Raw genomic sequence first — 72,089 nt, forward strand, 5'->3', positions numbered from 1 at the left:
TACTAGAACAAAAGATGACTCTATATGAATGCCTCCGGCGATGTACCGGGATATGCAATGAATCAAGAGTGACATGTATGAAAATTATGAACGGTGGCTTTGCCACAAATACTATGTCAACTACATGATCATGCTAAGCAATATGACAATGATGAATGTGTCATGATAAACGGAATGGTGGAAAGTTGCATGGCAATATATCTCAGAATGGCTATGGAAATGCCATAATAGGTAGGTATGGTGGCTGTTTTGAGGAAGATATAAGGAGGTTTATGTGTGAAAGAGCGTATCATATCACGGGGTTTGGATGCACCGGCGAAGTTTTCACCAACTCTCAAGGTGAGAAAGGGCAATGCACGGTACCGAAGAGGCTAGCAATGATGGAAGGGTGAGAGTGCGTATAATCCATGGACTCAACATTAGTCATAAAGAACTCACATACTTATTGTAAAAATCTACAAGTCATCAAAAACCAAGCACTACGTGCATGCTCCTAGGGGGATAGATTGGTAGGAAAAGACCATCGCTCATCCCCGACCGCCACTCATAAGGAAGACAATCAAAGAACACCTGTTTCAAATTTGTTACATAACGTTTACCATACATGCATGCTATGGGACTTGCAAACTTCAACACAAGCACTTCTCAAACTCACAACTACTCAACTAGCACGACTTTGATATTATTACCTCCATATCTCAAAACAATCATCAAGCATCAAACTTCTCTTAGTATTCAAAACACTCATAAGATATTTTTTACTAATCTTGAATACCTAGCATATTAGGATTATTTAAGCAAATTACCATGCTATTTAAGACTCCCAAAATAATCTAAGTAAAGGATGAGAGATAAATAGTTTCTATAAAACAAATCCACCACCATGCTCTAAAAGACATAAGTGAAGTACTAGAGCAAAACTATATAACTCAAAAGATATAAGCGAAGCACATAGAGTATTCCAACAAATTCCAAATCATATATGGCTCTCTCAAAAGGTGTGTACAGCAAGGATGATTGTGGTAAACTAAAAATCAAAGACTCAAATCATACAAGACTCTCCAAGCAAAACACATATCATGTGGTGAATAAAAATATAGCTCCAAGTAAAGTTGCCGATAGAAGTAGACGAAAAAGGGGATGCCTTCCGGGGCATCCCCAAGATTTGGTTTTAGGTGTCCTTAGATTATCTTGGGAGTTCCATGGTCATCCCCAAGCTTAGGTTCTTGCAACTCGTTGTTCCATAATCCATCAAATCTTTACCCAAAACTTGAAAACTTCACAACACAAAACTCAAAGTAGAAAATCTCGTGAACTCCGTCAGCGAAAGAAAACAAAAGACCACTTCAAGGTACTGTAATGAACTCATTCTTTATTTATATTGGTGTTAAACCTACTGTATTCCAACTTCTCTATGGTTTATAAACAATTTTACTAGCCATAGACTCATCAAAATAAGCAAACAACACACAAAAAACAGAATCTGTCAAAAACAGAACAGTCTGTAGTAATCTGTATCCAGCGCACGATCTGGAACCCCAAAAATTCTAAAATAAATTTCTGGACGTGAGGAATTTATCTATTAATCAGATTCAAAAAGAATTAACTAAATAGCACTTTCCAAATAAAACTGGCAGCAGTTCTCGTGAGCGCTAAATTTCTGTTTTTTAGCAAGATATTAAGACTTTCCCCAAGTCTTCCCAACGGTTCTACTTGGCACAAACACTAATTAAACACACAAAACACAACCAAAACAGAGGCTAGATAAATTATTTATTACTAAACAGGAGCAAAAAGTAAGGAATAAAAATAAAATTGGGTTTCCTCCCAACAAGCGCTATCGTTTAACGCCCCTAGCTAGGCATAAAAAGCAAGGATAGATCTAGGTATTGCCATCTTTAGTAGGCAATCCATAAGTGGCTCTCATAATAGATTCATAAGGTAATTTAATTTTCTTTCTAGGAAAGTGTTCCATGCCTTTCCTTAACGGAAATTGGAATCTAATATTTCCTTCCTTCATATCAATAATTGCACCAATCATTCTAAGGAAAGGTCTACCAAGAATAGTAGGACATGAAGGATTGCAATCTATGTCAAGAATGATAAAATCTACGGGCACATAATTCCTATTTGCAACAATAAGAACATCATTAATTCTTCCCATAGGTTTATTAATAGTGGAATCCGCAAGGTGCAAGTTTAGAGAGCAATCATCAAAATCACGGAAACCTAACAAATCACACAAAGTCTTTGGAATCGTGGAAACACTAGCACCCAAATCACATAAATCATAGAACTCATGATCTTTAATATTAATTTTAATAGTTGGTTTCCACTCATCATAAAGTTTTCTAGGGATAGAAACTACTAATTCAAGTTTTTCTTCATAAGATTGCATCAAGGCATCAACAATATGTTTATGTAAACGCTTTATTTTGACTATAAGCATGAGGAGAATTTAGCACGGATTGCAAAAAGGAAATACAATCAATCAAAGAGCAATTTTCATAATTAAATTCCTTGAAATCCGAAATAGTGGGTTTAGCAACATCTAGGGTTCTAATTTCTTCGATCCCACTTTCATCAAATTTAGCATCAAGATCTAAAAACTCCGAATTTTTGGAACGCCTTCTAGGTAAAGGTGGATCATATTCAGTCCCATCATTATTAAGATTCATATTGCAAAACAAAGATTTAATAGGGGACACATCAATAACTTTTAGATCTTCATCTTTATTTTCATAGGAACTAGAAGAACACGTTCTTATAAAGGCATCTTTCTTAGCACGCATCCTAGCGGTTCTTTCTTTGCACTCATCAATGGAAATTCTCATGGCTTTGAGAGACTCATTGATATCATGCTTAGGTGGAATAGATCTAAGTTTCAAAGAATCAACATCAAGAGAAATTCTAGCAGCGTTCCTAGCCAAATCATCAATTTTAAGCATTTTTTCTTCAATCAAAACATTGAAATTCTTTTACGAAGTAATAAATTCTTTAATATTAGATTCAAAATCAGAGGGCATCTTATTATAATTTCCATAAGAATTGTTGTAGGAATTACCATAATTATTAGAGGGATTACTAGGATAAGGCCTAGGATTAAAATTTCCTCTATACGCGTTGTTACCAAAATTGTTCCTACCAAAAAAATTCACATCCATAGATTCATTATTATTCTAAATCAAAGTAGACAAGGGCATATCATTAGGATCAGAAGAAACACTCTTACTAGCAAATAATTTCATAAGTTCATCCATCTTTCCACTCAAAACATTAATTTCTTCTATCGCATGCACCTTTTTATTAGTAGATCTTTCACTATGCCATTGAGAATAATTAACCATAATATTATCTAGGAGTTTAGTAGCTTCTACTAAAGTGGTTTCCGTAAAAGTGCCTCCTGCGGCCGAATCTAAAAGATTTCTAGAAGCAAAATTCAATCCGACATAAAAAATTTGTATAATCATCCACAAATTCAAACCATGAGTAGGGCAATTACGTATCATTAATTTCATCCTCTCCCAAGCTTGTGCAACATGTTCATGATCAAGTTGCTTAAAATTCATAATGTCGTTTCTAAGGGAGATGATCTTAGCGGGAGGAAAATACTTAGAGATAAAAGCATCTTTGCACTTGTTCCAAGAATCAATACTATTTTTAGGCAAAGACGAAAACCAAGCTTTAGCACAATCTCTAAGCGAAAAAGGAAATAGCTTCAATTTAACAATATCATTATCCGCATCTTTCTTCTTTTGCATATCACACAAATCAACGAAGCTATTTAGATGGGTAGCGGCATCTTCACTAGGAAGGCCAGAAAACGGATCTTTCATAACAAGATTCAGCAAAGTGGCATTAATTTCACAGGATTCAACATTGGTAAGAGGAGCAATCGGAGTGCTAATAAAAGCATTGTTGTTGGTATTGGTAAATTCACACAATTTAGTGTTATATTGAGCCATTGTGACAAGCAAGCAATCCAACACACAAGCAAACAAAAAGCAAGCGGGCAAAAATAGGCAAATAGAGGAAGAGAGGGAGGATAGAGAGAGAGAGGGGGGCAAATAAAATGGCAAGGGTGAAGTGGGGGGAGGAAAACGGGAGGCGAATGGAAAATAATGTAATGCGGGAGATAAGGATTGTGATGGGTACTTGGTATGTTGACTTTTGCATAGGCGCCAAAAATGGCTCGTTGTTGGAAGTCAAATCTTGACTTGCGCGAACCTCCCCACAACGGCGCCAGAAATTCTTCTTGCTACCTCTTGAGCACTGCGTTGGATTTCCCCAAAGAGGAAAGGATGATGTAGCAAAGTAGCGTAAGTATTTCCCTCAGGTTTTGAGAACCAAGGTATCAATCCAGTACGAGGTTGCGCACGTCCCCTAGTACCTCCACAAAGCAAATAACTCCTCGCAACCAATGCGATAAGGGGTTGTCAATCCCTTCATGATCACTTACGAGAGTGAGATCTGATAGATATGATAAGATAATATTTTTGGTATTTTTGTGATAAAGATGCAAAGTAAAATAAAGGCAAAGTAAAAGCAAAGGAAATAACTAAGTATTGGAAGATTAATGTGATGAAGATAGACCCGGGGGCTATAGGTTTCACTAGTGGCTTCTCTCAAGAGCATAAGTATTTTACGGTGGGTGAACGAATTACTGTTGAGCAATTGACAGAATTGAGCATAGTTATGAGAATATCTAGGTATGATCATGTATATAGGCATCACGTTCGAGACAAGTAGACCGACTCCAGCCTGCATCAACTACTATTACTCAACTCATCGACCACTATCCAGCATGCATCTAGAGTATTAAGTTCATGATAACAGAGTAACGCCTTAAGCAAGATGACATGATGTAGAGGGATAAATTCATACAATACGATTAAGACCCCATCTTGTTATCCTGAATGGCAACAATACAATATGTGCCTTGCTGCCCCTACTATCACTGGGAAAGGACACCGCAAGATTGAACCCAAAGCTAAGCACTTCTCCCATTGCAAGAAAGATCAATCTAGTAGGCCAAACCAAACTAATAATTCGAAGAGACTTGCAAAGATAACCAATCATACATAAAAGAATTCAGAGCAGATTCAAATATTGTTCATAGATAGACTTGATCATAAACCCACAATTCATCGGTCTCAACAAACACACCGCAAAAAGAAGATTACATCGAATAGATCTCCACAAGAGAGGGGGAGAACATTGTATTGAGATCCAAAAAGAGAGAAGAAGCCATCTAGCGAATAACTATGGACCCGAAGGTCTGAGGTAAACTACTCACACTTAGTCGGAGAGGCTATGGTGTTGATGTAGAAGCCCTCCGTGATGGATACCCCCTCCGGCGGAGCTCTGGAACAGTCCCCAAGATGGGATCTAGTGGATACAGAAAGTTATGGTGGTGGAATTAGGGTTTTGCCTCTGTTTTTGATCGTTTGGAGGTACGTAGGTATATATAGGAGGAAGGAGTACGTTGGTGGAGCAACAGGGGGCCCACGAGGGTGGAGGGCGCGCCTGGGGGGAGGCGCGCCCCCCTACCTCGTGGCTTCGTCTTTTGTTTCTTGACATAGGGTCCAAGTCTCCTGGATCATGTTCGGTGAGAAAATCTCGTTCCCGAAGGTTTCATTCCATTTGGACTCCGTTTGATATTCTTTTTCTTCGAAACCCTGAAATAGGCAAAAACAGCAATTCTTGGCTGGGCCTCCGGTTAATAGGTTAGTCCCAAAAATAATATAAAAGTGGAAAATAAAGCCCAATAATGTCCAAAACAGTAGATAATATAGCATGGAGCAATCAAAAATTATAGATACGTTGGAGACGTATCAAGCTTCAGTGGCATGGGGTATCATGCCCTTGCGTCCCGTAGCACCGTGCTGACAAAGTACACCGGGTGCTCGACAAGGGCGGGAGCATCGACGGCACCTGAAGTCTCTGGAGGTTGCGACGCCTCCTGAGATGGAGGGACCTCAGGAGTTTGGTCACCCATCGGGGCCTGATATGTCTCCAACGTATCTATAATTTTTGATTGTTCCATGCTATATTATATTCTGTTTTGGACATTATTGGGCTTTAATGTACACTTCTATATTATTTTTGGTACTAACCTATTAACCGGAGGCCCAGCCCAGAATTGATGTTTTTTGCCTATTTCAGAGTTTCACAGAAAAAGAATATCAAACGGAGTCCAAACGGAATGAAACCTTCGGGAACGTGATTTTCGGAACGAACGTGATCCAGAGGACTTGGACCCTACGTCAAGACATCAACCAGGAGGCCACCAGGTAAGGGGTGCGCCTACCCCCCTAGGCGCGCCCTCCACCCTCGTGGGCCCCCTGTTGCTACACCGATGTACTCCTTCCTCCTATATATACCTACGTACCCCCAAACTACCAGATACGGAGCCAAAACCCTAATTCCACCGCCATAACTTTCTGTATCCACGAGATCCCATCTTGGGGCCTTTTTCGAAGCTCCGCCGGAGGGGGCATTGATCACAGAGGGCTTCTACATCAACACCATAGCCCTTCTGATGAAGTGTGAGTAGTTTACCTCAGACCTTAGGGTCCATAGTTATTAGCGAGATGGCTTCTTCTCTCTTTTTGGATCTCAATACAAAGTTATCCCCCTCTCTTGTGGATACCTATTTGATGTAATCTTCTTTTGCAATGTGTTTGTTGAGACCGATGAATTGTGGGTTTATGATAAAGTTTGTCTATCAGCAATATTTGAATCTTCTCTGAATTCTTTTATGTATGATTGGTTATCTTTGCAAGTCTCTTCGAATTAGCAGTTTGGTTTGGCCTACTAGATTGATCTTTCTTGCAATGGGAGAAGTGCTTAGCTTTGGGTTCAATCTTGCGGTGTCCTTTCCCAGTGACCGTAGGGGAAGCAAGACACGTATTGTATTGTTGCCATCAAGGATAACAAGATGGGGTTTATATCATATTGCATGAGTTTATCCCTCTACATCATGTCATCTTGCTTAAAGCATTACTCTGTTCTCTTGAACTTAATACTCTAGATGCATACTGGATAGCGGTCGATGTGTGGGGTAATAGTAGTAGATGCAGGCAGGAGTCGGTCTACTTGTCTTGGACGTGATGCCTATATACATGATCATACCTAGATATTCTCATAACTATGCTCAATTCTGTCAATTGCTCAACAGTAATTTGTTCACCCACCGTAAATACTTATGCTCTTGAGAGAAGCCACTAGTGAAACCTATGGCCCTCGGGTCTATTTCCATCATATCAATCTTCCAATACTTAGTTATTTCCTTTGCCATTTATTTTACTTGCACCTTTTATTTCTCTTTATCATAAAAATACCAAAAATATTATCTTATCATATCTATCAGATCTCACTCTCTTAAGTGACCCTATAGGGATTGACAACCCCTTATCGCGTTGGTTGCGATGATTTATTTGTTTGTGTAGGTGCGAGGGACTTGTGCGCGGCCTCCTACTGGATCGATACCTTGGTTCTCAAAAACTGAGGGAAATACTTACGCTACTTTGCTGCATCACCCTTTCCTCTTCATGGGAAAACCAGCGAAAGTGGTCAAGAGGTAGCAAGAAGGATTTCTGGCGCCGTTGCCGGGGACGTTCGCGCAAGATAAGTCAAGATTTGACTCCCGGCAATGAGTCACTTGTGGAGCCGTTGCAAGTCAAGACATACCAAGTACCCATCACAAACCCTTATCTCCCGCATTACATTATTTGCCATTTGCCTCTCGTTTTCCTCTCCCTTGCCATTTTATTCGCCCTCTCTCTCCATCCTCCTTCTCTTTCCCTATTTGCCTCTTTTTGCCCGTTTCTTGTTCGCTTGTGTGTTGGATTGCTTGCTTGTCATTATGGCTAGTCCCCTATCTTCTCCGTTTTCTCCCGAAAATGAAGTTCTTAATTTTAAGCAAAGGGAAGGAGAAAACCTAAAAGATGCTTGGTATAGAATTTGCAATGCTCAAAATAGATCTACCAGGAAGCAATCTACTTCTATTCTTCTCTGCAATTTTTATGTAGGTGCTATTCCTTGGCACAGATATGTTCTTGATACCATTGCCGGAGGGAATTTCTTGGGTAGCCACACTTTCGATTCCTATAATGCTATGATAGATTTGTTTGGCTCACCCCCTCTTTTGGTTAACGGAACTATGTTAACATTGGAGCATGTAATGCAAAAACTTGAAATTATTGAAAATAAAGTTGCTACCGTTGAGTTAATTGAAATTTTCGATAAAGATATCCACAAGCAAATTACCCAATATGGATCTAAAGTAGGATTAACTTTGAAAAATATTAAAGAGAAGGAACCTATAGTTAATGAAAGAATAAATCATGATTCCACTAGAATCGATAAACTTGAGGGTATCATTACCAACTTGGGAACTGCCTTTTCTTCCGTGAAGAATACTCCAAGTCCTCCAACTAAAATTGCCAAGCTTATGTATGTTCCTAATAATAAGGGTGAATCCTCTAGCAAATAAACTGCGGATCTCAAATCTATAAGTATTCATCCTAATCTTTTTGCTATCATTAAGGAACCATTTGCTACTAATGATTTTTTTGATCTTGTGCCTAGAAGTTCGATTATTGATAAAAGGAAAGAAACTCCTAAAGGTGATAGATGTCTCATTAAAGAATTACCAACTAAAGATACCTAGATCTATCCTTGCTTTTATGCCTAGCTAGGGGCGTTAAACGATAGCGCTTGTTGGGAGGCAACCCAATTTTATTTTTGTTCCTTGCTTTTTGCTCCTATTTAGTAATAAATAATTTATATAGCCTCTATTTTGGTTGTGTTTTTTGTGTTTAATTAGTGTTTGTGCCAAGTAGAACCGTTGGGAAGACTTGGGGAAAGTCTTTTTAATCTTGCTGTAAAAAACAGAAACTTTAGCACTCACGAAAATTGCAGCCATTTTTATTTGGAAAGTGATATTTAGTTAATTGTTTTTGAAGATGATTAATAGATAAATTACTCACTTCCATCAGTTTATTTTAGAATTTTTGGGGTTCCAGATCTTGCCTTAGCTACAGATTACTATAGAATGTTCTGTTTTTGACAGATTCTGTTTTTTCGTGTGTTGTTTGCTTATTTTAATGAATCTATGGCTAATAAAATAGTTTATAAACCATAGAGAAGTTGGAATACAGTAGATTTAACACCAACATAAATAAATAATGATTTCATTACAGTAACTTGAAGTGGTGTTTTCTTTTCTTTCACTAACAGAGCTCACGAGATTTTCTACTTTAAGTTTTGTGTTGTGAAGTTTTCAAGTTTTGGGTGAAAGATTTGATGGATTATGGAACTAGTAGTGGAAAGAGACTAAGCTTGTGGATGACCATGGCACCCCAAGATAATCTAAGGACACCTAAAAGCCAAAGCTTGGGGATGCCCCGGAAGGCATCCCCTCTTTCGTCTACTTCCATCGGTAACTTTACTTGGAGCTATATTTTTATTCACCACATGATATGTGTTTTTCTTGGAGCGTCTTGTATGATTTGAGTCTTTGATTTTTAGTTTACCACAATCATCCTTGCTGTATACACCTTTTGTGAGATACACACATGATTCGGAAATTATTAGAATACTCTATGTGCTTCACTTATATCTTTTTGAGTTATATAGTTTTTGCTCTAGTACTTCACTTATATCTTGTAGAGCACGGTGGTGGTTTTATTTTATAGAAATTATTATTCTCTCATGCTTCACTTATATTATTTTGAGAGTCTTAAATAGCATGGTAATTTACTTAAATAATCCTAATATGCTAGGTATTCAAGACTAGTAAAAACTTTCTGAAGAGTGTGTTGAATACTAAGAGAAGTTTGATGCTTGATGATTGTTTTGAGACTTGGAGATAGTGATATCAAAGTTGTGCTAGTTGAGTAGTTGTGAATTTGAAAAATACTTGTGTTGAAGTTTGCATGTCCCGTAGCATGCACATATGGTATACGTTATGTAACAAATTTGAAACATGAGGTGTTCTTTGATTGTCCTCCATATGAGTGGCGGTCGGGGACGAGCGATGGTCTCTTCCTACCAATCTATCCCCCTAGGAGCATGCGCGTAGTGCTTGGTTTTTGATGACTTGTAGATTTTTGCAATAAGTATGTGAGTTCTTTATGACTAATGTTGAGTCCATGGATAATACGCACTCTCACCTTTCCATCATTGCTAGCCTCTTCGGTACCGTGCATTGCCCTTTCTCACATTGAGAGTTGGTGCAAACTTCGCTGGTGCATCCAAACCACGTTATATGATACGCTCTTTCACACATAAACCTCCTTATATCATCCTCAAAACAGCCAGCATACCTACCTATTATGGCATTCCTATAGCCATTCCGAGATATATTGCCATGCAACTTTCCACCGTTCCATTTATCATGACACGTTCATCATTGTCATATTGCTTTGCATGATCATGTAGTTGACATAGTATTTGTGGCAAAGCCACAATTCATAATCCTTTCATACATGTCACTCTTGGTTCATTGCATATCCCGGTACACCGCCAGAGGCATTCATATAGAGTCATACTTTGTTCTAGTATCGAGTTGTAATCATTGAGTTGTAAATAAATAGAAGTGTGATGATCATCATTTTCTAGAGAATTGTCCCAAGTGAGGAAAAAAGGAGAAAGGCTATAATAAAGGAGAGGGCCCAAAAAATGAGAGAAAAAGAGAGAAGGGACAATGTACTATCCTTCTTACCACACTTGTGCTTCAAAGTAGCACCACAATCTTCATGATAGAGAGTCTTTTGTTTTGTCACTTTAATATACTAGTGGGAACTTTTCATTATAGAACTTGGCTTGTATATTCCAACAATGCGCTTCCTCAAATGCCCTAGGTCTTCATGAGCAAGCAAGTTGGATGCACACCTACTTAGTTTCTTTTGTTGAGCTTTCATACGTTTATAGCTCTAGTGCATCCGGTGCATGGCAATCCCTACTCCTTGCATTAACATCAATTGATGGGCATCTCCATAGCTCATTGATTAGCCTCGTTGATGTGAGACTTTCTCCCTTTTTTGTCTTCTCCACATAACCCCCCATCATTATATTCTATTCCACCCATAGTGCTATATCCATGGCTCACGCTCATGTATTGCGTGAGGTTGAAAAGGTTTGAGATTACTAAAGTATGAAACAATTGCTTGGCTTGTCATCGGGGTTGTGCATGATGAGAACAATCTTGTGTGACGAAAATGGAGCATGACTAAACTATATGATTTTGTAGGGATGAACTTTCTTTGGGCATGTTATTTTGAGAGGACATAATTGCTTAGTTAGTATGCTTGAAGTATTATTATTTTTATGTAAATATTGAACTTCTATCTTGAATCTTTCGGATCTGAATATTCATACCACAATTAAGAAGAATTACATTGAAATTATGCCAAGTAGCATTCCACATCAAAAATTCTGTTTTTATCATTTACCTACTCGAGGACGGGCATGAATTAAGCTTGGGGATGCTTGATACATCTCCAACATATCTATAATTTTTTATGGTTCCATCCTATATTATATTCTGTTTTGGACATTATTGGACTTTATTATACACTTTTATATTATTTTTGGGACTAACCTATTAACCGGAGGCCCAGCCCAGAATTGTTGTTTTTTGCCTATTTTAGAGTTTCGCATAAAAATAATATAAAACGGAGTCCAAACGGAATGAAACCTTCGGGAACGTGATTTTCAGAACAAACGTGATCTAGAGGACTTGGACCCTACGTCAGGACATCAACCAGCAGGCCACGAGGTAGGGGGACACGCCTACCCCCCTGGGCGCGCCCTCCACCCTCGTGGACCCCCTGTTGCTCCACCAACGTACTCCTTCCTCCTATATATTCCTACGTACCCCCAAACTACAAGATACGGAGCCAAAACCCTAATTCCACCGCCGTAACTTTCTGTATCCACGAGATCCCATCTTGGGGCCTTTTCCGGAGCTCCACCGGAGGGGGCATCGATCACGGAGGGCTTCTACATCAACACCATAGTTCTTCCGATGAAGTGCGAGTAGTTTACCTTAGACCTTCGGGTCCATATTTAGTAGCTAAATGGTTTCTTCTCTCTTTTTGGATCTCAATACAAAGCTCTCCCCCTCTCTTGTGGAGATCTATTCAATGTAATCTTCTTTTGCGGTGTGTTTGTTGAGACCGATGAATTGTGGGTTTATGATCAAGTTTATCTATGAAAAATATTTGAATCTTCTCTGAATTCTTTTATGTATTATTGGTTACCTTTGCAAGTCTCTTCGAATTATCAGTTTGGTTTGTCCTATTAGATTGATCTTTCTTGCAATGGGAGAAGTGCTTAGCTTTGGGTTCAATCTTGCGGTGTCCTTTCCTAGTGACAGTAGGGGCAGCAAGGCACGTATTGTATTGTTGTCATCGAGGATAACAAGATGGGGTTTATATCATATTGCATGAGTTTATCCCTCTACATCATGTCATCTTGCTTAAAGCGTTACTCTGTTCTCTTGAACTTAATACTCTAGATGCATGCTGGATAGCGGTCGATGTGTGGAGTAATAGTAGTAGATGCAGGCAGGAGTCGGTCTACTTGTCTCGGACGTGATGCCTATATACATGATCATACCTAGATATTCTCATAACTATGCTCAATTCTGTCAATTTCTCAACAGTAATTTGTTCACCCACCGTAAATACTTATGCTCTTGAGAGAAGCCACTAGTGAAACCCATGGCCCCCGGGTCTATCTTCCATCATATTAATCTTCCAATACTTAGTTATTTCCTTTGCCATTTAGTTTACTTGCATCTTTTATTTCTCTTTATCATAAAAATACCAAAAATATTATCTTATCGTATCTATCAGATCTCACTCTCGTAAGTGACCGTGTAGGGATTGACAACCCCTTATCCCGTTGGTTGCGAGGATTTATTTGTTTGTGTAGGTGCGAGGGACTTGTGTGTGGCCTCCTACTGGATTGATACCTTGGTTCTCAAAAATTCAGGGAAATACTTATGCTACTTTGCTGCATCACCCTTTCCTCTTCAAGGGAAAACCAACGCAAGTGCTCAAGAGGTAGCAGGGTCTCCACTGGCCCAGGACCGCCATCTTGTAGGGCCTGATCATCCGCTGGCGTCGTTACGGATCTAGTGGCGCCGCCTCGCCCCTGCTGATGGTGCGGCATTGCACAGCGGGCTCTTGACCTGGCGCTCCTACCGGACAGCCACCAGCACCGCGCTGTCGGAGTGAGGCATGACGGCCAGATAGAGCACCAGAGGCTCGAGGGGACGAGGCACTACCATCACTGGTGGGCTGGTCAGGTACCTCTTGAGGTCTTGAAACGCTAGGTCGGCCTCCAGGGTCCACTCGAATAGGCCTTTCTTCTTCATCAGCTTGAAAAACGGCAGGGTGCGCTCCCCCAGCTTGGAGATGAAGTGCCCCAGTGAGGTCATGCACCCCACAAGATTTTGCATTTCCATGAGGGTTTGCAGTGGGCTCATGTCCTCGATCCCCCTGTGTGACATGAGGAAACCCAGCATCTTGCCAGAAGGGACGCCGAACATGCGCTTCTCCAGATTGAGCCGCAGGTCCACCTGGTGCAGGATGGCGAAAGTCTCCTCCAAGTCTTGAATGAGGGTCCTTGCCTCCTGAGACTTTACCGTGATGTTGTCGACATAGGCTTCAGCATTCCTCCCGAGCTGCTGGCCCAGGGCGATGTGCATCAGCCGCTGGAAGGTTGCCGCAGCATTGCACAGTTCGAACCGCATGCAGGTGTAGCAGTATACCCCGCAGCGGGTCAAGAAGGTTGTCTTCTCTACATCCTCCACCGCCATCTTGATCTGGTGGTAACCTGAGAAGGCATCTCGGAAGCATAACAGGTTGCACTCAGCGGTGGAGTCGACGGTCTGGTCGATGCGCGGAAGCGGGAACGGGTCTTGAGGGCGGGCTTTATTGAGGTTGGTGAAGTCGACGCACATACGTTCCTTCCCGCCTTTCTTGGGCACAACGACGGGGTTCGCCAGCCACTCTGGGTACCGGACCTCGTGGATGACACCCGCAGCTTGTAGCTTGCGGGTTTCCTGGACGATGAAGGAATGCTTCTCCTTGGACTGTCGTCGCGCCTTCTGCTTCACAGGGCGCACATGGGGCACACCCTTAAGTGATGCACAATTACCCCCCTTGGGACCCCCACCAGTTACTTGGGCTCCCAGGATAATACCTCCTTGTTCGCACGCAGGAACTTCACCTGTGCCTCTTCTTGGTCAGGATCGAGGTTGCCTATGGTGAAAGTGGATCCCGAGGCCCCATCCTCCTCGACCAGCAATTGCTTGGTTTCAGCCCGATCTTGAGTGAACAGCTGCTTCTTTTTTGCTGGGGGAGCCTCCTTAGCCCCCGGGGTGGCTCCGTCGGCTGGGCACGCTGTCGTGGCGGCCCTGAAGGCGAGCTTGAGAGCCGTCAGGGCTTCCTTAGTGTCCCTAGCCACGGTGAGAACGCTGCTGCTCCCCGACATCTTCATGAGGTTGTAGGCCGGATGGGTCGCTGCCATGAACTAAGCCAGTGCAGGGTACCCGAGGATGGCGTTGTACGGGAGGCCGATGCAGGCGATGTCGAAGTTGATCAGCTCGGTGCGGTAGTTGTCATGGGTACCGAAGGTGACCGGGAGGCGTATTTGCCCCGGCGGCTAGTGGAACCGATGCCGACTCCGGAGAAAGGCTTGGTGGGGCAGAGCCGGCCGTATGGTACGTGAAGAAAACTAAAAGATTCCACGGAGAGCACGTTGAGGCCGGCTCCGCTATCGATGAGGCTCTTAGTCACAGCCACGTTGCAGATGGTGGGCGTGCAGAGCATAGGGAGCGCGCCCGAGCCCGTGGTGATTGTTGGGTGGTCCTCCGAGCTGAAGGTGATGTCGGCCTGGGGTGCCGCCCATCCCGGGGGAGCCCCGTGCTGCACGTGGGCATCGCCCATCTGGCGGACGAACTACTTGACGTGGCGATCCGAGGGTGGCGCCCGCGAACCACCAAGGAGGACTACTATAGCGGGGGGGCTGTGCCGCGAAGCGCACGACGAAGAGACCGTGCAGCTCCTCCTAGGAGGCTATCGAGGATCCTGACAGACTGAGTAGCTAGGCGCGCGGCACGCCGGCCAGGGCCATGGGGAACTAGTTGGCCATGACCTGGTCGTCGCCTACGGCTTCGAGAACGACCTCCTCGTATGCCTGTAGGAAGGTTGTTGTATCTGCCGCACCGTCATAGCGAGGCGGCATCTCTGGCTTGAACTTGCGCAGCCACGGCACCTGCCGCAAAGCAAGGGTGAAGGCCCGGATGCCCGTCGCGCATCCGCAGGTGCCCGCCAGCCGAATTGGAGGAGTGGCGCCTGCCATGGGAGCAGGACGGAGCAGGTGGAGAGGCGAAGCTTCGGCGCACCCCTACCTGGCACGCCAAATGTCGGATTCTGGGTTGCGGCAAACCCTTGAGGTTAGAACACTGGGGTGCGCACGAAGCAATCTCTCTCTCTCTCTCTCTCGCTCGCTCGCACAACGATCTCAAGGCCTAGCTCGACGAACCCAAGGAACACGGGACACAGAGGTTTATACTGGTTCGGGCCACTGTTGTGGTGTAATACCCTACTCCAGGGTGGTGGTGGTGGATTGCCTCATGGGATTGGGATGAATTAGTACAATGGATTAACTGCCTCCTGAGGAAAGGTGTTCTTGAGCTCGGTCAGCTAGTGTGTATGAGGATGGTCCAAAAAATGATCGCCCTTTCTATGGTGGTGGCTAGCCCTATTTATAGAGGCCCTGCTCCTCTTCCCAAATGTTAGGCGGGAAGGGATCCAACAATGGCCAAGTTTGAAGGGGGCGACTAGTACAAGCTTTCCTGACAAAAGGTGGTCTTCGCCTGCCAAAGACTCTGGTGGTGACACTATTGCGGGCTCTGCGGTGACCTCGGTACTGCCGTCCTGCTGGCCTTGGTCTTGTTGCACCGATAAGAAAACCTTTGTCTGATGCCTCGGGACTCCTCGCCTGCGCCTGCCTCTTTAGCATCAAAGAGGAAACTGGTACACTGTGCCCGCTGGCGCCCGCCTAGCCTTGGTCGTCATGGCTCACGTCACGTGAACCTCGCAAGGTGCCCCTTGCATAGATATCTCCGCTCCTCGGGAGCCAGCCTAGTGAGGCTGCCCCCAGGGAGGTCCTGGCGTCGCCCGCCTCGCAAGGCTTGGCCCCTCGCAAGGGTCTTGAGTTGTTGATATAGATGATGGGCCATACCAAGCCGCTAGTGGAGCCATGCCATGGGCCGCAGGCAGGCAAGTCTGGGTACCCCCGTTCCCAGGACGCCGACAGTCAAGTGCAGTCCAAATATGCCACTTTCTTCTGTCTTGCATGTCCCCGCATTTCCAATTAACCTTTTGTCGATCAGCTGTATTACTAAAGAGCTGAATTGTGCTGCTACATTCTTTCCTACCTAGTGCATATTTTAGGAACTTGGGACTGGAAGAAAGCTGGGGATGGGGAGCATGTGTGATGGGTTATATTACCTGGATAATAAGATATTCCCTACTGTGGCTGCTACGGTGTCCTCCTCACCCCTAGAAGAATTTCTACTTCAACATTATCACTTGGGACATCTATATTTTGCTACTCTGGGTCAGCTCTACCCTAATCTTTATTGTAAAATTAGCAAGGAACAACTAATGTGTGATGCTTGTCAGTTCGAAAAGCAAACTAGGATCTCTTATTTGTCATCTGATAATAGAATTGATGTACCTCTACAAACTATACACTCAGATGTATGGGGTCCCAGTGGGGTGACATCGATAAATGGTTATCACTATTTTGTTACATTTGTCGACTGTTGCACTACAACTACTTGATTCTATGTTTTGCGTCATAAGAATGATCTATTTGAATGCTTTAGAGATTTTCATAATATGATTAGGACCCAATATTGTGCATGTGTGAAGGTACTACGTTCAGATAATGGTACCGAGTATGTGAACAAATAACTTGATGAATATCTATCAAGTTACGACATTATCCATCAGACTACTTGTCCAGGTACATTTGAACAGAATGGACTAGTAGAAAGGAAAAATAGGCATCTCCTAGAGATTGCTCGGTGTATGATGTTTGCCATGAATGTCCCAAAGTTTTTATGGAGTGAAGTAGTCATGATTGTGGCCTACTTGATGAACAGGATGCCATCCAGGGTGCTTGGGTACAAGACACCAATCGAATGTCTAACCGGGGACACTACATATGTGGTTCCACCAAAAGTATTTGGGTGTACATGCTTTGTGAAGGATTATAGGCCTTCAGTTGGTAAGCTAGATCCAAGGGCATTAAAGTGTATATTTGTGGGGTATTCTAGTAAGCAAAAAAGATTACAAGTGTTGGTGTCCTTCGGAAAGAAGAATGTTTGTGAGTATGGATGTGGTATTTAGAGAACATGAACCATTTTATGGGGAACCAACAGACTTAACTAATGACTCCAGACCTTCCTCGGACAGTGGTAACATCTCTTCTCAATATGATGACCTTGATGTTCCAATAGCTCATAGAAAGCAGCCACGGTCTAAGGCTGGGAAGTTGCCCTCTAAATTGGATCCATATAATGTCTCTAGCTATGTCTCTTATGACACTGTTGGTCCTTCTTATAAATCCTTTATGGCGGCACTGGATTATGCAGTACCCTTATGTAGGATCGAAAGTATGTCTAAGGGGGTGATTAGACTACTTGACCAAATAAAAATCTAGCCTTTTCACAATTTTAAGTCTTGGCAGATTTTAGCAACTTAGCACAAACAAGTAATCAACCTACACATGCAATTCTAAGAGTATAGCAGTGTAATGTAAAAACAATTGCATATGAAGGTAAAGGGAGGAGTTTGGAGGGAGCAAACACAATGTAGACATGGAGATTTTTGGCGTGGTTCCGATAGGTGGTGCTATCGTACATCCACGTTGATGGAGACTTCAACCCACGAAGGGTAATGGTTGCGCGAGTCCATTGAGGGCTCCAACCACGAAGGGTCCACAAAGAAGCAACCTTGTCTATCCCACCATGGCCATCACCCACGAAGGACTTGCCTCACTAGGGTAGATCTTCACGAAGTAGGCGATCTCCTTGCCCGTACAAACTCCTTGGTTCAACTCCACAATCTTGACGGAGGCTCCCAAGTGACACCTAACCAATCTAGGAGACACCACTCTCCAAAAGGTAATAGATGGCGTGTTGGTTATGAACTCCTTGCTCTTGTTCTTCAAATGATAGTCTCCTCAACACTCAACTCTCTCTCATAGGATTGGATTTGGCAGAAAGATGATTTGAGTGGAAAGCAACTTGAGGAAGGCTAGAGATCAAGATTTATGTGGTTGGAATGGAATATCTTGACCTCAACACAAGTGCAGGTGGTTCTCTCTCAGAAAATGTATGTTGGAAGTGTAGGCATATTCTGATGGCTCTCTCCATGAATGAAGAGTGGGTGGAGGGGTATATATAGTCTCCACACAAAATCTAACCGTTACACAAAAATCACCAAACTCCATGGGACCGAATCATATAACTCGGCCAGACCGATTTAGTTCAAAATGTGAACGTTAGGATTTTCGGTGGGGCTGATATGTCAACTCGGTGGGACCGATTCCATTAGGGTTAGGGCATAACGTAATCTTGGTGAGACCGATTACACAAACTCGGTGGGACCAATTTTGGTAATAGGAAAACAGAGAGTTGGTCAGGCAAACTCGATGGGACCGATGCACTCATCTCGGTTAGACCAAAACATTACGAAGGGGAAACAGAGAGTTTGCATTGCAATCTCGGTGGGACCGATCGCTCATCTCGGTTGGACCGAAACGTTACGAAGGGAAACAGAGAGTTTGCAATCCCATCTCGGTGAGACCGAGATCCCTATCGGTGAGACCGAAGTGACTAGGGTTTCTGGAAGTAGCTATGTCAAGTGAACTCGGTGGCGCCGGATAGAAGATTTCGGTGGGGCCGAGTTTGACTTTTGGTTTGGGACATATGTGGATATGAGAAAGTAGTTGAGGGTTTTTGGAGCATATCACTAAGCATTTTGAGCAAGCAACTCATTAAGCAACACCTCACCCCCTTTTAATAGTATTGGCTTTTCCTATGGACTCAATGTGATCTTCGATCACTAAAAGTAAAATGTACAGCCTTGTGCTTTGAGCTTGAGCAATCTTTTGTCCTTAGCATTTTGAGGGGTCCACTTTCTAATCCATGCCATGCCAATCATTGAGCTTTTCCCGAAATATTTATCTTCAAGTAGCATTAGCTCAATGAGCTATATTTTGTTAGGAATTACCAAAACCACCCAGGGATAGTTGCACTTTCAATCTCCCCCTTTTTGGTAATTGATGACAACATATAGATCAAAGCTTCGACAAATGATTATAAGGATGAAAAACATTGTCGCTTTGAGAAGTATGTGATAAGCAAGAGCTCCCCCTAAATTTGTGCATTATTTAAAATTTGCTTTTGAATGCAAATGCACAATCTATTAGGATCATGGGTTACTCTTCCATGTCACATACATCTTGGTGGAGCGCTCAAAATGATAGAAATTAAAATCATGCACTCATCACCAAGCAAGTGAATGATCATATATGGAATATAAAGGATAGCATCATTCAACCAATCATTAATGTAGCATATGATCAACCACCTGATCACATAAGTATCTCACAAGGACATAAGGACATAAAGTATCTCACACAAGCACACAAAAAGTTCAACCAAAAGCAAGAGAGATAAAAAGCAAGACACTCTCTCTCTCTCGAAGCCTATGATCTATACATATTTCTCCCCCTTTGGCAACAAGTTACCAAAAAGTTTGAAAATGCATAGTGTTATACATCTTTTAGGCTTGGTCTTCGGGAGGTGGTGTAGATAGAACTCCAAGGACGAAGGCTTCCGACGATGTAGTTGGAGCTGATGGAGTGGGTGCTGGAGGTGGCACTGAGTTGTAGCTGCTGGTGCTGACACTGAAGCTCTAGCATCTGAGACTGGCACTGCAGCAGACCTTGGACCTCGTGGCACATGCTTAAAAGCATCAGTGGTTGCTTTTCCTCTCCTCTCCTCTGCTTCCTCCCAAAGCTGCTCAACTACAGTCTGAATCTCAGTCACCTTGAGATCAAGATCATAGAATTTTGTCTCCACAATCCTCTCCAGGCTCTCTTGATTCTGAGTCAGGGTCGCCAAGCCCTTCTCAATCCTCAGTGTAGCTTGAATCAGATAGCCTAACTGATCTTGCTTGCTCTTAAGGAAGACTTGAGATGCCTCTTCAACACTTGGCATCTGGCAGCTTTCTCAGCCTTTTCCTTGGCTCTCTTATCCTGGACTTGAGCTGATGACGGTTCCTCCTCATTCATCACAACAGTGTTGTCTTCAAATTCAGGATGTAAGGGTAGATGCTCCTTGTCCAGCAAATAAGTCCCTGTGCCCATCTTAGAATTGATGAGCTCCCAAATATGTGGAGCATACCCACAACTCCTCTTTTGATTAGCAGGAATCCTTTTGATAGTTTCTACAATCAGGCTCATAACTTTGAACTTCTGGGGAACATCAAAAATTTGCAGCATGTTGATGGAGTGTCCTCTGATCATCTTGTGATCTCCTGACTTGGGTAGCAATGTGTGCCTTAAGATCCAGTTGATCGTAGGCAGACCAGACAACAAGAAATGTACAGATCCAAGCTTGTGTGTCTCCAAAGCATTATCAGGGATCTCTTTGTACATGTTTGCCATGGATTTGTGGTCTTTCTTCTTGGTGGAATACACATTCAAGTCATCTTCACGTTCCTCTGGGGCATTGATTAGCTTGGCCCATTCATCAACTGTGGACTGGTACCTAGTACCCTCATACATCCATACTATTCTTCCATCTGGATAGAAGTGGGCAGTGGAGTAAAACTGCATGCTCAACTCATCATTCCACTTGGTGAGCTTTTGTCCAATGAATTCATCAACTCCACATGCCTTAAAGCTGTCATACACTCCAGGGGAGTGATCTTCATTTTCCCGGATGAACTCCCAGTCCACCCATTTCATGTCACACACTATGGGCTTCTTGTCAAGCAAAATGGTCTCATAGAAATCTTGTTGTTCCTTTGTATGGAACCTGTAGTCAACTGCAGTTCTCCTCCTAACAGCATAGGGATCAGACTATCTCCAGAACCTCAGTCCTGCATCTTTCCTGATGTGCATGTCCTCAGCAACTGGATGAGCATCATTGTGGTCAGGAATTTTGGGCTTCAACTTCCTCAAAACAAGAGAATCATCATCTTCTTCTTCAGCTTCAGGCACTGGGGCCTTGTTCTACTCCTCAGCAGGTATACTCCTGGTGTTCCTCTTGGGTTTTGGGGGTTTCTGAGCAGCAGCCTTGGGAGTAGATTTGTAACATCCCAAATTTCCAATTTGGAATGTTATACATTAGATCATCACTGCATATCATATTTTATTTTGCTTTTCGTTTGATCCTAGAAATTCTACGCAACTCAAGGACCCTCGGAGAGAGTTGGGGATTTCGTTATTTTCATATTTGAGTTTTCTCAAATTTTGAAAATAGGATCATTTGATTTTATTTATTTTATCTTCAATTATTTCTAATATAAAGATATGAGAGAGGGAATAAAATGACTTTCCCAAAATAAAGAAATATTGAGGATTTAATAATAAAATCAAATAAGATTTTATTTTGGATTTTTTTTGCTATTTTATTTGCATTTAGGAAAAAAAATGTGCGTTTTCAAAATTGCATTTAGGCCACAAATAAATGTTCATCTAGACTTGCTTGATTTTAGAAGTCGGGAAATATTTATTTTGGGATTTTTGGAGTCCGTTTAGTATTTCTTTTATTTGTTTTTCTGCGCATAATTATTTAAAAAAACGTGAAACCGACTTTGGGCCGTGTTCTACCAGGACTCTGTCCGGCCGGCCTTTATAAGCCGGGGATCCCAGCCCGAGCCGCACCAAACCCTAGCGCCGGCCCCGCCGCCACTGACGCCGCCGCCGCCTCGCCTCGTACGCCGCGCCGCCGCTGGAGCCGCGCCACCGCCTCCCCATGCCGCCGCCGCCCGGAGCCACCGCCCCCTCGGAGGTTGACCGCTGCCCCGCAGCCGACAGTTTTCCTCGAGAAAACTGTTCGGTTTTCCGTTCGGTTCTCCATTCGGTTTTTTGTTCGGTTTTTTTAGATCGGTTTATTTCCGGTTTACTTTATTTACCGAGCGTTCGCTCGTTCGTTCGTTTTAATGAACGCATTCACCGATTAGTTCCAGAAAATGAACGTTCGTTCGTTAATCTGTTCGTTGTTTTTCTTTTTCTCGGATTTTCCGCGATTATTTCTGATTGCGATTTCTGATCCGATTTTCGTTCTAGTATAACTTTTCGCTCGTTTATCGGAATCAGGCGATTCAAGCGCCTGGAGTTTCGTTAGAAACCCTCTTTTCGTTTAACCAACTCAAAAAAAATTTTGCCTCTGTAAAATATGATTTAGATCCATATTAGTAAATGAAGTTTGTTTCTTTCGCCGTTTGACTTTCGTTCTTTCGTTCGATTCGATTCTTTTTTTGCAAACCGGAGTTCTTAAGTTGAACTTTCTGGTTACATCTCTTATTTGAGTTTTACCTATGCATTAGTTGAGTACTTATTGAATGATTGTTTGTTTGCGATAGAGTACCTGGAGTGCGCCACTTGCTACTTTGAATCTCTAGGTTTCACGGATCATCAGCAAGGCAAGTAACACTTTGATCATACCTCTTTACTACCCAGTTTTATTGCATTAGATCAATACTCAAACATTGCATGATTAGGATCTAATTAAATTGTGGGTTTTGGGATGTAGATGAGGTAGTACCTATTTCCTGTTTTATTATCAAATCTTTGGGAGTTACTCGTTCAGGCTATGACTCGATTTGGGTAGTAGTCGATCGTTTGACAAAGGTAGCTCATTTCATCCCAGTGAAGACTACTTATACTAGTGCTAAGTTGGCAAAGATAGACACGAACAGGATCGTATGTTTGCATGGAGTTCCGAGGAGCATTGTATCAGATAGAGGAACCCAGTTTACCTCAAAGTTCTGGAATCAGTTGCACGAAACTTTGGTTACCAAGCTAGAGTTCAATACAACTTTTCATCCACAGACAGATGGACAGACCGAGAGAGTCAATCAGATTTTGGAGGATATGTTGAGAGCTTGTGCGCTAGATTATGGATCTAGTTGGGACGACAATTTGCCATATGCAGAGTTCTCTTACAACAACAGCTATCAATCCAGTTTGAAGATGGCCCCTTTCAAAGCCTTGTAAGGAAGGAGGTGCAGGACCCCATTGTCGTGGGATGAAGTTGGCGAGCGCCAGTTGTTTGGACCAGATTTGATTAAGGAGCCTGAACAAAAGGTGAAATTAATTCGCGATAGGCTCAAGATAGCCCAGTCCAGGCAGAAGAGCTACGCAGACTCTAAACGCAAGGAGACAGTTTACGAAGTCGGAGACCGAGTTTATCTTCGAGTATCTCCACTTCGAGGAGTTAAGCGCTTTGGAGTTAAAGGAAAGTTAGCGCCACGTTTTGTAGGACCATACAAGGTTTTGGAGCATATGGGAGAAGTAGCCTACAAATTGGAATTACCCGAAGGATTGTCAGGAGTTCATGATGTATTCCACATTTCCCAATTGAAGAAGTGCCACGCAGAGATGGCTAGTATACCGCTGAGAGATACAGTGCCGCTGGAAGCGATTCAGTTGGACAGTGATTTGACCTATGAGGAGAAACGAGTCAAGATTCTTGAGTATGCCAGCCGAGTCACCCGCAGCAAGGTTATCAAGTTTTGCAAAGTTCAGTGGAGCCACCACACCGAGGATGAAGCCACCTGGGAGCGAGAGGAAGAACTGCTGAAGGACCACCCTCACCTATTTTCTAGCCAACCCAAATCTCGAGGGCGAGATTCATCTTAAGGGTGGTAGGTTTGTAACATCCCAAATTTTCAATTTGGAATGTTATACATTAGATCATCACTGCATATCATATTTTATTTTGCTTTTGGTTTGATCCTAGAAATTCTATGCAAGTCAAGGACCCTCGGAGAGAGTTGGGGATTTCGTTATTTTCATATTTGAGTTTTCTCAAATTTTGAAAATAGGATCATTTGATTTTATTTATTTTGTCTTCAATTATTTCTAATATAAAGATATGAGAGAGGGAATAAAATGACTTTCCCAAAATAAAGAAATATTGAGGATTTAATAATAAAATCAAATAAGATTTTATTTTGGATTGTTTTGCTATTTTATTTGAATTTAGGAAATAATCCGCGTTTTTCAAAATTGGATTTAGGCGCCAAATAAATGTTCATCTAGACCGGCTTGATTTTAGAAGTCGGGGAAAAAAATTCGGGATTTTTGGACTCCGTTTAGTATTTCTTTTATTTGTTTTTCGGCGCGTAATTATTTAAAAAAACGCGAAACCGACTTTGGGCCGTGTTCGGCCAGGACTCTATCTGGCCGGCCTTTATAAGCCGGGGAGCCCAGCCCGAGCCACCCCAAACCCTACTGCCGGCCCAGCCGCCCCTGACGCCGCTGATGCCGCCGCCTCGCCTAGCGCGCCGCGCCGCCGCACTGCCGCCCTGCCGCCACCGGAGCCGCGCCACCGCCGCCGCCCGCCGACCCCGCCGACCCCGCCGCCCCGTCGGAGGTTGACCGCTGCCCCGCCGCCGGTGGTTTTCCTCGAGAAAATCGTTCGGTTTTTTTAGATCGGTTTATTTCCGGTTTACTTTATTTAGCGAGCATTCGCTCGTTCGTTCATTTTAACGAACGCGTTCACCGATTAGTTCTAGAAAATGAATGTTTGTTCATTAATCTGTTCATCGTTTTTCTTTTTCCCGGATTTTCCGCGATTATTTCTGATCTGATTTTCGTTCTAGTATAAATTTTCGCTCGTTTAACGGAATCAGGCGATTCAAGCGCCTGGAGTTTCGTCTCGAAACCCTCTTTCCATTTAATCAACTCAAACAAGTTTTTGCCTCTGTAAAATTTAACCTAGATTAGATTAGTAAACGAAGTTTGTTTCTTTCGCCGTTTGCCTTTCGTTGTTTCGTTCGATTTGATTCTTTTTGCAAACCGGAGTTCTTAAGTTGAACTTTCTGGTTAGATCTCTTATTTGAGTTTTATCTGTGCATTAGTTGAGTACTTATTGAATGCTTGTTTGTTTGCGATAGAGTACCCGGAGTGCACCGCTTACTACTTCGAATCTCTAGGTTTCACGGATCATCAGCAAGGCAAGTAACACTTTGATCACACCTCTTTACTACCCAGTTTTATTGCATTAGATCAATCCTGAAACATTGCATGATTAGGATCTAATTAAATTGTGGGTTTTGGGATGTAGATGAGGTAGTACCTATTTCCTGTTTTATTATCAAACCTTTGGGAGTTACTTCTACGTTTGCTTATACTGCCATGCTATGCTAGTAGATGTGGATTGGGTGAGTGTATCCATGACAGATGTGAGATTGTTAAATCTAATGGTTTATCTAAGGTGGCAACTTAAACACACATCTGGGTGGATTGAGGCACCTGGGTATTCCAGCGATTGCCTATTTTTCTTTATGGACCGCCACCCAGGCTCAAAGGGATCATGAGATTATTCATACTAGAAACTTCCGTGTGCAGCCACAAGCTACTATGGGCTCTAGCATAGTTGACTAAGTCGTGCGAACTCTTACGGTGGTAGACTAGCAGATGTAGGGGATGTAGGTTGGTACGATCTACCCGATCGTAAGGTGCTAGCGCTTTTGAAAGACTATGTCTTGGTCATCCGTTTCTCAAATATCATGTAGTGCGAGAATCCCAACGGAGGAGATCGAGTCTTGTGCGGAAAAGTGCGCAAACCTCTGCAGAGTGTATAAACTAATCATGGTTAGCCGTGTCCCCGATTATGGACGTCTTGAGTATCTAGTACTTGGATTATCATGTGAATCTCATCATGTTACTCTAATTAATATAGTTGGATTTTAATGATGATGCTTAATTGGGATTGAGAGGGTGTCTACACTCTCAATGTTTAACAACTACCATGATAGTTAAATAAAAATTATTCCTTTGTAGTAGGGAAAAATTGGATTTACGCAAAACTGTAACCATAGAGGTTTCCACCAGCCATATATGCATGTAGTATAGTCTTATTCTTTCATTACTCTCTATGTGTTACTTTGCCAGCATATTCCATGTGCTGACCCGATTTCATGCTGCAACGTTCATGTTGCAGACTATTCAGACGAAGAGTAAGGTGCCTTTAGGTCGTGGTTCTATACTCAGTGATGTTGTTGGAGTTGATGAACTCACTTATCTTCCAAGCCTTCCGTTGTTACCGTTATTAGATGGCCTTAAGCCATATTTATTGTAATAAGTTCTCTTTTGAGACGTTCGATGTAATAAGTGTGTGATTGATACTCTGTTATAAATCCTTCAAGTACTGTGCATGTCAGCATTACTGATCCAGGGATGACACTAAAGCATAGAGATCGGACTGTTTGAGGTCTGGTTGCTACAAGATGGTATCAGAGCACACGCTGACTGTAGGACACGACCATTAAGCTAAAGCCCTAGATCACTACTCACTCTTCTCATTTCTGACTCCTCATCTTTTCTACTCTTTTAGGATGGCGGATGCAAGGAACAAGTTTACAAAACCGGATGAAGATACACCCTTTGGACGTCACTTGAAGGAGGTCACAAGATACCTGAACATCGGAGTACCAAGCTTCATCGGAACCTACAACGCCACTTTACCGGAAGAGGAGTGCTGGATGATTCAAGATCAAGTTCCAGGAAGAACGTTCATGCCAGTCACTGAGCCCATAGAGTTTTCCTTTGATGCACCAACCTGGAGTCTAGGAAAGAGCATGGCAGCTCACATCACCATGGGACGTATTGGAGAAGTTTACCGCGATGATCTCAAGGATACTATCTATCAGATTTGTGGGCGCCGAGACGAGCACTCGGAGATGATCAGCACCAGGAAGGATAGATCAATAGCAGCTTTTATCAAGGAATTAAATCAGCACATTCAACGTCAGCAGAACCATATGTGCGCAGACATGATAAATCTGAAGAAAGTGAGGACAAGAATCACGGAACTGGAGGAAGAAATCAAGGCTACACGTGAAGATTATGAGGAGGAAATCATCGTACTAGTGGAGAAGAATGACGACCTGATCATGAAGATTGGAATATTTATAGGAGACCCTACACCAGTAGAAGAAGACGAAGAACCCAAGGAGATTCGCCCGAAAGACTACATCATCATAGACGACACCGACTCGGACCCAGATGATAGCGATGATGACTATGTTGATGAAGCTGGAGCAGATATCATGAGGTCTGCAACCGAAGAATATTTCTAGTAGACCACCACATCAGTAGTAGTATTTCCCCATGTATATAGCATAGTCCAAGCACTTTTATAACGATAGTTCTAGACCGATTGTATGCCCTTGTTTGATTGAATGAAGTGATTTTGTGTGCATTTGTTTCATGTGCATTTGGGTAGTGTTTTCTCGCTAGACCCCTCTCTATTCTTAAATCTCATCTTTTCTAAACCCATCAGATGCCTCTGAGACGTGACCCCGGATTTACATTCCCATCGGAGCTCACTCAGTTGATCCAGCAGCAGGATACGTTGATGCAGTTGCTAGTCCAGAATCAAAATCAAGGGAACAACAACAATAACAACAACAACAACCCACCACCGCCACCACCTGTTGATCACTTAACTTGTTTTCTTAGGCTGAATCCACCGGTGTTCTCCAGTAGCATAGAGCCAATTGTTGCAGATGATTGGCTCTGCAAGACAGCAAGGGAGTTGACCAGGCAGGATGCACAAATGCGAAAAAGGTGAAATTTGCCACACATCAGCTTGAAGGACCTGCGGCATCATGGTGGGAGAATTTCACAGCCACTTACCCTATCGACACTGTCACATGGGATCAATTTCAGCAGGCTTTCCATACTGCCCATGTTTCAGCAGGAGCTATGGCCATGAAGAAGCGTGAGTTTCGCAACTTGCGCCAAGGAGGACGGACAGTTGGCCAGTATGTGGATGACTTTAGTAAGCTAGCACGTTATGCCCCAGATGATGTTGCTACGGATGCAGCTAAGCAGGAGAAGTTTCTGAAAGGACTGAATGATGAGTTGAGCATGCAGTTGATGGTAGCAATCTTCAACAACTACCAGGAGTTGGTAGATCGTGCTCTTATGATTGAAGGGAAGCAGCAGCAGATTGAAAACCGTAAGAGGAAGTATGGACAAGGGAAGTACAATTCTGGAGCTCAGCAGAAGCCGCATTTTACCCCTAAACCGGGAGGACCTTTTCAGCATACCCATGGGGGAGGAAGTTCGCATAATCATAATGGCCCCAAGAATGGTAACGGGAATGGAGGAAGCAACAGCCAAAACCGTACGAACCCATCAACACCAGCCAAGAGAGACCTGAGCCAAGTCATTTGCTTTAAGTGCCAGAAGACCGGACATTATGCCAATGAACGTCCTGAATCCCAGAATGGAAATGGCAATGGAAGCTCTGGGAAGAAGTCGAACCCTTTCAATAGGGGACAGGTGAACCACGTTAACGTGGAGGAGGTTGAAGCTCAGCCAGATGGAGTAATAGGTAAGTTTTTGGTTAAGTCATTTACCACACTTGTTCTTTTTGATACTGGTGCATCGCATTCATACATCTCAAGGGGATTTGTGGATAAGTATACACTGCCAACCCAAGCCCTTAGGTCACCCATGTTAGTAACCTCGCCTGGAGCAGAGTATATGGCTAGTCTATGGTGTGATCGGTTAACATTAAGGATTGCTAACTATGTATTTCCCTCGGACCTAATAGTATTGGAATCTCAAGGATTGGATGTGATATTAGGAATGGACTGGTTACCGAAGTATGAAGGGAACATTGAATGCGCTAGTAAGTCAATTTTGCTTATGACACCAGAAGGAAGAAGGATCAAGTATGTATCCCGGCATGTGCAAGTAAATTCCCTAACAGGAGTTGTACAGGAGAAAGTACCAGTGGTAAAGGATTTTCCAGATGTATTTCTAGAGGAGTTGCCAGGCATGCCATCGGATAGAGATATTGAGTTTTTGATTGAGCTTTTGCCAGGCACAGGGCCAATATCTAAGAGACCATACAGGATGCCTGCAAAACATTTGGAGGAGATTAAGAAGTAGATTAAGGAGTTACTGGATAAAGGTTATATTCGCCCAAGTTCTTCGCCTTGGGGATCGCCAATACTTCTAGTAGAGAAAAAGGATGGATCGTTAAGGATGGTTGTTGATTATCGAGGATTAAATGAAGTAACAATCAAGAACAAGTACCCACTACCGATGATCAATGATCTGTTTGATCGATTGCAAGGAGCTAAGGTATTTTCCAAGATCAATCTGCGATCAGGATACCATCAGTTGAAGATTCGAGAACAGGATATACCTAAGATGGCTTTTACCACCAGGTATGGGCTGTACGAGTATACCGTTATGTCATTTGGTCTGACTAATGCACCTACCTATTTTATGAACACGATGAAAAAAGTGTTTATGGAGTTTTTGGATAAGTTTGTCATAGTGTTCATTGATGATATTCTGGTTTACTCGAAGAATGAAGAGGAGCATAAGGAGCACTTGCGTTTGGTACTTGAGAAGCTCCGAGAACATCAGTTATATGCCAAGTTTAGCAAATGTGAGTTTTGGTTTGAGGAAGTGGGATACATCGGACACGTTATATCCGGAGAAGGTATAGCAGTAGATCCCACCAAGGTTGTCACTATGACAAATTGGGAAGCACCAACAATAGTTGGAGAGATCCGGAGTTTTCTTGCACTCGCAGGATACTACCGAAGATTTATTGAAAATTTCTCAAAGATTGCGAAGCCTATGACGGATTTGTTGAAGAGGGATACCAAGTTCAAATGGACCGAGGAATGTGAGGCCAATTTCTAGGTGTTGAAGAGACGTTTGGTTACATCACCAGTGTTGATTTTGCCGGATCAGAACAAAGAGTATGAGGTGTATTGCGACGCTTCACGTCGAGGACTTGGAGCAGTGCTTATGCAGGAGGGAAGAGTTGTTTCATATGCCTCACAACAGCTTAAGCCTCATGAGTTGAATTATGCCACGCATGATTTGGAGTTAGCAGCCGTAGTGCATGCATTAAAGACTTGGAGATATTTTCTCATTGGAAACCATTGTGAAGTGTACACGGATCACAAGAGTTTGAAGTATATTTTCACGCAGAAGGAGCTAAATCTTAGGCAAAGGAGATGGTTGGAGCTCATCAAGGATTATGACATGAGATTGCATTATCATCCTGGAAAGGCTAACGTAGTAGCCAATGCGCTGAGCCGTAAAAGCCATGTCAACACACTAATGACGGGAGATTTATCGAAGGAGTTAGCCGAGGACCTTCGTGAACTATGTTTGGAGATAGTTCCGAGAGGCCATGTAGCAGCATTGGAGATTCAGTCTACCTTGATGGATAAGATCAAAGAAGCTTAGAAGATTGGCAAGGAGGTTGCCTCTACAAAGGAGAAGATGAGCAAAGCAAAAGTTAAAGGATTTCATGAGGATGAGCATGATACCCTATGGTTTGAAGACCATGTTTTTGTGCCCGATGACCCGGAGATCAGGAAGTTGATTCTACAAGAGGCCCATGACTCACCATATTCGATTCACCCAGGAAATACCAAGATCTATTTAGATTTGAAGGATACTTTCTGGTGGACCGGAATGAAGAAGGATATTGCGAAGTATGTAGCAGTTTGTGATGTATGTCAGAGAGTAAAGGCGGAGCATCAGAAGCCAGTAGGATTGTTACAGCCATTGCCAATACCCGAATGGAAGTGGGATAAGCTAGGCATGGATTTTATTACGGGATTTCCCAGAACTCGTTCAGGCTATGACTCGATTTGGGTAGTAGTCGATCATTTGACAAAGGTAGCTCATTTCATCCAAGTGAAGACTACTTATACTAGTGCTAAGTTGGCAAAGATATACATGACTAGGATCGTATGTCTGCATGGAGTTCCGAGGAGCATTATATCAGATAGAGGATTCCAGTTTACCTCAAAGTTCTGGAATCAGTTGCACGAAACTTTGGGTACCAGGCTAGAGTTCAGTACAACTTTTCATCCATAGACAGATGGACAGACCGAGAGAGTCAATCAGATTTTGGAGCATATGTTGAGAGCTTGTGCGCTAGATTATGGATCTAGTTGGGACGACGATTTGCCATATGCAGAGTTCTCTTACAACTATAGCTATCAATCCAGTTTGAAGATGGCCCCTTTCAAACACTTGTATAGAAGGAGGTGCAGGACCCCATTGTCGTGGGATGAAATTGGAGACCGCCAGTTGTTTGGACCAGATTTGATTAAGGAGTCTAAACAGAAGGTGAAATTAATTCGTGATACGCTCAAGATAGCCCAGTCCAGGCAGAAGAGCCACGCAGATTCTAAACGCAAGGAGATAGTTTACGAAGTCGGAGACCGAGTTTATCTTCGAGTATCTCCACTTCGACGAGTTAAGCGCTTTGGAGTTAAAGGAAAGTTAGCGCCACGTTTTGTAGGACCATACAACGTTTTGGAGCGTATGGGAGAAGTAGCCTACAAATTGGAATTACCCGAAGGATTGTCAGGAGTTCACGATGTATTCCACGTTTCCCAGTTGAAGAAGTGCCACGCAGAGATGGCTGATATACCGCTGATAGATACAGTGCCGCTGGAAGCGATTTAGTTGGACAGTGATTTGACCTATGAGGAGAAACCAGTCAAGATTCTTGAGTATGCCAGCCGAGTCACCCGCTGCAAGGTTATCAAGTTTTGCAAAGTTCAGTGGAGCCACCACACCGAGGATGAAGCCACCTGGGAGCGAGAGGAAGAACTGCTGAAGGACCACCCTCACCTATTTTCTAGCCAACCCAAATCTCGAGGGCGAGATTCATCTTAAGGGTGGTAGGTTTGTAACATCCCAAATTTTCAATTTGGAATGTTATACATTATATCATCACTGCATATCATATTTTAGTTTGCTTTTGGTTTGATCCTAGAAATTCTACGCAACTCAAGGACCCTCGGAGAGAGTTGGGGATTTCGTTATTTTCATATTTTAGTTTTCTCAAATTTTGAAAATAGGATCATTTGATTTTATTTATTTTATCTTCAATTATTTCTAATATAAAGATATGAGAGAGGGAATAAAATGACTTTCCCAAAATAAAGAAATATTGAGGATTTAATAATAAAATCAAATAAGATTTTATTTTGGATTTTTTTGCTATTTTATTTGAGTTTAGGAAAAACGCGAAACCGACTTTGGGCCGTGTTCGGCCAGGACTCTGTCCGGCTGGCCTTTATAAGCCGGGGAGCCCAACCCAAGCTGCCTCAAACCCTACGGTCGGCCCCGCCACCCCTCACGCCGCCGCCGCCTCACCTAGCGCGCCGCGCCGCCGCACTGCCGCCTTGCCGCCGCCGGAGCCGCGCCACCGCCGCCCGCTTGTGCATTGCCGAATCAGCATTGCCGAATGCACTACTTTGCAAGCTTGTGCTAGTCACCACACATATCACAAAAATACATGGTAAGCACCTTTGTAAAGATGGCATGGCATATAACAAAACTCATGTAGAGCTTAGGAGCATATCATGCACACATTAAACATGGCAAAAATGACAAATATCTATTTGATGAAACAGATCTGACAAGTTTATCACATAGCCCTCTTCCAACAGCATTTCTGGAATCAAGATGAGCTCAAATGAAAATGTTGCAATGAGATGAAATGATGTACTCATTGAGACGAACATTTTGATATGCTACACGCGCAAATCGGAGCTACGGATGCGGAGATACGACATGCCAAAGTTTGCAACATAATTAGGGTTTCGGGGATAAAAAGTCAACCGTGTGGAATATACAAGCCAAGTCCTATAATGAAAATTCCCACTAGTATATGAAAGTGACAAAACAAAAGACTCTCTATCATGAAGATTATGGTGCTACTTTGAAGCACAAGTGTGGCAAAGGATAGTAGCATTGTCCCTTCTATTTTTTTGGCCTTTTTTATTTGGCCTTTCTTTTTTCTTTTTCTTTTATTTGGGATAATGCTCTATTAATGATGATCATCACACTTCTATTTATTTACAACTCAATGATTACAACTTGATACTAGAACAAAAGATGACTCTATATGAATGCCTCCGACGATGTACCGGGATATGCAATGAATCAAGAGTGACATGTATGAAAATTATGAACGGTGGCTTTGCCACAAATACTATGTCAACTACATGATCATGCAAAGCAATATGACAATGATGAATGTGTCATGATAAACGGAATGGTGGAAAGTTGCATGGCAATATATCTCAGAATGGCTATGGAAATGCCATAATAGGTAGGTATGGTGGCTGTTTTGAGGAAGATATAAGGAGGTTTATGTGTGAAAGAGCGTATCATATCATGGGGTTTGGATGCACCGGTGAAGTTTTCACCAACTCTCAGGGTGAGAAAGGGCAATGCACGGTACCGAAGAGGCTAGCAATGATGGAAGGGTGAGAGTGCGTATAATCCATGGACTCAACATTAGTCATAAAGAACTCACATACTTATTGTAAAAATCTACAAGTCATCAAAAACCAGGCACTACGCGCATGCTCCTAGGGGGATAGATTGGTAGGAAAAGACCATCGCTCATCCCCGACCGCCACTCATAAGGAAGACAATCAAAGAACACTTGTTTCAAATTTGTTACATAACATTTACCATACGTGCATGCTACGGGACTTGCAAACTTCAACACAAGCACTTCTTAAACTCACAACTACTCAACTAGCACGACTTTGATATTATTACCTCCATATCTCAAAACAATCATCAAGCATCAAACTTCTCTTAGTATTCAAAACACTCATAAGATTTTTTTTGCTAATCTTGAATACCTGGAATATTAGGATTATTTAAGCAAATTACCATGCTATTTAAGACTCCCAAAATAATCTAAGTAAAGCATGAGAGATAAATAGTTTCTATAAAACAAATCCACCACCATGCTCTAAAAGACATAAGTGAAGTACTAGAGCAAAACTATATAACTCAAAAGATATAAGCGAAGCACATAGAGTATTCTAACAAATTCCAAATCATATATGGCTCTCTCAAAAGGTGTGTACAGCAAGGATGATTGTGGTAAACTAAAAAGCAAAGACTCAAATCATACAAGACTCTCCAAGCAAAACACATATCATGTGGTGAATAAAAATATAGCTCCAAGTAAAGTTGCCGATAGAAGTAGACGAAAAAGGGGATGCCTTCCGGGGCATCCCCAAGATTTGGTTTTAGGTGTCCTTAGATTATCTTGGGGGTGCCATGGTCATCCCCAAGCTTAGGTTCTTGCAACTCGTTGTTCCATAATCCATCAAATCTTTACCCAAAACTTGAAAACTTCACAACACAAAACTCAAAATAGAAAATCTCGTGAACTCCGTTAGCGAAAGAAAACAAAAGACCACTTCAAGGTACTGTAATGAACTCATTCTTTATTTATATTGGTGTTAAACCTACTGTATTCCAACTTCTCTATGGTTTATAAACAATTTTACTAGCCATAGACTCATCAAAATAAGCAAACAACACACGAAAAACAGAATCTGTCAAAAACAGAACAGTCTGTAGTAATCTGTATCCAGCGCATGATCTGGAACCCCAAAAATTCTAAAATAAATTTCTGGACGTGAGGAATTTATCTATTAATCATCTTTAAAAAGAATTAACTAAATAGCACTTTCCAAATAAAACTGGCAGCAGTTCTCGTGAGCGCTAAATTTCTGTTTTTTAGCAAGATATTAAGACTTTCCCCAAGTCTTCCCAACGGTTCTACTTGGCACAAACACTAATTAAACACACAAAACACAACCAAAACAGAGGCTAGATAAATTATTTCTTACTAAACAGGAGCAAAAATAACGGAATAAAAATAAAATTGGGTTGCCTCCCAACAAGCGCTATCGTTTAACGCCCCTAGCTAGGCATAAAAAGCAAGGATAGATCTAGGTATTGCCATCTTTGGTAGGCAATCCATAAGTGGCTCTCATAATAGATTCATAAGGTAATTTAATTTTCTTTCTAGGAAAGTGTTCCATGCCTTTCCTTAACGGAAATTGGAATCTAATATTTCCTTCCTTCATATCAATAATTGCACCAATCATTCTAAGGAAAGGTCTACCAAGAATAGTAGGACATGAAGGATTGCAATCTATGTCAAGAATGATAAAATCTACGGGCACATAATTCCTATTTGCAACAATAAGAACATCATTAATTCTTCCCATAGGTTTCTTAATGGTGGAATGCGCAAGGTGCAAGTTTAGAGAGCAATCATCAAAATCACGGAAACCTAACAAATCACACAAAGTCTTTGGAATCGTGGAAACACTAACACCCAAATCACAGAAATCATAGAACTCATGATCTTTAATCTTAATTTTAATAGTTGGTTTCCACTCATCATAAAGTTTTCTAGGGATAGAAACTACTAATTCAAGTTTTTCTTCATAAGATTGCATCAAGGCATCAACAATATGTTTAGTAAACGCTTTATTTTGACTATAAGCATGAGGAGAATTTAGCATGGATTGCAACAAGGAAATACAATCAATCAAAGAGCAATTTTCATAATTAAATTCCTGAAATCCGAAATAGTGGGTTTAGCAACATCTAGGGTTCTAATTTCTTCGATCCCACTTTCATCAAATTTAGCATCAAGATCTAAAAACTCCGAATTTTTGGAACGCCTTCTAGGTAAAGGTGGATCATATTCAGTCCCATCATTATTAAGATTCATATTGCAAAACAAAGATTTAATAGGGTACACATCAATAACTTTTAGATCTTCATCTTTATTTTCATAGGAACTAGAAGAACACGTTCTTATAAAGGCATCTTTCTTAGCACGCATCCTAGCGGTTCTTTCTTTGCACTCATCAACGGAAATTCTCATGGCTTTGAGAGACTCATTGATATCATGCTTAGGTGGAATAGATCTAAGTTTCAAAGAATCAATATCAAGAGAAATTCTGGCAACGTTCCTAGCCAAATCATCAATTTTAAGCATTTTTTCTTCAATCAAAACATTGAAATTCTTTTGCGAAGTAATAAATTCTTTAATATTAGATTCAAAATCAGAGGGCATCTTATTATAATTTCCATAAGAATTGTTGTAGGAATTACCATAATTATTAGAGGGATTACTAGGATAAGGCCTAGGATTAAAATTCCCTCTATATGCGTTGTTACCAAAATTGTTCCTACCAAAAAAAATTCACAGGATCTTTCATAACAAGATTCAGCAAAGTGGCATTAATTTCACAGGATTCAACATTGGTAAGAGGAGCAATCGGAGTGCTAATAAAAGCATTGTTGTTGGTATTGGTAAAGTCACACAATTTAGTGTTATATTGAGCCATTGTGACAAGCAAGCAATCCAACACACAAGCAAACAAAAAGCAAGCGGGCAAAAATAGGCAAATAGAGGAAGAGAGGGAGGATAGAGAGAGAGGGGGGGCAAATAAAATGGCAAGGGTGAAGTGGGGGGAGGAAAACGAGAGGCGAATGGAAAATAATGTAATGCGGGAGATAAGGATTGTGATGGGTACTTGGTATGTTGACTTTTGCATAGGCGCCAAAAATGGCTCGTTGTTGGAAGTCAAATCTTGACTTGCGCGAACCTCCCCGCAACGGCGCCAGAAATTCTTCTTGCTACCTCTTGAGCACTGCGTTGGATTTCCCCAAAGAGGAAAGGATGATGTAGCAAAGTAGCGTAAGTATTTCCCTCAGTTTTTGAGAACCAAGGTATCAATCCAGTACGAGGTTGCGCACGTCCCCTAGTACCTCCACAAAGCAAATAACTCCTCGCAACCAATGCGATAAGGGGTTGTCAATCCCTTCACGATCACTTACGAGAGTGAGATCTGATAGATATGATAAGATAATATTTTTGGTATTTTTGTGATAAAGATGCAAAGTAAAATAAAGGCAAAGTAAAAGCAAAGGAAATAACTAAGTATTGGAAGATTAATGTGATGAAGATAGACCCGGGGGCTATAGGTTTCACTAGTGGCTTCTCTCAAGAGCATAAGTATTTTACGGTGGGTGAACGAATTACTGTTGAGCAATTGACAGAATTGAGCCTAGTTATGAGAATATCTAGGTATGATCATGTATATAGGCATCACGTTCAAGACAAGTAGACCGACTCCAGCCTGCATCAACTACTATTACTCCACTCATCGACCACTATCCAGCATGCATCTAGAGTATTAAGTTCATGATAACAGAGTAACGCCTTAAGCAAGATGACATGATGTAGAGGGATAAATTCATACAATATGATTAAAACCCCATCTTGTTATCCTGAATGGCAATAATACAATACGTGCCTTGCTGCCCCTACTATCACTGGGAAAGGACACCGCAAGATTGAACCCAAAGCTAAGCACTTCTCCCATTGCAAGAAAGATCAATCTAGTAGGCCAAACCAAACTGATAATTCGAAGAGACTTGCAAAGATAACCAATCATACATAAAAGAATTCAGAGCATATTCAAATATTGTTCATAGATAGACTTGATCATAAACCCACAATTCATCGGTCTCAACAAACACACCGCAAAAAGAAGATTACATCGAATAGATCTCCACAAGAGAGGGGGAGAACATTGTATTGAGATCCAAAAAGAGAGAAGAAGCCATCTAGCTAATAACTATGGACCCGAAGGTCTGAGGTAAACTACTCACACTTAGTCAGAGAGGCTATGGTGTTGATGTAGAAGCCCTCCGTGATGGATACCCCCTCCGGCGGAGCTCTGGAACAGTCCCCAAGATGGGATCTAGTGGATACAGAAAGTTATGGTGGTGGAATTAGGGTTTTGCCTCTGTTTTTGATCGTTTGGAGGTACGTAGGTATATATAGGAGGAAGGAGTACGTTGGTGGAGCAACAGGGGGCCCACGAGGGTGGAGGGCACGCCTGGGGGGAGGTGCGCCCCCCTACCTCGTGGCTTCGTCTTTTGTTTCTTGACATAGGGTCCAAGTCTCCTGGATCATGTTCGGTGAGAAAATCACGTTCCCGAAGGTTTCATTCCATTTGGACTCCGTTTGATATTCTTTTTCTTCGAAACCCTGAAATAGGCAAAAACAGCAATTCTTGGCTGGGCCTCCGGTTAATAGGTTAGTCCCAAAAATAATATAAAAGTGGAAAATAAAGCCCAATAATGTCTAAAACAGTAGATAATATAGCATGGAGCAATCAAAAATTACAGATACGTTGGAGACGTATCAAGCTTCTGTGGCATGGGGTATCATGCCCTTGCGTCCCGTAGCACCGTGCTGACAAAGTACACCGGGTGCTCGACAAGGGCGGGAGCATCGATGGAACCCGAAGTCTCTGGAGGTTGCGACGCCTCCTGAGATGGAGGGACCTCAGGAGTTTGGTCACCCATCGGGGCCTGATACGTCTCCAACGTATCTATAATTTTTGATTGTTCCATGCTATATTATATTCTATTTTGGACATTATTGGGCTTTAATGTACACTTTTATATTATTTTTGGTACTAACCTATTAACCGGAGGCCCAGCCCAGAATTGATGTTTTTTGCCTATTTCAGAGTTTCACAGAAAAAGAATATCAAACGGAGTGCAAACGGAATGAAACCTTCGGGAACGTGATTTTCGGAACGAACGTGATCCAGAGGACTTGGACCCTACGTCAAGACATCAACTAGGAGGCCACCAGGTAAGGGGTGCGCCTACCCCCCTGGGCGCGCCCTGCACCCTCGTGGGCCCCCTGTTGCTCCACCGACGTACTCCTTCCTCCTATATATACCTACGTACCCCCAAACTACCAGATACGGAGCCAAAACCCTAATTCCACCGCCATAACTTTCTGTATCCACGAGATCCCATCTTGGGGCCTTTTTCGAAGCTCCGCCGGAGGGGGCATTGATCACAGAGGGCTTCTACATCAACACCATAGCCCTTATGATGAAGTATGAGTAGTTTACCTCAGACCTTAGGGTCCATAGTTATTAGCTAGATGGCTTCTTCTCTCTTTTTGGATCTCAATACAAAGTTATCCCCCTCTCTTGTGGATATCTATTTGATGTAATCTTCTTTTGCAATGTGTTTGTTGAGACCGATGAATTGTGGGTTTATGATAAAGTTTATCTATCAGCAATATTTGAATCTTCTCTGAATTCTTTTATGTATGATTGGTTATCTTTGCAAGTCTCTTCGAATTAGCAGTTTGGTTTGGCCTACTAGATTGATCTTTCTTGCAATGGGAGAAGTGCTTAGCTTTGGGTTCAATCTTGCGGTGTCCTTTCCCAGTGACCGTAGGGGAAGCAAGACACGTATTGTATTGTTGCCATCAAGGATAACAAGATGGGGTTTATATCATATTGCATGAGTTTATCCCTCTACATCATGTCATCTTGCTTAAAGCATTACTCTGTTCTCTTGAACTTAATACTCTAGATGCATGCTGGATAGCGGTCGATGTGTGGGGTAATAGTAGTAGATGCAAGCAGGAGTCGGTCTACTTGTCTCGGACGTGATGCCTATATACATGATCATACCTAGATATTCTCATAACTATGCTCAATTTTGTCAATTGCTCAACAGTAATTTGTTCACCCACCGTAAGTACTTATGCTCTTGAGAGAAGCCACTAGTGAAACCTATGGCCCTCGGGTCTATTTCCATCATATTAATCTTCCAATACTTAGTTATTTCCTTTGTCATTTATTTTACTTGCACGTTTTATTTCTCTTTATCATAAAAATACCAAAAATATTATCTTATCATATCTATCAGATCTCACTCTCTTAAGTGACCCTATAGGGATTGACAACCCCTTATCGCGTTGGTTGCGATGATTTATTTGTTTGTGTAGGTGTGAGGGACTTGTGCGCGGCCTCCTACTGGATCGATACCTTGGTTCTCAAAAACTGAGGGAAATACTTACGCTACTTTGCTGCATCACCCTTTCCTCTTCATGGGAAAACCAACGCAAATGCTCAAGAGGTAGCAAGAAGGATTTCTGGCGCCGTTGCCGGGGACGTTCGCGCAAGATAAGTCAAGATTTGACTCCCGACAATGAGTCACTTGTGGAGCCGTTGCAAGTCAAGACATACCAAGTACCCATCACAAACCCTTATCTCCCGCATTACATTATTTGCCATTTGCCTCTCGTTTTCCTCTCCCTTGCCATTTTATTCGCCCTCTCTCTCCATCCTCCTTCTCTTTCCCTATTTGCCTCTTTTTGCTCGTTTCTTGTTCGCTTGTGTGTTGGATTGCTTGCTTGTCATTATGGCTAGTCCCCTATCTTCTCCGTTTTCTCCCGAAAATGAAGTTCTTAATTTTAAGCAAAGGGAAGGAGAAAACCTAAAAGACGCTTGGTATAGAATTTGCAATGCTCAAAATAGATCTACCAGGAAGCAATCTACTTATATTCTTCTCTGCAATTTTTATGTAGGTGCTATTCCTTGGCACAGATATGTTCTTGATACCATTGCCGGAGGGAATTTCTTGGGTAGCCACACTTTCGATTCCTATAATGCTATGATAGATTTGTTTGGCTCACCCCCTCTTTTGGTTAACGGAACTATGTTAACATTGGAGCATGTAATGCAAAAACTTGAAATTATTGAAAATAAAGTTGCTACTGTTGAGTTAATTGAAATTTTCGATAAAAAGATCCACAAGCAAATTACCCAATATGGATCTAAAGTAGGATTAACATTGAAAAATATTAAAGAGAAGGAACCTATAGTTAATGAAAGAATAAATCATGATTCCACTAGAATCGATAAACTTGAGGGTATCATTACCAACTTGGGAACCGCCTTTTCTTCCGTAAAGAATACTCCAAGTCCTCCAACTAAAATTGCCAAGCTTATGTATGTTCCTAATAATAAGGGTGAATCCTCTAGCAAATAAACTGCGGATCTCAAATCTATAAGTATTCATCCTAATCTTTTTGCTATCATTAAGGAACCATTTGCTACTAATGATTTTTTTGATCTTGTGCCTAGAAGTTTGATTATTGATAAAAGGAAAGAAACTCCTAAAGGTGATAGATGTCTCATTAAAGAATTACCAACTAAAGATACCTAGATCTATCCTTGCTTTTATGCCTAGCTAGGGGCGTTAAACGATAGCGCTTGTTGGGAGGCAACCCAATTTTATTTTTGTTCCTTGCCTTTTGCTCCTATTTAGTAATAAATAATTTATATAGCCTTTATTTTGGTTGTGTTTTTTGTGTTTAATTAGTGTTTGTGCCAAGTAGAACCGTTGGGAAGACTTGGGGAAAGTCTTTTTAATCTTGCTGTAAAAAACAGAAACTTTAGCGCTCACGAAAATTGCAGCCATTTTTATTTGGAAAGTGATATTTAGTTAATTGTTTTTGAAGATGATTAATAGATAAATTACTCACGTCCATCAGTTTATTTTAGAATTTTTGGGGTTCCAGATCTTGCGTTAGCTACAGATTACTATATAATGTTCTGTTTTTGACAGATTCTGTTTTTTCGTGTGTTGTTTGCTTATTTTAATGAATCTATGGCTAATAAAATAGTTTATAAACCATAGAGAAGTTGGAATACAGTATATTTAACACCAACATAAATAAAGAATGATTTCATTACAGTAACTTGAAGTGGTGTTTTTTTTTCTTTCACTAACAGAGCTCACAAGATTTTCTACTTTAAGTTTTGTGTTGTGAAGTTTTCAAGTTTTGGGTGAAAGATTTGATGGATTATGGAACAAGGAGTGGAAAGAGACTAAGCTTGTGGATGACCATGGCACCCCAAGATAATCTAAGGACACCTAAAAGCCAAAGCTTGGGGATGCCCCGGAAGGCATCCCCTCTTTCGTCTACTTCCATCGGTAACTTTACTTGGAGCTATATTTTTATTCACCACATGATATGTGTTTTTCTTGGAGCGTCTTGTATGATTTGAGTCTTTGATTTTTAGTTTACCATAATCATCCTTTCTGTATACACCTTTTGTGAGATACACACATGATTCGGAAATTATTAGAATACTCTATGTGCTTCACTTATATCTTTTTGAGTTATATAGTTTTTGGTCTAGTACTTCACTTATATCTTGTAGAGCACGGTGGTGGTTTTATTTTATAGAAATTATTATTCTCTCATGCTTCACTTATATTATTTTGAGAGTCTTAAATAGCATGGTAATTTACTTAAATAATCCTAATATGCTAGGTATTCAAGACTAGTAAAAACTTTCTTAAGAGTGTGTTGAATACTAAGAGAAGTTTGATGCTTGATGATTGTTTTGAGACATGGAGATAGTGATATCAAAGTTGTGCTAGTTGAGTAGTTGTGAATTTGAAAAATACTTGTGTTGAAGTTTGCATGTCCCGTAGCATGCACATATGGTATACGTTATGTAACAAATTTGAAACATGAGGTGTTCTTTGATTGTCCTCCATATGAGTGGCGGTCAGGGACGAGCGATGGTCTCTTCCTACCAATCTATCCCCCTAGGAGCATGCGCGTAGTGCTTGGTTTTTGATGACTTGTAGATTTTTGCAATAAGTATGTGAGTTCTTTATGACTAATGTTGAGTCCATGGATAATACGCACTCTCACCTTTCCATCATTGCTAGCCTCTTCGGTACCGTGCATTGCCCTTTCTCACATTGAGAGTTGGTGCAAACTTTGCCGGTGCATCCAAACCATGTTATATGATACGCTCTTTCACACATAAACCTCCTTATATCGTCCTCAAAACAGCCACCATACCTACCTATTATGGCATTCCTATAGCCATTCCGAGATATATTGCCGTGCAACTTTCCACCGTTCAATTTATCATGACACGTTCATCATTGTCATATTGCTTTGCATGATCATGTAGTTGACATAGTATTTATGGCAAAGCCACCATTCATAATCCTTTCATACATGTCACTCTTGGTTCATTGCATATCCCGGTACACCGCCGGAGGCATTCATATAGAGTCATACTTTGTTCTAGTATCGAATTGTAATCATTGAGTTGTAAATAAATAGAAGTGTGATGATCATCATTTTTCTAGAGCATTGTCCCAAGTGAGGAAAAAAGGAGAAAGGCTATAATAAAGGAGAAGGCCCAAAAAATGAGAGAAAAAGAGAGAAGGGACAATGTACTACCCTTCTTACCACACTTGTGCTTCAAAGTAGCACCACAATCTTCATGATAGAGAGTCTTTTGTTTTGTCACTTTAATATACTAGTGGGAACTTTTCATTATAGAACTTGGCTTGTATATTCCAACAATGCGCTTCCTCAAATGCCCTAGGTCTTCGTGAGCAAGCAAGTTGGATGCACACCTACTTAGTTTCTTTTGTTGAGCTTTCATATGTTTATAGCTCTAGTGCATCCGGTGCATGGCAATCCCTACTCCTTGCATTAACATCAATTGATGGGCATCTCCATAGCTCATTGATTAGCCTTGTTGATGTGAGACTTTCTCCCTTTTTTGTCTTCTCCACATAACCCCCCATCATTATATTCTATTCCACCCATAGTGCTATATCCATGGCTCACGCTCATGTATTGCGTGAGGTTGAAAAGGTTTGACATTACTAAAGTATGAAACAATTGCTTGGCTTGTCATCGGGGTGGTGCATGATGAGAACAATCTTGTGTGACGAAAATGGAGCATGACTAAACTATATGATTTTTTAGGGATGAACTTTCTTTGGGCATGTTATTTTGAGAGGACATAATTGCTTAGTTAGTATGCTTGAAGTATTATTATTTTTATGTCAATATTGAACTTCTATCTTGAATCTTTCGGATCTGAATATTCATACCACAATTAAGAAGAATTACATTGAAATTATGCCAAGTAGCATTCCACATCAAAAATTCTGTTTTTATCATTTACCTACTCGAGGACGGGCAGGAATTAAGCTTGGGGATGCTTGATACGTCTCCAACGTATCTATAATTTTTTATGGTTCCATGCTATATTATATTCTGTTTTGGACATTATTGGACTTTATTATACACTTTTATATTATTTTTGGGACTAACCTATTAACCGGAGGCCCAGCCCAGAATTGTTGTTTTTTTGCCTATTTTAGAGTTTCGCATAAAAATAATATCAAACGGAGTCCAAACGGAATGAAACCTTCGGGAACATGATTTTCAAAACGAACGTGATCCAGAGGACTTGGACCCTACGTCAGGACATCAACCAGCAGGCCACGAGGTAGGGGGACACGCCTACCCCCCTGGGCGCGCCCACCACCCTCGTGGACCCCTGTTGCTCCACCAACGTACTCCTTCCTCCTATATATTCCTACGTACCCCCAAACTACAAGATACAGAGCCAAAACCCTAATTCCACCGCCGTAACTTTCTGTATCCACGAGATCCCATCTTGGGGCCTTTTCCGGAGCTCCACCAGAGGGGGCATCGATCAAGGAGGGCTTCTACATCAACACCATAGTTCTTCCGATGAAGTGCGAGTAGTTTACCTCAGACCTTCGGGTCCATAGTTAGTAGCTAGATGGTTTCTTCTCTCTTTTTGGATCTCAATACAAAGCTCTCCCCCTCTCTTGTGGAGATCTATTCGATGTAATCTTCTTTTGCGGTGTGTTTGTTCAGACCGATGAATTGTGGGTTTATGGTCAAGTTTATCTATGAAAAATATTTGAATCTTCTCTGAATTCTTTTATGTATTATTGGTTACCTTTGCAAGTCTCTTCGAATTATCAGTTTGGTTTGGCATACTAGATTGATCTTTCTTGCAATGGGAGAAGTGCTTAGCTTTGGGTTCAATCTTGCGGTGTCCTTTCCCAGTGACAGTAGGGGTAGCAAGGCACGTATTGTATTGTTGTCATCGAGGATAACAAGATGGGGTTTATATCATATTGCATGAGTTTATCCCTCTACATCATGTCATCTTGCTTAAAGCGTTACTCTGTTCTCTTGAACTTAATACTCTAGATGCATGCTGGATAGCGGTCGATGTGTGGAGTAATAGTAGTAGATGCAGGCAGGAGTCGGTCTACTTGTCTCAGACGTGATGCCTATATACATGATCATACCTAGATATTCTCATAACTATGCTCAATTCTGTCAATTGCTCAACAGTAATTTGTTCACCCACCGTAAATACTTATGCTCTTGAGAGAAGCCACTAGTGAAACCCATGGCCCCCGGGTCTATCTTCCATCATATTAATCTTCCAATACTTAGTTATTTCCTTTGCCATTTAGTTTACTTGCATCTTTTATTTCTCTTTATCATAAAAATACCAAAAATATTATCTTATCGTATCTATCAGATCTCACTCTCGTAAGTGACCGTGTAGGGATTGACAACCCCTTATCCCGTTGGTTGCGAGGATTTATTTGTTTGTGTAGGTGCGAGGGACTTGTGTGTGGCCTCCTACTGGATTGATACCTTGGTTCTCAAAAATTGAGGGAAATACTTATGCTACTTTGCTGCATCACCCTTTCCTCTTCAAGGGAAAACCAACGCAAGTGCTCAAGAGGTAGCAGGGTCTCCACTGGCCCAGGACCGCCATCTTGTAGGGCATGATCATCCGCTGGCGTCGTTACGGATCTAGTGGCGCCGCCTCGCCCCTGCTGATGGTGCGGCATTGCGCGGCGGGCTCTTGACCTGGCGCTCCTACCGGACAGCCACCAGTGCCGCGCTGGCGGAGTGAGGCATGACGGCCAGATAGAGCACCAGAGGCTCGAGGGGACGAGGCGCTACCATCACTGGTGGGCTGGTCAGGTACCTCTTGAGGTCTTGAAACGCTAGGTCGGCCTCCAGGGTCCACTCGAATAGGCCTTTCTTCTTCATCAGCTTGAAAAACGGCAGGGTGCGCTCCCCCAGCTTGGAGATGAAGTGCCCCAGTGAGGTCATGCACCCCACAAGATTTTGCATTTCCATGAGGGTTTGCAGTGGGCTCATGTCCTCGATCCCCCTGTGTGACATGAGGAAACCCAGCATCTTGCCAGAAGGGACGCCGAACATGCGCTTCTCCAGATTGAGCCGCAGGTCCACCTGGTGCAGGATGGCGAAAGTCTCCTCCAAGTCTTGAATGAGGGTCCTCGCTTCCTGAGACTTTACCATGATGTTGTCGACGTAGGCTTCAGCATTCCTCCCGAGCTGCTGGCCCAGGCGATGTGCATCAGCCGCTGGAAGGTTGCCGCAGCGTTGCACAGTTCGAACGGCATGCAGGTGTAGCAGTATACCCCGCACCGGGTCAAGAAGGTTGTCTTCTCTACATCCTCCACCGCCATCTTGATCTGGTGGTAACCTGAGAAGGCATCTCGGAAGCATAACAGGTTGCACTCGGCGGTGGAGTCGACGGTCTGGTCGATGCGCGGAAGCGGGAACGGGTCTTGAGGGCGGGCTTTATTGAGGTTGGTGAAGTCGACGCACATACGTTCCTTCCCGCCTTTCTTGGGCACAACGACGGGGTTCGCCAGCCACTCTGGGTACCGGACCTCCTGGATGACACCCGCAGCTTGTAGCTTGCAGGTTTCCTGGACGATGAAGGAATGCTTCTCCTTGGACTGTCGTCGCGCCTTCTGCTTCACAGGGCGCACATGGGGCACACCCTTAAGTGATGCACAATTACCCCCCTTGGGACCCCCACCAGTTGCTTGGGCTCCCAGGATAATACCTCCTTGTTCGCACGCAGGAACTTCACCAGTGCCTCTTCTTGGTCAGGATCGAGGTTGCCTATGGTGAAAGTGGATCCCGAGGCCCCGTCCTCCTCGACCAGCAATTGCTTGGTTTCAGCCCGATCTTGAGTGAACAGCTGCTTCTTTTTTGCTGGCGGAGCCTCCTTAGCCCCCGAGGTGGCTCCGTCGGCTGGGCGCGCTGTCGTGGCGGCCCTGAAGGCGAGCTTGAGAGCCGTCAGGGCTTCCTTAGTGTCCCTAGCCACGGTGAGAATGCCACTGCTCCCCGACATCTTCATGAGGTTGTAGGCTGGATGGGTCGCTGCCATGAACTGAGCCAGTGCAGGGTACCCGAGGATGGCGTTGTACGGGAGGCCGATGCAGGCGATGTCGAAGTTGATCAGCTCGGTGCGGTAGTTGTCGTGGGTACCGAAGGTGACCGGGAGGCGTATTTGCCCCGGCGGCTGGTGGAACCGATGCCGACTCCGGAGAAAGGCTTGGTGGGGCAGAGCCGGCCGTAAGGTACGTGAAGAAAACTAAAAGATTCCACGGAGAGCATGTTGAGGCCGGCTCCGCTATCGATGAGGCTCTTAGTCACAGCCACGTTGCAGATGGTGGGCGTGCAGAGCATAGGGAGCGCGCCCGAGCCCGTGGTGATTGTTGGGTGGTCCTCCGAGCTGAAGGTGAGGTCGGCCTGGGGCGCCGCCCATCCCGGGGGAGCCCCGTGCTGCACGTGGGCATCGCCCATCTGGCGGACGAACTGCTTGACGTGGCGATCCGAGGGTGGCACCCGCGAACCACCAAGGAGGACTGCTACAGCGGGGGGGCTGTGCCGCGAAGCGCACGACGAAGAGACCATGCAGCTCCTCCTAGGAGGCTATCGAGGATCCTGACAGACTGAGTAGCTAGGCGCGCGGCACGCCGGCCAGGGCCATGGGGAACCAGTTGGCCATGACCTGGTCGTCGCCTACGGCTTCGAGAACGGCCTCCTCGTATGCCTGTAGGAAGGTTGTTGTATCTGCCGCGCCGTCATAGCGAGGCGGCATCTCTGGCTTGAACTTGCGCAGCCACGGCACCCGCCGCAAAGCAAGGGTGAAGGCCCGGATGCCCGCCGCGCATCCGCAGGTGCCCGCCAGCCGAATTGGAGGAGTGGCGCCTGCCATGGGAGCAGGACGGAGCAGGTGGAGAGGCGAAGCTTCGGCGCACCCCTACCTGGCACGCCAAATGTCGGATTCTGGGTTGCGGCAAACCCTTGAGGTTAGAACACTAGGGTGCGCACGAAGCAATCTCTCTCTCTCTCTCGCTCGCTCGCACAGCGATCTCAAGGCCTAGCTCGACGAACCCAAGGAACACGGGACACAGAGGTTTATACTGGTTCGGGCCACCGTTGTGGTGTAATACCCTACTCCAGGGTGGTGGTGGTGGATTGCCTCATGGGCTTGGGATGAATTAGTACAATGGATTAGCTGCCTCCTGAGGAAAGGTGTTCTTGAGCTCGGTCAGCTAGTGTGTATGAGGATGGTCCAAAAAATGATCCCCCTTTCTATGGTGGTGGCTAGCCCTATTTATAGAGGCCCTGCTCCTCTTCCCAAATGTTAGGCGGGAAGGGATCCAACGATGGCCAAGTTTGAAGGGGGCGACTAGTACAAGCTTTCCTGACAAAAGGTGGTCTTCGCCTGCCAAAGAATCTGGTGGTGACACTGTTGCGGGCTCCGCGGTGACCTCGGTACTGTCGTCCTGCTGGCCTTGGTCTTGTTGCACCGATAAGAAAACCTTTGTCTGATGCCTCGGGACTCCTCGCCTGCGCCTGCCTCTTTAGCATCAAAGAGGAAACTGGTACACTGTGCCCGCTCGCGCCCGCCTGGCCTTGGTCGTCATGGCTCACGTCACGTGAACCTTGCAAGGTGCCCCTTGCATAGATATCTCCGCTCCTCGGGAGCCAGCCTAGTGAGGCTGCCCCCAGGGAGGTCCTGGCGTCGCCCGCCTCGCAAGGCTTGGCCCCTCGCAAGGGTCTTGAGTTGTTGATATAGATGATGGGCCGTACCAAGCCGCTGGTGGAGCCATGCCATGGGCCGCAGGCAGGCAAGTCTGGGTACCCCCGTTCCCAGGACGCCGACAGTCAAGTGCAGTCCAAATATGCCACTTTCTTCTGTCTTGCATGTCCCCGCATTTCCAATTAACCTTTTGTCGATCAGCTGTATTACTGAAGAGCTGAATTGTGCTGCTACATTCTTTCCTACCTAGTGCATATTTTAGGAACTTGGGACTGGAAGAAAGCTGGGGATGGGGAGCATGTGTGATGGGTTATATTACCTGGATAATAAGATATTCCCTACTGTGGCTGCTACGGTGTCCTCCTCACCCCTAGAAGAATTTCTACTTCAACATTATCGCTTGGGACATCTATATTTTGCTACTCTGGGTCAGCTCTACCCTAATCTTTATTGTAAAATTAGCAAGGAACAACTAATGTGTGATGCTTGTCAGTTCGAAAAGCAAACTAGGAGCTCTTATTTGTCATCTGATAATAGAAGTGATGTACCTCTACAAACTATACACTCAGATGTATGGGGTCCCAGTGGGGTAACATCGATAAATGGTTATCACTATTTTGTTACATTTGTCGACTGTTGCACTACAACTACTTGATTATATGTTTTGTGTCATAAGAGTGATCTATTTGAATGCTTTAGAGATTTTCATAATATGATTAGGACCCAATATTGTGCATGTGTGAAGGTACTACGTTCAGATAATGGTACCGAGTATGTGAACAAATAACTTGATGAATATCTATCAAGTTACGACATTATCCATCAGACTACTTGTCCGGGTACATTTGAACAGAATGGACTAGTAGAAAGGAAAAATAGGCATCTCCTAGAGATTGCTCGGTGTATGATGTTTGCCATGAATGTCCCAAAGTTTTTATGGAGTGAAGTATTCATGATTGTGGCCTACTTGATGAACAGGATGCCATCCAGGGTGCTTGGGTACAAGACACCAATCGAATGTCTAACCGGGGACACTACATATGTGGTTCCACCAAAAGTATTTGGGTGTACATGCTTTGTGAAGGATTATAGGCCTTCAGTTGGTAAGCTAGATCCAAGGGCATTAAAGTGTATATTTGTGGGGTATTCTAGTAAGCAAAAAAGATTACAAGTGTTGGTGTCCTTCGGAAAGAAGAATGTTTGTGAGTATGGATGTGGTATTTAGAGAACATGAACCATTTTATGGGGAACCAACAGACTTAACTAATGACTCCAGACCTTCCTCGGACAGTGGTAACATCTCTTCTCAATATGATGACCTTGATGTTCCAATAGCTCATAGAAAGCAGCCACGGTCTAAGGCTGGGAAGTTGCCCTCTAAATTGGATCCATATAATGTCTCTAGCTATGTCTCTTATGACACTGTTGGTCCTTCTTATAAATCCTTTATGGCGGCACTGGATTATGCAGTACCCTTATGTAGGATCGAAAGTATGTCTAAGGGGGTGATTAGACTACTTGACCAAATAAAAATCTAGCCTTTTCACAATTTTAAGTCTTGGCAGATTTTAGCAACATAGCACAAACAAGTAATCAACCTACACATGAAATTCTAAGAGTATAGCAGTGTAATGTAAAAACAATTGCATATGAAGGTAAAGGGAGGAGTTTGGAGGGAGCAAACACAATGTAGACATGGAGATTTTTGGCGTGGTTCCGATAGGTGGTGCTATCATGCATCCACGTTGATGGAGACTTCAACCCACGAAGGGTAACGGTTGCGCGAGTCCATGGAGCGCTCCACGCACGAAGGGTCCACGAAGAAGCAACCTTGTCTATCCCACCATGGCCATCACCCACGAAGGACTTGCCTCACTAGGGTAGATCTTCACGAAGTAGGCGATCTCCTTGCCCATACAAACTCCTTGGTTCAACTCCACAATCTTGACGGAGGCTCCCAAGTGACACCTAACCAATCTAGGAGACACCACTCTCCAAAAGGTAATAGATGGTGTGTTGGTGATGAACTCCTTGCTCTTGTTCTTCAAATGATAGTCTCCTCAACACTCAACTCTCTCTCATAGGATTGGATTTGGCAGAAAGATGATTTGAGTGGAAACCAACTTGAGGAAGGCTAGAGATCAAGATTTATGTGGTTGGAATGGAATATCTTGACCTCAACACAAGTGCAGGTGGTTCTCTCTCAGAAAATGTATGTTGGAAGTGTAGGCATATTCTGATGGCTCTCCATGAATGAAGAGTGGGTGGAGGGGTATATATAGCCTCCACACAAAATCTAACCGTTACACAAAAATCACCAAACTCCATGGGACCGAATCATATAACTCGGTCAGACTGATTTAGTTCAAAATGTGAACGTTAGGATTTTCGGTGGGACCGATATGTCAACTCGGTGGGACCGATTCCATTAGGGTTAGGGCATAACGTAATCTTGGTGAGACCGATTACACAAACTCGGTGGGACCAATTTTGGTAATAGGAAAACAGAGAGTTGGTCAGGCAAACTCGGTGGGACCGATGCACTCATCTCGGTTAGACCGAAACATTACGAAGGGGAAACAGAGAGTTTGCATTGCAATCTCGGTGGGACCGATCGCTCATCTCGGTTGGACCGAAACGTTACGAAGGGAAACAGAGAGTTTGCAATCCCATCTCGGTGAGACCGAGATCCCTATCGGTGAGACCGAAGTGACTAGGGTTTCTGGAAGTAGCTATGTCAAGTGAACTCGGTGGCGCCGGATAGAAGATTTCGGTGGGGCCGAGTTTGACTTTTGTTTGGGACATATGTGGATATGAGAAAGTAGTTGAGGGTTTTTGGAGCATATCACTAAGCATTTTGAGCAAGCAACTCATTAAGCAAACCTCACCCCCTTTTAATAGTATTGGCTTTTCCTATGGACTCAATGTGATCTTGGATCACTAAAAGTAAAATGTAGAGCCTTGTGCTTTGAGCTTGAGCAATCTTTTGTCCTTAGCATTTTGAGGGGTCCACTTTCTAATCCATGCCATGCCAATCATTGAGATTTTCCCGAAATATTTATCTTCAAGTAGCATTAGCTCAATGAGCTATATTTTGTTAGGAATTACCAAAACCACCCAGGGATAGTTGCACTTTCAATCTCCCCCTTTTTGGTAATTGATGACAACATATAGATCAAAGCTTCGACAAATGATTATAAGGATGAAAAACATTGTCGCTTTGAGAAGTATGTGATAAGCAAGAGCTCCCGCTAAATTTGTGCATTATTTAAAATTTGCTTTTGAATGCAAATGCACAATCTATTAGGATCATGGGTTACTCTTCCATGTCACATACATCTCGGTGGAGCGCTCAAAATGATAGAAATTAAAATCATGCACTCATCACCAAGCAAGTGAATGATCATATATGGAATATAAAGGATAGCATCATTCAACCAATCATTAATGTAGCATATGATCAACCACATGATCACATAAGTATCTCACAAGGACATAAGGACATAAAGTATCTCACACAAGCACACAAAAAGTTCAACCAAAAGCAAGAGAGATAAAAAGCAAGACACTCTCTCTCTCTCGAAGCCTATGATCTATACATATTTCTCCCCCTTTGGCAACAAGTTACCAAAAAGTTTGAAAATGCATAGTGCTATACATCTTTTAGGCTTGGTCTTCGGGAGGTGGTGTAGATAGAACTCCAAGGACGAAGGCTTCCGACGATGTAGTTGGAGCTGATGGAGTGGGTGCTGGAGGTGGCACTGAGTTGTAGCTGCTGGTGCTGACACTGAAGCTCTAGCATCTGAGACTGGCACTGCAGCAGACCTTGGACCTCGTGGCACACGCTTAAAAGCATCAGTGGTTGCTTTTCCTCTCCTCTCCTCTGCTTCCTCCCAAAGCTGCTCAACTACAGTCTGAATCTCAGTCACCTTGAGATCAAGATCATAGAATTTTGTCTCCACAATCCTCTCCAGGCTCTCTTGATTCTGAGTCAGGGTCGCCAAGCCCTTCTCAATCCTCAATGTAGCTTGAATCAGATAGCCTAACTGATCTTGCTTGCTCTTAAGGAAGACTCGAGATGCCTCTTCAACACTTGGCGTCTGGCAGCTTTCTCAGCCTTTTCCTTGGCTCTCTTATCCTGGACTTGAGCTGATGACGGTTCCTCCTCATTCATCACAATAGTGTTGTCTTCAAATTCAGGATGTAAGGGTAGATGCTCCTTGTCCAGCAAATAAGTCCCTGTGCCCATCTTAGAATTGATGAGCTCCCAAATATGTGGAGCATACCCACAACTCCACTTTTGATCAGCAGGAATCCTTTTGATAGTTTCTACAATCAGGCTCATAACTTTGAACTTCTGTGGAACATCAAAAATTTGCAGCATGTTGATGGAGTGTCCTCTGATCATCTTGTGATCTCCTGACTTGGGTAGCAATGTGTGCCTTAAGATCCAGTTGATCGTAGGCAGACCAGACAACAAGAAATGTACAGATCCAAGCTTGTGTGTCTCCAAAGCTTTATCAGGGATCTCTTTGTACATGTTTGCCATGGAGTTGTGGTCTTTCTTCTTGGTGGAATACACATTCAAGTCATCTTCACGTTCCTCTGGGGCATTGATTAGCTTGGCCATTCATCAACTGTGGACTGGTACCTAGTACCCTCATACATCCATACTATTCTTCCATCTGGATAGAAGTGGGCAGTGGAGTAAAACTACATGCTCAACTCATCATTCCACTTGGTGAGCTTTTGTCCAATGAATTCATCAACTCCACATGCCTTAAAGCTGTCATACACTCCAGGGGAGTGATCTTCATTTTCCCGGATGAACTCCCAGTCCACCCATTTCATGTCACCACACTATGGGCTTCTTGTCAAGCCAAAATGGTCTCATAGAAATCTTGTTGTTCCTTTGTATGGAACCTGTAGTCAACTGCAGTTCTCCTCCTAACAGCATAGGATCAGGACTATCTCCACAACCTCAGTCCTGCATCTTTCCTGATGTGCATGTCCTCAGCAACTGGATGAGCATCATTGTGGTCAGGAATTTTGGGCTTAAACTTCCTCAAAACAAGAGAATCATCATCTTCTTCTTCAGCTTCAGGCACTGGGCCTTGTTCTTCTCCTCAGCAGGTATACTCCTGGTGTTCCTCTTGGGTTTGGGGGTTTCTGAGCAGCAGCCTTGGGAGTAGATTTGTAACATCCCAAATTTCCAATTTGGAATGTTATACATTAGATCATCACTGCATATCATATTTTATTTTGCTTTTCGTTTGATCCTAGAAATTCTACGCAACTCAAGGACCCTCGGAGAGAGTTGGGGATTTCGTTATTTTCATATTTGAGTTTTCTCAAATTTTGAAAATAGGATCATTTGATTTTATTTATTTTATCTTCAATTATTTCTAATATAAAGATATGAGAGAGGGAATAAAATGACTTTCCCAAAATAAAGAAATATTGAGGATTTAATAATAAAATCAAATAAGATTTTATTTTGGATTTTTTTGCTATTTTATTTGCATTTAGGAAAAAAAATGCGCATTTTCAAAATTGCATTTAGGCCCCAAATAAATGTTCATCTAGACCGGCTTGATCTTAGAAGTCGGGGAATATTTATTTTGGGATTTTTGGAGTCCGTTTAGTATTTCTTTTATTTGTTTTTTTGCGCATAATTATTTAAAAAAACGCGAAACCGACTTTGGGCCGTGTTCGGCCAGGACTCTGTCCGACCGGCCTTTATAAGCCGGGGATCCCAGCCCGAGCGGCACCAAACCCTAGCACCGGCCCCCGTCGCCACTGACGCCGCCGCCGCCTCGCCTCGTACGCCGCGCCGCCGCTGGAGCCGCGCCACCGCCTCCCAACGCCGCCGCCACCCGGAGCCGCCCCCCCTCGGAGGTTGACCGCTACCCCGCAGCCGGCGGTTTTCCTCGAGAAAAACTGTTCGGTTTTCCATTCGGTTTTTCGTTCGGTTTTTTAGATCGGTTTATTTCCGGTTTACTTTATTTACCGAGCGTTCGCTCATTCGTTTGTTTTAATGAACGCATTCACCGACTAGTTCCAGAAAATGAATGTTCGTTCGTTAATCTTTTCGTTGTTTTTCTTTTTCTCGGATTTTCCGCGATTATTTCTGATCGCGATTTCTGATCCGATTTTCGTTCTAGTATAACTTTTCGCTCGTTTATCGGAATCAGGCGATTCAAGCGCCTGGAGTTTCGTCTCGAAACCCTCTTTCCGTTTAACCAACTCAAAAAAGTTTTTGCCCTCTGTAAAATATGATTTAGATCCAGATTAGTAAATGAAGTTTGTTTCTTTCGCCGTTTGACTTTCGTTCTTTCGTTCGATTCGATTCTTTTTGCAAACCGGAGTTCTTAAGTTGAACTTTCTGGTTACATCTCTTATTTGAGTTTTACCTGTGCATTAGTTGAGTACTTATTGAATGATTGTTTGTTTGCGATAGAGTACCTGGAGTGCGCCACTTGCTACTTCGAATCTCTAGGTTTCACGGATCATCAGCAAGGCAAGTAACACTTTGATCATACCTCTTTACTACCCAGTTTTATTGCATTAGATCAATCCTCAAACATTGCATGATTAGGATCTAATTAAATTGTGGGTTTTGGGATGTAGATGAGGTAGTACCTATTTCCTGTTTTATTATCAAATCTTTGGGAGTTACTCGTTCAGGCTATAACTCGATTTGGGTAGTAGTTGATCGTTTGACAAAGGTAGCTCATTTCATCCCAGTGAAGACTACTTATACTAGTGCTAAGTTGGCAAAGATAGACACGAACAGGATCGTATGTTTGCATGGAGTTCCGAGGAGCATTGTATCAGATAGAGGAACCCAGTTTACCTCAAAGTTCTGGAATCAGTTGCACGAAACTTTGGTTACCAAGCTAGAGTTCAGTACAACTTTTCATCCACAGACAGATGGACAGACCGAGAGAGTCAATCAGATTTTGGACGATATGCTGAGAGCTTGTGCGCTAGATTATGGATCTAGTTGGGATGACAATTTTCCATATGCAGAGTTCTCTTACAACAACAACTATCAATCCAGTTTGAAGATGGCCCCTTTCGAAGCCTTGTAAGGAAGGAGGTGCAGGACCCCATTGTCGTGGGATGAAGTTGGCGAGCGCCAGTTGTTTGGACCAGATTTGATTAAGGAGTCTGAACAAAAGGTGAAATTAATTCGCGATAGGCTCAAGATAGCCCAGTCCAGGCAGAAGAGCTACGCAGACTCTAAACGCAAGGAGACAGTTTACGAAGTCGGAGACCGAGTTTATCTTCGAGTATCTCCACTTCGAGGAGTTAAGCGCTTTGGAGTTAAAGGAAAGTTAGTGCACGTTTTGTAGGACCATACAAGGTTTTGGAGCATATGGGAGAAGTAGCCTACAAATTGGAATTCCCCAAAGGATTGTCAGGAGTTCATGATGTATTCCACATTTCCCAATTGAAGAAGTGCCACGCAGAGATGGCTGGTATACCGCTGAGAGATACAGTGCCGCTGGAAGCGATTCAGTTGGACAGTGATTTGACCTATGAGGAGAAACCAGTCAAGATTCTTGAGTATGCCAGCCGAGTCACGCGCAGCAAGGTTATCAAGTTTTGCAAAGTTCAGTGGAGCCACCACACCGAGGATGAAGCCACCTGGGAGCGAGAGGAAGAACTGCTGAAGGACCACCCTCACCTATTTTCTAGACAACTCAAATCTCGAGGGCGAGATTCATCTTAAGGGTGGTAGGTTTGTAACATCCCAAATTTTCAATTTGGAATGTTATACATTAGATCATCACTGCATATCATATTTTATTTTGCTTTTGGTTTGATCCTAGAAATTCTATGCAACTCAAGGACCCTCGGGGAGAGTTGGGGATTTCGTTATTTTCATATTTGAGTTTTCTCAAATTTTGAAAATAGGATCATTTGATTTTATTTATTTTATCTTCAATTATTTCTAATATAAAGATATGAGAGAGGGAATAAAATGACTTTCCCAAAATAAAGAAATATTGAGGATTTAATAATAAAATCAAATAAGATTTTATTTTGGATTGTTTTGCTATTTTATTTGAATTTAGGAAATAATCCGCGTTTTTCAAAATTGGATTTAGGCGCCAAATAAATGTTCATCTAGACTGGCTTGATTTTAGAAGTCGGGGAAAAAATTCGGGATTTTGGGAGTCCGTTTAGTATTTCTTTTATTTGTTTTTCTGCGTGTAATTATTTAAAAAAACGCGAAACCGACTTTGGGCCGTGTTCGGCCAGGACTCTATCTGGCCGGCCTTTATAAGCCGGGGAGCCCAGCCCGAGCCACCCCAACCCTACTGCCGGCCCAGCCGCCCCTGACGCCGCTGATGCCGCCGCCCTCGCCTAGCGCACCGCGCCGCCGCACCACCGCCCTGCCGCCGTCGGAGCCGCGCCACCGCCGCCGCCCGCCGACCCCGCCGCCCCGTCGGAGGTTGACCGCTGCCCCGCTGCCGGTGGTTTTCCTCGTGAAAACCGTTCGGTTTTTTTAGATCGGTTTATTTCCGGTTACTTTATTTAGCAAGCATTCGCTCGTTCGTTCATTTTAACGAACGCGTTCACCGATTAGTTCTAGAAAATGAATGTTTTTTCATTATTCTGTTCACCGTTTTTCTTTTTCCCGGATTTTCCACGATTATTTCTGATCGTGATTTCTGATCCGATTTTCGTTCTAGTATAAATTTTCGCTCGTTTAACGGAATCAGGCAATTCAAGCGCCTGGAGTTTCGTCTCGAAACCCTCTTTCTATTTAATCAACTCAAACAAGTTTTTGCCTCTGTAAAATTTAACCTAGATTAGATTAGTAAACGAAGTTTGTTTCTTTCGGCCGTTTGCCTTTCGTTGGTTACGTTCGATTGTGATTCTTTTTTGCAAACCGGAGTTCTTAAGTTGAACTTTCTGGTTAGATCTCCTTATTTGAGTTTTACCTGTGCATTAGTTGAGTACTTATTGAATGCTTGTTTGTTTGCGATAGAGTACCCGAGTGCGCCGCTTGTTACTTCGAATCTCTAGGTTTCACGGGATCATCAGCAAGGCAAGTAACACTTTGATCACACCTCTTTACTACCCAGTTTTATTGCATTAGATCAATCCTGAAACATTGCATGATTAGGATCTAATTAAATGGTGGGTTTTGGGATGTAGATGAGGTAGTACCTATTTCCTGGTTTTATTATCAAACCTTTGGAGTTACTTCTACGTTTGCTTATACTGCCATGCTATGCTAGTAGATGTGGATTGGGTGAGTGTATCCATGACAGATGTGAGATTTTTAAATCTAATGGTTTATCTAAGGTGGTAACTTAAACACACATCTGGGTGGATTGAGGCACCTGGGTATTCCAGCGATTGCCTATTTTTCTTTATGGACCGCCCACCCGGGCTCAAGGGATCATGAGATTATTCATACTAGAAACTTTCGTGTGCAGCCACAAGCTACTATGGGCTCTAGCATAGTTGACTAAGTCGTGCGAACTCTTACGGTGGTAGACTAGCAGATTGTAGGGGATGTAGGTTGGAACGGTCTACCCGATCGTAAGGTGCTAGCGCTTCTGAAAGACTTATGTCTTGGTCATCCATTTCTCAAATATCATGTAGTGCGAGAATCCCAACGGAGGAGATCGAGTCTTGTGGGGAAAAGTGCGCAAACCTCTACAGAGTGTATAACTAATCATGGTTAGCCGTGTCCCCGGTTATGGACGTCTGAGTATCTAGTACTTGGATTATCATGTGAATCTCATCATGTACTCTAATTAATATAGTTGGATTTTAATGATGATGCTTAATTGGGATTGAGAGGGTGTCTACACTCTCAATGTTTAACAACTACCATGATAGTTAAATAAAAATTATTCCTTTGTAGTAGGGAAAATTGGCTTTACGCAAAACTGTAACCATAGAGCTTTCCACCAGCCATATATGCATGTAGTATAGTCTTATTCTTTCATTACTCTCTATGTGTTACTTTGCCAGCATATTCCATGTGCTGACCCGATTTCATGCTGCAACGTTCATGTTGCAGACTATTCAGACGAAGAGTAAGGTGCCTTTAGGTCGTGGTTCTATACTCAGTGATGCCGTTGGAGTTGATGAACTCACTTATCTTCCAAGCCTTCCGTTGTTATCGTTATTAGATGGCCTTAAGCCATATTTATTGTAATAAGTTCTCTTTTGAGACATTCGATGTAATAAGTGTGTGATTGATACTCTGTTATAAATCCTTCAAGTATTGTGCATGTCAGCATTACTGATCAGGGATGACACTAAAGCACAGAGATCGGACTTTTGAGGTCTGGTTGCTACAAGATGGTATCAGAGCACACGCTGACTGTAGGACACGACCATTAAGCTAAAGCCCTAGATCACTACTCACTCTTCTCATTTCTGACTCCTCATCTTTTCTACTATTTTAGGATGGCGGATCGCAAGGAACAAGTTACACAACCGGATGAAGATACACCCTTTGGACGTCACTTGAAGGAGGTCACAAGATACCTGAACATCGGAGTACCAAGCTTCACCAGAACCTACAACGCCACTTACCGGAAGAGGAGTGCTGGATGCTTCAAGATCAAGTTCCAGGAAGAACGTTCATGCCAGTCACTGAGCCCATAGAGTTTTCCTTTGATGCACCAACCTGAGTCTAGGAAAGAGCATGGCAGCTCACATAGCCATGGGACGTATTGGAGAAGTTTACCGCGATGATCTCAAGGATACTATCTATCAGATTTGTGGCGCCGAGACGAGCACTGGGAGATGATCAGCACCAGAAGGATAGATCAATAGCAGCTTTTATCAAGGAGTTAAATCAGCACATTCAACGTCAGCAGAACTAGATATGCGCAGACATGATAGATCTGAAGAAAGCGAGGACAAGAATCACGGAACTGGAGAAGAAATCAAGGCTACACGTGAAGATTATGAGGAGGAAATCATCGTACTAGTGGAGAAGAATGACGACCTGATCAAGAAGATTGGAATATTTATGGGAGACCCCTACACCAGTAGAAGAAGGACGAAGAACCCAAGGAGATTCGCCCGAAAGACTACATCATTATAGACGACACCGACTCGGACCCAGATGATAGCGATGATGACTATGTTGATGAAGCTGGAGCAGATATCATGAGGTCTGCAATCGAAGAATATTTCTAGTAGACCACCACATCAGTAGTAGTATTTCCCCATGTATATAGCATAGTCCAAGCACTTTTATAACTGATAGTCTAGACCGATTGTATGCCCTTGTTTGATTGAATGAAGCCATTTTGTGTGCACTTTGCTTCATGTGCATTTGGGTAGTGTTTCACGCTAGACCCCTCTCTATTCTTAATCTCATCTTTTCTAAACCCATCAGATGCCTCTGAGACGTGACCCTGGATTTACCTTCCCACCGAGCTCACTCAGTTGATCCAGCAGCAGAATACGTTGATGCAGTTGCTAGTCCAGAATCAAATCAAGGGAAACAACAACAACAACAACACAACAACAACAACAACAACCACCACCGCCACCACATGTTGATCACTTAACCCTTTTCTTAGGCTGAATCCACCGGTGTTCTCCCAGTAGCACAGAGCCAATTGTTGCAGATGATTGGATCTGCAAGACAGCAAGGGAGTTGACCACTGGCAGGATGCACAGATGCGGGAAAAGGTGAAATTGCCGCACATCAGCTTTGAAGGACCCGCAGCATCATGGTGGGAGAATTTCACAGCCACTTACCCTATCGACACTGTCACATGGGATCATTTCAGCAGGCTATCCATACCTTCGTGAACTATGTTTGGAGATAGTTCCGAGAGGCTATGTAGCAGCATTGGAGATTCAGTCTACCTTGATGGATAAGATCAAAGAAGCTTAGAAGATTGACAAGGAGGTTGCCTCTACAAAGGAGAAGATGAGCAAAGGAAAAGTTAAAGCATTTCATGAGGATGAGCATGATACCCTATGGTTTGAAGACCGTGTTTTTGTGCCCAATGACCCGGAGATCAGGAAGTTGATTCTACAAGAGGCCCATGACTCACCATATTCGATTCACCCAGGAAATACCAAGATGTATTTAGATTTGAAGGATACTTTCTGGTGGACCGGAATGAAGAAGGATATTGCGAAGTATGTAGCAGTTTGTGATGTATGTCAGAGAGTAAAGGCGGAGCATCAGAAGCCAGTAGGATTGTTACAGCCATTGCCAATACCCGAATGGAAGTGGGATAAGCTAGGCATGGATTTTATTACGGGATTGCCCAGAACTCGTTCAGGCTATGACTCGATTTGGATAGTAGTCGATCATTTGACAAAGGTAGCTCATTTCATCCAAGTGAAGACTACTTATACTAGTGCTAAGTTGGCAAAGATATACATGACTAGGATCGTATGTCTGCATGGAGTTCCGAGGAGCATTGTATCAGATAGAGGAACCCAGTTTACCTCAAAGTTCTGGAATCAGTTGCACGAAACTTTGGGTACCAGGCTAGAGTTCAGTACAACTTTTCATCCACAGACAGATGGACAGACCGAGAGAGTCAATCAGATTTTGGAGGATATGCTGAGAGCTTGTGCGCTAGATTATGGATCTAGTTGGGACGATGATTTGCCATATGCAGAGTTCTCTTACAACTATAGCTATCAATCCAGTTTGAAGATGGCCCCTTTCAAAGACTTGTACAGAAGGAGGTGCAGGACCCCATTGTCGTGGGATGAAGTTGGAGACCGCCAGTTGTTTGGACCAGATTTGATTAAGGAGTCTAAACAGAAGGTGAAATTAATTCGCGACACGCTCAAGATAGCCCAGTCCAGGCAGAAGAGCCACGCAGATTCTAAACGCAAGGAGATAGTTTACGAAGTCGGAGACCGAGTTTATCTTCGAGTATCTCCACTTCGACGAGTTAAGCGCTTTGGAGTTAAAGGAAAGTTACCGCCACATTTTGTAGGACAATACAACATTTTGGAGCGTATGGGAGAAGTAGCCTACAAATTGGAATTACCCGAAGGATTGTCAGGAGTTCACGATGTATTCCACGTTTCGCAGTTGAAGAAGTGCCACGCAGAGATGGCTGATATACCGCTGATAGATACAGTGCCGCTGGAAGCGATTTAGTTGGACAGTGATTTGACCTATGAGGAGAAACCAGTCAAGATTCTTGAGTATGCCAGCCGAGTCACCCGCTGCAAGGTTATCAAGTTTTGCAAAGTTCAGTGGAGCCACCACACCGAGGATGAAGCCACCTGGGAGCGAGAGGAAGAACTGCTGAAGGATCACCCTCACCTATTTTCTAGCCAACCCAAATCTCGAGGGTGAGATTCATCTTAAGGGTGGTAGGTTTGTAACATCCCAAATTTTTAATTTGGAATGTTATACATTAGATCATCACTGCATATCATATTTTATTTTGCTTTTGGTTTGATCCTAGAAATTCTACGCAACTCAAGGACCCTCGGAGAGAGTTGGGGATTTCGTTATTTTCATATTTTAGTTTTCTCAAATTTTGAAAATAGGATCATTTGATTTTATTTATTTTATCTTCAATTATTTCTAGTATAAAGATATGAGAGAGGGAATAAAATGAATTTCCCAAAATAAAGAAATATTGAGGATTTAATAATAAAATCAAATAAGATTTTATTTTGGATTTTTTTGCTATTTTATTTGAATTTAGGAAAATGTGCGATTTTCAAAATTGCATTTAGGCCCCAAATAAATGTTCATCTAGACCGGCTTGATTTTAGAAGCCGGGGAAAATTTATTTCGGAATTTTTGGAGTCCGTTTAGCATTTCTTTTATTTGTTTTTCTACGCGTAATTATTTAAAAAAACGCGAAACCGACTTTGGGCCGTGTTCGGCCAGGACTCTGTCCGGCCGGCCTTTATAAGCCGGGGAGCCCAGCCCAAGCTGCCCCAAACCCTATGGTCGGCCCCGCCACCCCTCACGCCGTCGCCGCCTCACCTAGCGCGCCGCGCCGCCGCACTGCCGCCCTATCGCCGCCGGAGCCGCGCCACCGCCGCCCGCCGACCCCGCCGCCCCGCCGGAGGTTGACCGCTGCCCCGCCGCCGGCGGTTTTCCTCGAGAAAACCATTCGTTTTTTTAGATCGGTTTATTTCTGGTTTACTTTATTTAGCGAGCATTCGCTCGTTCGTTCGTTTTAACGAACGCGTTCACCGATTAGTTCCAGAAAACGAATGTTCGTACGTTAATCTATTCGTTGTTTTTCTTTTTCTCGGATTTTCCGCAATTATTTCTGATCGCGATTTCTGATCTGATTTTCGTTCTAGTATAACTTTTCGCTCGTTTCTCGGAATCAGGCGATTCAAGCGCCTGGAGTTTCGTCTCGAAACCCTCTTTCCGTTTAACCAACTCAAACAAGTTTTTACCTCTGTAAAATTTGACCTAGATCCATATTAGTAAACGAAGGTTGTGTCTTTTGTCGTTTGACTTTCGTTGTTTCGTTTGATTTGATTCTTTTTGCAAACCGGAGTTCTTAAGTTGAACTTCCTAGTTAGATCTCTTATTTCAGTTTTACCTGTGCATTAGTTGAGTACTTCTTGAATGCTTGTTTGTTTGCGATAGAGTACCCAGAGTGCGCCGCTTGCTACTTCGAATCTCTAGGTTTCACGGATCATCAGCAAGGCAAGTAACACTTTGATCATATCTCTTTACTACCCAGTTTTATTGCATTAGATCAATCCTCAAACATTGCATGATTATGATCTAACTAAATTGTGGGTTTTGGGATGTAGATGAGGTAGTACATATTTCCTGTTTTATTATCAAACCTTTGGGAGTTACTTCTACGTTTGCTTATACTGCCATGCTAAGCTAGTAGACGTGGATTGGGTGAGTGTATCCATGACAGATGTGAGATTGCTAAATCTAATGGTTTATCTAAGGTGGCAACTTAAACACACATCTGGGTGGATTGAGGCACCTGGGTATTCCAGCGATTGCATGTTTTTCTTTATGGACCGCCACCCAGGCTCAAAGGGATCATGAGATTATTCATACTAGAAACTTCCATGTGCAGCCACAAGCTACTATGGGCTCTAGCATAGTTGACTAAGTCGTGCGAACTCTTATAGTGGTAGACTAGCAGATGTAGGGGATGTAGGTTGGTATGGTCTACCCGATCGTAAGGTGCTAGCGCTTCTGAAAGACTATATCTTGGTCATCCGTTTCTCAAATATCATGTAGTGCGAGAATCCCAACGGAGGAGATCGAGTCTTGTGGGGAAAAGTGTGCAAACCTCTGCAGAGTGTATAAACTAATCATGGTTAGCCGTGTCCTCGGTTATGGACATCTTGAGTATCTAGTACTTGGATTATCATGTGAATCTCATCATGTTACTCTAATTATTATTGTTGGGTTTTAATGATGATGCTTAATTGGGATTGAGAGGGTGTCTACACTCTCAATGTTTAACAACTACCATGATAGTTAAATAAAAATTATTCCTTTGTAGTAGGGAAAATTTGGCTTTACGCAAAACCGTAACCATAGAGCTTTCCATCAGCCATATATGCATGTAGTATAGTCTTATTCTTTCATTACTCTCTATGTGTTACTTTGCCAGCATATTCCATGTGCTGACCCGATTTCGGGCTGCAACGTTCATGTTGCAGACTATTCAGACGACGAGTAAGGTGCCTTTAGGTCGTGGTTCTATACTCAGTGGTGCCGTTGGAGTTGATGGACTCACTTATCTTCCAAGCCTTCCGCTGTTATTGTTATTAGATGGCATTAAGCCATATTTATTGTAATAAGTTCTCTTTTGAGTCATTCGATGTAATAAGTGTGTGATTGCTACTCTGTATAAATCCTTCAAGTACTATGCGTGTCAGCATTACTGATCCAGGGATGACACTAAAGCACAGAGATCGGACTGTTTGAGGTCTGGTCGCTACAAGATTTGGGCTTAGATGGAGCAGCCCCTGACTTGATTGCATCTCCCATAAGCTTCTGAGCCTTAGGAACTGCTGCAACATCCTCTTCCTCCTCCTCTTCTTCTGGATCTCTCATAATGGAGGATCTTCCAAGCACTCTGGCAGTGGTCTTATTGACCCTTTCCTTCCTTTTCTTTCCTTCTCCAACAACATTTTCAGTTGGCTTGGAGGTTTCAGCAGTTGAGGCTCTCACCTTTAAGGTTGGCACCCTCTTGGCAGGGGCCTTCTTGTGCAAGCAAGGATTAGTTGATACAACTGTGCCATACTCCTTATTGAGCACCTTCTTCTTGGATCTGACTTCCTCCTCAACAGCCACATAATCCTCATCTTCAGAATCTGAGGTCTTCTTCTTCCTTGTTCTGGTGGCTGCCTTGGGCAAGTTGCTTGGTGTGCTCCTGCAGCCATCATCAGAAATGCTAGAGGGACTAGTGCCCTCACTCAATTGTACCTGTTCCTCTGACTTGTTCTGGCTATCGCTCTGGTCAGACATTTCTACAAACTTACTGACAGTAGACCCTGTCAATAGATATGGATGAGGTAGAGTGGATGAGCATCACAAAGTGCAGAGTTTTTGCAAAAAATGACTTAAAAACTTAGTTTTAGTTCTTCACAGAAAGCATTTCGGAGCTACCGATTTCTAAACTCGGTGATACCGAAGCAGCTTTTGGAACCTAAACTAGTGAACTCGGTCAGACCGAGTCACAGTTTGGTGGCACCAAGACTACTAGGGTTTCACAAAGAATCGAACTCGGTCACACCAATTTGCGGTTTTCGGTCAGACCGAAAGTGCAACTGCAATGGCCTAAGACAAATCGGTGAGACTGATTTCTACAATTCGGTCGGTCCGAGATGAATCCGGCAGAGACCTAACCCTAAATTTTCAAATCAACCTAACCTAAGGGATGTTTTCAGTGGATAGATTGATTGCATACGTGGTCATGATCATGGAAAAGTAATGTGCTACGAATCGGAGTTAAAGGAATAGCACAAAAGATCGAACTCATACCCTAATTCAGCGGAGTTCGCTACGGCGGCAACGGAGGGGCAGAAATCTGTTGACGGCGACGGAAACCAGCGGCGGGAGGTCGCTGGCGGCAAGAGGATGATCCGGAGACCCGAGGCGGTAGAGCAGAACACGCGCGGGCTGAGAGGTTTTGAAGGAATTTCCAAAGTCTCACCCGTGGGTATATATATCCCGACCCTGTCGGTGTGACCGAGTGGAACAACTCGGTGGCACCGAGATGCAGAATCGCAAGCGGTTGCTGCAACTTGGTGTGATCGAAAAGTTCTAATCGGTTGCACCGAGATTGAAAACATATATCAACTTAGTGATCTCGGTGTGACCGAAATGGATGACTCGGTCATACCGAAATGCACAAAGAGGTTTTGGAAGTTTAAGTCTATGACGAATCTAGGACTCCAAGTGCTCCTCACACAGAGTGGTTCGAATCTGACTTGATCAAACTTTGTGATGTAGCATGAATAGAGTTTGAGACGAGAAAAGCATAGATAGCTAGAGGGAGTTCTTAGGCATTCTTGTCCATCCATTTGGCAAAAGAGAAAAAGCCAAACAATCAAAGCAACAAATGGATGTCCTCGAATGAGTAAAATATGCATCCAACATGCTCACACAATAAGATGGCAAATGAAATATGTGATAAAGCATGCACAATCACTCTAGCATCTATTAAGCAATTTGGCAATGACTAGGTAATCTATATATGAGTATATTGACTGAGGAGTCAAATGAAAACATTTGATCGTAGGACATACTCATCGTTTAAGCACAAGTGGGGTTGCCACTTTTACATAAAGCATTGTTGTGCTCACATCATTAGAGTTGCTTTAGCTCAATTGATTAGAGTAAAGCTCCCCCTAGCTATCTATCCCCCTAAGAGGGATGAAATAACCATGGGTTTTGTCGATGATGACTTCATGTAGGTGTTGAAGATGTAGATGCTCAATGTTGATGTAGATCATTCGGAGCAGTACTTTGGAGTGAGTTGCACTTTCAATACATACACGGGTTAGTCCCACAAGGAACAAACAAGGATATCCATAGACATAGAGTGATATTCACATGAGATTATGTCCATGGATGCATTAGGTTACCTTGTCCCTTGTCTTACCAACAAGAGGGTTTGTGACTCCTTCAACTAGTGCAACATATAGAAGTTGTTTGCACTTGTCTTTGCCAAAATGATATGAGTGAAGTATGTTGGCGGAGTCACCCTCAAAAGCTCTCTAGTTCTTCATCTTAGGGATCCACACCATCTTGATGGGAATCCTTGGAGTTGTAGTCGTACTTGATGAAGTAGAACTTGATGTAGTCTTGGGAACCCACTTGACTAAGGCTTTGGGAGCTTCCTCAAATGCATCAATCTCCTCTTGAAGCTTGTCCTTGCCTTTTTGCTTATGGTCTTGTGGTGGAAGATCATCTTGAGCTTGTGTTCCTTGGAAAGAAGTAGGATCATACTTCTCTTGTTGAGGAACAAATTTCGTCTTGGGGTATTGAACTTCTTCCCACTCAACTCCATTGGCATTGAACTTTCGTTCAAAACCAACACCTTGATTCTTCCGGTGTCTTCCTTGCTTGCATACAATTTCCTCAAATTGCTTACTTCCGGCAAGGCTCCTGTAAACACCTTTCTCTATAATTCCCTTCAATAAGCTATTTTCTTGCTCAAGTGTAACTTGGCTAAGAGAATCATTAGTGGAATCAAGAGAACTACTAGAAGCAACATCATTGGGTTTAGCATGATTATTGTTACTACTTGAAGAAGAATCTTTCTTACTCTTGTTGCTAGATTTAACTTGTGGCATGTAAGTAGACAAGAGTAAATGCTTGTCAATGTAAGAAGAACTTTTCTTGCGAAGATCATCATTGATAGCTTTTAAGAACCCATGTTCTTGCTCAAGGTTGATCTTTTTGAAGCGTAACTTCTCATGAGTCTTTAAAAGTTCTCGATGATTTTCCAAGGTAGTTTCATGAGCTAACTTAAGAGTGTTTAGCTCTTTAGTTAGACGCTCAATCTCCTTCTTATCATCGTCATTCATTTTGTCTTGATTAGCATGATTAATAGCAAGTTCATCATAGTTTTCATCACTAGAATTGTCAACAAGTAAATCATCAACACCTAGCAAGTCATCTTCATCACTATTAAAATTAACATACTCAGGCTGTGATACCTTTGGGCCTTTAGCCATGAAGCATCTTCCAATTCCTTCATTTTGTGACTCAAATATGTCATAGGAGTTGGTTGACACAAGTGCTAGACCGGCAACACCTTCATCTTGAGTATATTCAGAGTCGGAGTGATAACTTCTCTCGGAGTGATCGTCGGAGTCGCAGCCGGATACCCATTCACCAACGTGAGCTTGATGTCTTCGTTTTGTGTAGCTCCTTCATGATTTGTCCTTCCTTTCTGAATCCTTGCTTCTCCGTGTTGTTCTTCGTTCATAAAAATCATCTCTACTCCTTCTCTCTCTTGGTGGTGATTCTTCTCTCCTACTCCTTCTTTTGGGAGAATCTTCTCTTCTTTTGTAGGGAGCCGTACACTCATTGGAGTAGTGTCCGGGTCTTCCACAATTATAGCAATTGCGTTCACGACTTGAAGATCTTTTGTCATTGTAGGACCTTGACTTGGAACTTCTTTCCTTGCTTCTATTCTTGTAAAACTTGTTGAAGTTCTTCACCATTAGGCTCAATTCTTCATTGAAGTTTTGATTCTCACTTGATGATGTGGGAGCATCACATGAGGCTTTGTAAGCACCACTTGACTTATTGTGAAGCTCTTCCTTATCCTTGAGTTACATCTCATGAGCAACAATCCTTCCAATGACTTCTTTTCGCTTGAGATCTTTGTAATTGTGCATCATTTGGATCAATGTGCACATGGTATCATATTTTCCATCCAAGGCTCTTAGGATCTTCTTGATGATGAATCTATCGGTCATCTCTTCACTTCCTAAGCCGACAATCTCATTTGTGATGAGAGCAAACCTAGAGTACATTTCAGCGACACCTTCACCATCCTTCATTTTGAACTTGTCAAGTTGACTTTGAAGCACATCCAATTTGGATTCCTTGACGGAGTCGGTACCTTCATGCATATCAATCAAAGTATCCCAAATTTCCTTTGCATTCTCACGACGGCTAATTTTGTTGAATTCTTCGAGGCACAATCCGTTGAAGAAAATATCACAAGCTTGAGCATTGTATTGCAGCATCTTCAACTCTTCCGCGCTAGCCTCACGGTTCGGTTCCCTCCCATCAAAGAATTCACCTTGCAAGCCAATACACACAATAGCCCAAACGACAGGGTTATGTCCAAGAATATGCATTTTCATCTTATGCTTCCAACTAGCAAAATTAGTACCATCAAAGTAAGGACCTCTACGGTGGTAATTTCCCTCACTAGACGCCATACTCTCCTAGGTTGTGAAACCAAGGCTATGATCACCAAAGCAATGGAAATCAAGGCAAATGGATACCAAAGCTCTGATACCACTTGTAGGATCGAAAGTATGTCTAGAGGGGGGTGATTAGACTACTTGACCAAATAAAAATCTAGCCTTTCCCAATTTTAAGTCTTGGCAGATTTTAGCAACTTAGCACAAACAAGTAATCAACCTACACATGTAATTCTAAGAGTATAGCAGCGGAATGTAAAAACAATTGCATATGAAGGTAAAGGGAGGATTTTGGAGGGAGCAAACACAATGTAGACACGGAGATTTTTAGCGTGGTTACGATAAGTGGTGCTATTGTACATCCACGTTGATGGAGACTTCAACCCATGAAGGGTAACGGTTGCACGAGTCCACGGAGGGCTCCACCCATGAAGGGTCCACGAAGAAGCAACCTTGTCTATCCCACCATGGCCATCGCCCACGAAGGACTTGCCTCACTAGGGTAGATCTTCACGAAGTAGGCGATCTCCTTGCCCGTACAAACTCCTTGGTTCAACTCCACAATCTTGACGGAGGCTCCCAAGTGACACCTAACCAATCTAGGAGACACCACTCTCCAAAAGGTAATAGATGGTGTGTTGATGATGAAATCCTTTCTCTTGTGCTTCAAATGATAGTCTCCTCAACACTCAACTCTCTCTCATAGGATTGGATTTGGTAGAAAGATGATTTGAGTGGAAACCAACTTGAGGAAGGCTAGAGATCAAGATTTATGTGGTTGGAATGGAATATCTTGACCTCAACACAAGTGTAGGTGGTTCTCTCTCAGAAAATGTATGTTGGAAGTGTAGGCATATTCTGATGGCTCTCTTCATGAATGAAGAGTGGGTGGAGGGGTATATATAGCCTCCATACAAAATCTAACCGTTACACACAAATCACCAAACTCTATGGGACCGAATCATATAACTCGGTCAGACCGATTTAGTGCAAAATGTGAACGTTAGGATTTTCGGTGGGACCGATATGTCAACTCGGTGGGACCAATTCCATTAGGGTTAGGGCATAACATAACCTTGGTGAGACCGATTACACAAACTCGGTGGGACCGATTTTGCTAATAGGCAAACAGAGAGTTGGTCAGCCAAACTCGGTGGGACTAATTTTCTCATCTCAGTTAGACCAAAACGTTACGAAGGGGAAACATAGAGTTTGCATTGCAATCTCGGTGGGACCGATCGCTCATCTCGGTTGGACCGAAAGGTTACGAAGGGAAACAGAGAGTTTGCAATCCCATCTCCGTGAGGCCGAGATCCCTATCGGTGAGATCGAAGTGACTAGGGTTTCTTGCAGTAGCTATGTCAAGTGAACTCGGTGGCGCCGGATAGAAGATTTTAGTGGGGCCGAGTTTGACTTTTGGTTTGGGACATATGTGGATATGAGAAAGTAGTTGAGGGTGTTTGGAGCATATCACTAAGCATTTTGAGCAAGCAACTCATTACGCAACACCTCACCCCCTTTTAATAGTATTGGCTTTTTCTATGGACTCAATGTGATCTTGGATCAATAAAAGTAAAATGTAGAGTCTTGTGCTTTGAGCTTGAGCCAATATTTTATCCTTAGCATTTTGAAGAGTCCACTTTCTAATCCATGCCATGCCAATCATTGATCTTTTTCTGAAATATTTATCTTCAAGTAGCATTAGCTCAATAAGCTATATGTTGTTAGGAATTACCAAAACCACCCAGGGATAGTTGCACTTTCATCTTACCACGGGACTGGCAGGAGGCAAAGTCAAACCCAAAATGGAGGGCAGCTATGATAGAGGAGATGACAGCACTTGACAAGAACAATACTTGGGTACTCACTACTCTTGCTCCTAATGAAAGGGTTGTTGGTTGTAAGTGGGTATTTACCTTGAAACAAAATTCAGAGGGACAGGTAGAAAGGTATAAAGCCAAATTAGTGGCTAAGGGGTACAGTCAAACTTATGGAGTCGATTATGATGAAACCTTTACACCAGTGGCGAAAATGAACACCATTAGAGCTCTCATATCTATAGCTGCAAATAATAAGTGGAAGTTATTTCAAACGGATGTTAAAAATGCTTTTCTTCATGGGGATCTGCATGAAGAGGTTTATATGGAGATTCCCCCAGGGTTTGGTACACGAGAGACAAGGGAAAAGTGTGTAGGCTGAAAAAAATCTCTATATGGTTTGAAACAATCACCTAGAGCATGGTTTGGACGATTTAGAAATGAGATTTGTTCTATGGGATTTAAACAAAGCAATGATGATCATACCCTATTTTGCAAGCACAATCATGGTAGAGTTAATGTGCTTATTGTATATGTTGATGACATAGTCATTACAGGGAATGATGATGGTGAGATCTCTTGGTTGAAGAAGGCACTGGCAAGATCATTCAAAGTTAAAGACCTAGGCTATCTTCACTATTTCCTTGGGATCGAAGTAGCATATGGTGTACAAGGTATTTATCTCTCACAAAGGAAATATGTGATAGATTTACTCAATGAAACTAGAATGTTAAATTGTAAACCAGCAGCCACACCAATTGAACTTAATCATTGCATAATTGCTGACTCTGGGGACTCTGTGGATAAACAATAGTACCAGCGATTGGTTGGGAAACTTATATACATATCACACACTAGACCAGATATTGCATATGCCGTAAGTGTGGTGAGTAGATATATGCATGACCCACGGTCTATTCATATGGATGCAGTAAACAGGATCCTTAGATATGTTAAGGGTTGTCCTGGAAAAGGAGAACTGTTTTCTGCTCATGGACATCTGAATATTGAGGAATATACCGATGTTGATTGGGCTGGGTGCTTAGATGACAGAAGGTCTACATCATGTTATTGTATGTTTGTTGGTGGCAATCTAATTAGTTGGAGGAGCAAGAAGCAG

Source organism: Triticum aestivum, chromosome 3A (genome assembly GCF_018294505.1).
Source record: "Triticum aestivum cultivar Chinese Spring chromosome 3A, IWGSC CS RefSeq v2.1, whole genome shotgun sequence".
NCBI lineage: Eukaryota > Viridiplantae > Streptophyta > Magnoliopsida > Poales > Poaceae > Triticum > Triticum aestivum.